Source organism: Lemur catta, chromosome 7 (assembly GCF_020740605.2).
Source record: "Lemur catta isolate mLemCat1 chromosome 7, mLemCat1.pri, whole genome shotgun sequence".
NCBI lineage: Eukaryota > Metazoa > Chordata > Mammalia > Primates > Lemuridae > Lemur > Lemur catta.
This window is the reverse complement of record NC_059134.1, coordinates 98,430,577-98,499,742: the sequence shown is the minus strand read 5'-3', so window position 1 is coordinate 98,499,742 and position 69,166 is coordinate 98,430,577. Positions and strand designations below refer to the sequence as shown.

Sequence of the window (69,166 nt, the reverse complement as noted above, 5' to 3'; positions counted from 1 at the left end):
GAGCACTGTTCCAGTGTAATCTCTCCGCTTTAGCCATTTAGTCAACGCTTATTGTACTAGACACTTTATCCCGCAATCTTAAGGCAGCTTCTACTAGCCAGTCATTATAGATGAGCAAACTCAGGCTCAGGGAGGGTGAGTAACTTGCCTAAAGTTTCAGGGCTAGTGACATCAGTGTCTGCACCCTAACCTTAAGCATCACATGCTCGATTACTATCTGGTAAGTGAAAGAATGTCCTTTGACCCACCAAAGGTACATCGGATAATAGCTGCCTTTGAGCCCCTATCTCGACCCTTGTGACCCAGCATTGCCCGAAGTGTTTGTGAGGTGGAAAAAGCAGGTGCCGTGGTCAAGTGTTTGGGAAACGTGGGGCTAATCCGAGTCTAATGGGCATCATGACTGAAGGCCTCCTCAGTCTTTAGAATTTGAATGTACGTGGCAGCAGGCCTGGGGTTCTGTGGGACCCCTCTGGACACAGTAATCCCAACATCTTTGCAGCACCCACCTCCCGACTGCAGGGGGCTGGGGAACTGTCACTTCCCATTTGCAGCTGGGAGGGGTGACTTGTATCTCTGTCCTGGCACTTCCACCGTACCGTGTCTATTTCCTCTACCGATGAGGGACTTGAGGGCAGAGACTGCTGTTTTCGCTCTGCATCCCAGGGAGTGACCGAGTTGGTGCTAGTAAACATTTGCTTGGTGGCTGAAATGTTAGTGGAAGAGCCAGGATGAGAAACTCTTGGGATCTTGGTCCAGTGCCCCTGATGCCACCGAGGGCTGGGCTGGCCACTCACCATTTATTTCCAGTGCCAGGTAGGGCCCAACCCCCGGCAGGCGTTCAGCAAACTGAACAGCGAGATGCACAGCTGGCTGAATCGCCACCCCATCTTGACACCTCACCCCTGCTTCACTCACAGCACTCGCCCAGCGGACGCACAGTGTGTTTGACTTGTTTATTATGTTCTCCCCAGCAGGATGAAAGCCCTGGAGGGCAGGGGCTTTTCTCTGTTTCCCTGGTGCCTAGAATTGTACAATACACGAGAGGCGTTCCATAAATATTTCTGTTGTAGACTGGCTGGGCACAACTTGGATCTTTGGGGCTTCTGCAGAAGCTGGTTTGGGAAAGGGGGTGCTAGAGAGAAACCCCGCTCCCAGCAACCTCCCTGTTTGAATCCTTCAGTGCTGAAAGTGCGGAGGGGCCGGACTCGGTTTGCTGGGTGGCAGGGTAGGTGGGGCTCAGAGGCAGCCACGGCAGCCTTGGGAAAGTGTGCCTTGGGAAAGTGTGCCGTGTGCCGGGAGCTGGATCCCTGACCGCCTGCCGGGCCTGGTGGGCGGAGTCACTCTCCATCACCAGCTCCCTGAGGAAGCAGAGAATTTGCTGTTCTGGGACCAAAGGCACTTAGAGAAGGAGGGAGAATGAGGGGGGCTGAACCTCTTCCCTCCCCCATCGCTGCCAGGTCCCAGGTTCCTTTTGGGCCTCTGTCCCGAGGCTTGTCCACACGCCTTCAAAGGCCCAGGAGCCCCGGCTGTGGTGAGGTCCCTGTTTTAGAGCCACAGAGTTGGACAGCCAGCTCCAGCAGAGGCGTCTGACCAGTGGCCCGAGAGCGCTGTGTCTGACACGGCTGTAGGCCTTGGAAGGCGTCCTGAGCTCAGATCTTGGCCGCTGGCCGCTGGGGTGGCTGCTTCTGCAGCAGGGCCAGGGTGTCCCGCTTCTGAATGGAGCGCAGCTGCTTCTTCTTCGCCCGCTTGAGCTTGGCGGGGTTTCGGATCTGGGGGTGGCATGGGGGGAGGGCATTAGTGTGGCTGGAGCCTTTGTCCCTGTGACCTGGGGAGAGGAAGGCCACCCCGCAGGGGCCTGGAATTGCAGCATGAGAGCAGGGCATGTGAGGCAGGGGGCCGAGGCTGTGGGTCACACCCCTAAGTGTGGCAGCGGATGGGGGGAAGACGGGACACTCACCACTTGGACAATCTCTGCCTTCCGCTCATTCTCCAGGCGGCGTTTCAGGTTCTCAGCTCGGCGCTGTTTTTTCTCCTGGAACGTAGAGGAGAGTTGAATCTGGGAGCTGAGGCAGCCCTGGTCTCCCAGGCCCCAGAGGAGTGAGAGCTGGCAGGCAGAATTCCTAGGAGGAAGCGGGAAAGGTCCTCCTGCCCCGGCTCTGGGCTGTGTCTGGCAGTGGACCCTCTGGGCAGGCCAGTGAGAGCAATCCTGTGCCCACAGGCCCAGTGCCCATAGGCCCACTGTGGTGGAAAGTTCCTTGCTGTACATTAGAAGGTGGGTACTTGGACAGCTGAGGATGGGGGCTTAGACAGGAGGCTGCAGGGCCAGGGTGGGCCCCACGTACCACCCTCCTGCCACGGGAGAAGGGGTGGGCTGGCCCCTCCCTCATTTCCACCGTCCCGGAGTCTCCCAGTCTCCCCGAAGCCCTGATGCCCCAGAGTGCAAGGCCGGGGTGCAGGGCTGAGAAAGGGCTGAGCTGCAGGGAAGAGGCTCTGGGGTTATCTCGCCTGGGTTCAAATCTTAACTCTGCTACTTTCTAAACAGTTGACTTTGGCTAAGTTTCTGTGCTTCAACTTCCCCATTTTTAAAGTGAAGATAACCATAGTATCAACACCTCGTAAGACTGTTCTGAGGAATAAATGAGTGATACACGTGCAGGGCTTGGAACAGCACCCGGGTGTCTGGGAACAGTCTGTTGTGGGAATGGGAAGCCCGGTGGCCATGCTGACTGTCCCCTGGCAGGGCCAGAGTTAGGACGTGGGCTCCAAGACTGCTGCATGCTCAGAGGCTTTGGCAACTTGGGGTAGCAGGGGTGGCCTGGCCTCTGGGGACAAAGGAGAAGTGAGACTCGGGCTCCTGCGGTCAGAAGGGGTCTGGGCATCTCTCTGGGGGATAGTGAGAAGTGAGAAGGCAGCTCTGTCTTGCCCAAGAGGGACCCAGGGCCACACAGGAAGTGAGGTAAGGCTTCAGAATATGGTGGCAGCCACACTGTCCTTAGGGCCTCAGCTACAGGTGACTTAAAACAAGGGATGGATAACGGAGAGACTGGCCCACCCCTTTTCTCAGTGGCCAGGCTGCGACTGCAGGCGACGCCGGTGCAGTGCTCCTCCACCCCGGGGGTCACTGGTCCAGTAACATCCCACTGATCACCCTGGTCCTGGGGGCCGTCGCTGACCAGCGCCCTCATCTTGCCTCTGTGTGCTGCCTGCCGAGCGCCCTGCTCCCTCCCACTGAAGAGAGTCCCTGCTGAAGGGGGTGGAGCTGTGACCCTTTACTTTCTGGAGCTTTCTGGAGACTGGAGACAGTGGGTGTGAACCTCTAATGGGGGATTTCTGGCTCTGGCATGGGTGGGGGAAGAGAAGTGGAGAAAAGGTGTGGGGGCTGCTTCTTGGAGAATGACAGCAACAACACTGGGGACAAGGTTTTCCAATCTGTAGGCCTTGCCCACCTGAACAGGTCCCAGGGCAGGGACCCTGACCGCATCTTACAGAATGCCCAGCTGGGGCTTATTCTTGGCCCCCAGCCTCTTACAGAGGCCCAGGCTAAACTGGATGGTCCCCTGGGCTTCCTGACCCTCTGGCCAGGCTCCCTTCCTCCCTGGGGCCCTCGGGCTCCAGAACTTCTCTTGACCAAGTCAGCCCCCCAGGCACCTGTGCCAGCTCCCCTCACCCGAGTCCTAGCCTGGGCCTGGCTGGCCCCTCACCTGCCGGCGCCTCTCCTTCTCCTCCTCCAAGTGCCGGGCGAAGTCCTTGGCCAGCTTCCTCTCTTGCCGCTCCTTCATCTTCCGCTGCCAGGACGTGCGCAGGGGCTTGTCCTGAACCATCTGGGAGAACCTGGCCGGGGAGAGAGGGTGCTTGCAGAGGCTGTGGGTGCTGCCCTCTCCATCCCCCCTCGGCTCCGGGCTCTGGACCTTCTTCCTGAGCCCAGTCAGAATCGCCACCCTGCCTGCCTGGCAGGCAGCCCCCCAGGTCTGCAGACACTCGGGGCAGGAAGGGACCGTGACTGTGCTGGCTGTCACTCCTCAAGCCCTGCTACGTGCCTCTGAAGTGGGTACTCTGGTTCTCTCCATTTTACAGAGGAGCAAACCAAGGCACAGACAGGCTAAACACCTGCTCAAGGTCACCTTCTTCCTGAGTGGCAGTCAGGACTTGAGCCTCGGTCTGTGATGGCAGAGTCCAGGCCACATGGCCTCTGCTGGAAGGTTCTGCTGCTTCCACCCAGCACAGTAGGCCTGGGTGTGACTGCCCCTGGAGATGGGACGCTCACGCCCTATGGAGGTGGCCTGTCCCATCTCACGATGGCCTGAGTGGCTGGGGCTCTGTGTGATGGCTCAGAATCTACCCCCTCGTTGGGGAGAAATGAATGTGGAATGGGCGTTCGGGGCTATCAGGGAGGTCCGGAGTTTCTGAAAAGTGATAATGATTTTAGAGTCATGGGAGAAATGTAAGAACGCAGACTACGGAGATTCGTGGGTGGGATGATGTATATAGGATATGCTTTAGAATATTCCAGGGTAAAAAAAGAGAAGAAATGTTGAGAACCCAAGATGAAGCTAGACCAGTAAAATGCTGAGCAGTGTTGAGACTGAGACGGGAACACGGGGGGTTCATGAAGCTCTGCTCTTTTCTGTATGCTTGAAAATTTCCTTAATAAAAAGTAAAAGCAAAATGAAAACAAGTCTCCTGGTGGCCGCCACATGCTGCACTTAGGTCTTCCTGCTTTAACGATTCAAGTCCTGTTTGGGGTCCCACAGCCCTGCTGCCCTCTGACCCCAGCGTGCCCCCCTTCCCCAAGGGCCTCGTGCTGAAGATGTGACCCCCTAAACACTAAGAACGGGGCTGCTACATGGACTTCCTCCCTACCCTTACAGCTGGGCTCCCCAAATTGGGGTACGAGAACCCTGAAGGGACAAGGTGGTGGAGCCTGGAGACACACAGAGCCACAGGACACGATGCCACACCTTTCTAGAGCAGGGCTATCGCACGGAACTTTCTGTGATGGTGGAAGTGCTCTACATTGGCACTGTCCGGTAAGGTAGCCACCAGTCACAGGTGGGTGTTGAATGCTTGAACTGTGGTTGGTGTTGAGGGAGAAATAGAATCTTAAATTTTATTTAATTTTAATTACATCTACATAGCCACATGTGGCTGGTGGCTAAGGTACCGAGGCAGTTCCAGGGCATCGGTTCTGCCTGGGGGTTGAAGACAGGCCTGGGCTCCCAGTCCTGAACACACCACAGACTACCCGGGCGACCATGGGCGAGGGAGCCTCTGAGTCTCAGCCCCCTCCTGCGTGGGGATGAGAATCGTTCCTGTCCCAAAGGGAGCTGGAGGATTCAACGACACATGCACCCAACGAGTGCTCAATAAACGTGAATCCTCAGAGCAGAGCGAGCAGGGAGATGGCACATCCGAGGGCACTGTGGAGAAGGTGGCATTCGGCAAGAGCCGGGCAGGGGGGCTGCAGCCAGGTCTCCCCCACCCTGCATGCCTTCCCAGTGAGGCTGCCTCCCTCCCTGCTGCGGGTGCTGCCTGCACCTGTCTCTGGACTCACTCACTCACCACCTCTCGTAGCTGCTTCTTCAAAGATCCCAACTGTCCACTGAGCGGTCTGCTGGGCTCTTACCCGCAAGACCTGCCTGAAGCTTCTGAAGCCACTTCAATTCCCCTGCACCAGCTTCCTCACTGGTCCCGTCTTCACCCCTGCCCACCTATGTCCATTCTCAGCAGGCCAGACTGATCTTCTCGGAAGCTGTGCCATGTCATTCCTTTGCTCAGCAGCCTCCATGGCTCCTGAGCTCACTCAGGAAAGTCAGAGTCCCTGCAAGGGCCATAAGGCCCCCTGCCCCTCTGATCTCACTGCTTGCTGCTCCCCAATTCCAGCAATGAGACCCTTGGACTGTCTCCCAAACAGGAGCATGCTCCTGCCTCAGGGCCTCTCAACTTTCTATCCCTCTCACCTGTTACTCTTTCCCTAGATGTCTGCCTTGGTTCCCTCTGTCACTCCATTCAGGCCTCTGCTCAATGCCCCTTTATCCACCAGGCTATCTCTGACCACGGCAGCAATGCCCTGCCCACCCTGCTGTTCCCTGGTCCCCATCCTAGTTTATTTTCCTTTGAAGCCCTTATTACTGACATAGTATACATTTACTTGTTTTTTATCTGTTTCCCACAACTAGAATGTTTGCTCCAGGAAAGCAGGAACTTTGTTCTGTTTACAGCCATGCTTACCCAGAGCATTATGAATTGGCTGAATGAATGACTACCTTGTGTCCTCATGCGCCCACCATGTGCTGGGTTCAGGGGGATCTGTGGACCCTCTGATTTAGAGAGGAAGACAAGCAGCCAACAAGAATCACCCAAGTATTCGTAAGTAAGCATTTGTGCAAATGCAGATGTTACAAAAGAGAAGTACAAAGTACAATGGTAACATATAGCTTGGGGACTTACCTCCAGTTGGACTGGACAAACAGGAACTTTTTAGAGGGGGTGACATTTAAGTTGAGCTCTGAGGGATGAGCAGGGATGGGCTACGGAAAGAGCGTTTTGAACAGAGGGAACAGCATGTGTGAAGGCCCTGAGGTAGGAGGGAGCATCACACACTAGAGGAACATGGAGGGGAGGTTGGTGTGGAAGACTCCAGTGAGGGACGGGGAGGAGCCTGGAGTGCATGCTCTGAGCAGCGGGAAGTCAAGAAGAGCTTTCAGTTGGGGCAGGGAGCTGGGACCAAATGTCCTCCCTCCCCATTTCTTGCCACCCTGCTCCAGCTGCTGATCCTCAGTTTCTCGCACTGATCCCACGCTTCTCCCCACCTGTGTATGGGCCCAGCCCCGTCTTGCTCAGCAGGCTACCCCCTCCCCCAGCCTGAGTACCAGGACCCCAGGCTCTGCCCACTCAGCTTGCTCAGCACCCTCTCCCATGGTTCCGCATGGCCATCAGTGGCCGCACCATTCCCCTATGACCGGCTGGGACAGGGTGGCGTGGCAGTGCTATCAGGCACTTCTCTAACTTTTATAGTCACTCTAGCTTCAAAGTCTCTCTCTGATTGGTGACTTGCAGCAAATTACTCTCTAAACCTCAGTTTCTTCTTTGTTTAATGGGGGGAGGGGAATAATACCCACTGCCTAGGGTTTTAAGGGTACAACAAAGGACATCAGCACAGGTCCTAGCACAAAGCTTGGCAGAGTCTACCCTTAGTGAATGTCAGCTTCTTCCTTAAAAACACCCTTGTTCCCCCATGGTCCCTCACAGCCATGCATTCCCGCCTCTGCCCCGTGGTTCCCATTAGCTCAAATGTGAACTGAACCCCACCTCTCCTTCCTGGCAGCCTAAGCACATCCTTCTTCGGATGAGCCTCTTTGTTCCTCCATTCCACAAACACTTATTTGTGCCCTTAGCACAAAAAGACAAGGAAGACCTTGTGCCTGCCCTTAAGAAGGTTGCAATCCAATTCAAGGCGAATCCAAGGAGAGCAGGTAAAGGGATTTCCTGCATAGGCTTTGGACTCAGATACGTGCTCAGGTCCTGCATATTCCACTCAGTCAGCCTCAGTTTCCTCACACATAAAATAGTGTGGGAATAATAACAACATCTACTTCATAAGATTGATGTGCAGATTAAATGTGATGATACTTGCTCTTCTGTCTTTGAAAGGCTCTTCTCCTGGCCAATCCTTATTAAACTGCTTAGCACAGTGTCCTATACAATCAGCACTCAGATAATAGTGGGTGAAGACCTCATGCTTTTATCAAATACTGGCTGGTTTACTTGCTTCTGCCTCCCTTACTAGAGAGGGCAGGCAATGGTAAATGTCACTTGAATACACAAGGGAGGAGCTATAGGAGCGGTCCACAGGGGCCCTGAGGAGGAACAGCATCACAGACACGATCTTTGAGGGCCTAGTCTCACGTCTCACCCTCCCCGGATCCCAGGGCATTTTACCACTTTCTGGGTATAATTACCTGTTTGCGGACTCCCCCTCCCCCACTGATGTGAGCTCTCTCCAACCCTGCAGCTGTCTGTCTACAGGCTGCAGCAGGGCAAAAGTGGAGTCCCAACACCATAGAGAACCCCACCCCTGCCCATGCTGTCTCCCACTTCACCTTTTCTTGGATCGGTCCTTCCATACTCGCCCCGATTTGGGCTTCCCCTTCGGGATTACAGGAAGCTCCTCCTCCTCCTTCAACCTCTTGCACACTGGGTCCTGGGCTGAAGAACTTTTTCGCTTCTTCTCCCCCAGGCCGCCTGTCACCGTCTCACCGACCGGAGGTGGCTTGCTTGGCTCGTGCTGACCCCGGGGGGAGCCTGGTGCCTCGGGTGTCAGCCTCTGTAGTGGCCGCGAGGGCTCCGGACCCGGTGCTGGCTGACCGGGGTAAGGCTCTGGGGATCCTGGGGCCGGCTGCGGCTGATTTTGGGGGGCTTCCGGGGTCGGCTCCTCCTTACTCTGGGCCAACTCCGAGGCCAGTTCTCCCAGGCCCTGAGAGAACTTTGGTGACTCCTCATTTGGCTTTGGTTGACGTCGGGGGGATTCAGGATTCGCCTCTGGCTGTCTTTGGAGCGACTGAAGGCCTAGATCCTGCTGACGCTGGGGGGACCCTGGGCCCGGCTCTGGCTCCCTTTGGGGGGACCCCAAGGCTGCACTCTGCTGCAGACTGGGAGATCCCGGACTTGTCTCCGGCTGACGTTGGGGGGACCCCAGGCCAGCTTGCTGCACACTCGTAGGTGACTCGGGCTCCCTCGTTTCATCTGGGCTCGACTGAAACTCCACAAGGGCCCGTGTCTCCCGCGAAACCGCGGTGAGGCTCTCAGGGGATTCAGGCTGTAGGCCCTCCAGCCGTCTGCTGCGCCTTAACGGAGTATCCATGGCCCAGGAAGAAAGTTTCCAAATCCGAGCCCACGTGCAATCTTCCACCGCCTCTTGGGTAACCGGCGCCTTCCTATGACGTCAGGAGCCGCCACATCTGTGCCGGGCAGGAGGGGCTGTTGCCGAGGAGGCCATGTTGGTGAGGGGCGGAGAGGCGGGGCTGTGCGCCGGCGGGGGCTGGGTTTAGTAGGCGCATGCGCAATGCGCCTGGGGGTTGTTAATGGTGATTGCTCGGACAGTACTTTTCCCGGGTTTCCCTCTTGTCTTTCTTGTAAACAGTTTTCTGCGAAAGGAGAGCGTGCGAGCGGAGAAGGGAAGGGGGGTCATTTCCAGGAGAGAGGGGAGTTGGAAAAAGGTCCAGGGAGCTCGTAGGCAAGGCGGGGTGGAAACTCTGCCGCTGAGTCACTCCCGTGCCTGCCCTCCTTGGGCCTCAGTTTCCCCATTTGTAGTATGGGTGATTTTACACTAGCTCAGTGCGTCTAAATGATCCTGTAGGAGTACTCCTCGCTGCTTGAGTGAATGCTACCTCGGGGTCACGGAGGTGGGAAATATAAGGTTTTTCTGTGTTAAATGTTCACACTCTCGCTTTCTCTTCTCCTGCCCCGTACTTCAGTATACCATCTGTCACTCTCCCCTTTCAACGTTGTCAACATGTATGGGTGAAGTCGGGGGTACCAGTAAGACACACCATCTTTGTCTTGTGGTACACCTGGGCCCTCCCTAGTTGCATACCCTCCCGCATCCCCCTTCTGCCCCAGTTCTAGACACAGGTTGGGTCATTTCTGATCTTCCTTTTGGCCAAGACAGTGGTTTTTGCCCGTGTGTGAACCTGCCTCCCCGCCCTTTCCTTGGTATTCAGCTATAAATGTATTTTGATCACTAAGTGCTTTGGGGCCTCAGCAGTGGACAGGCCTTCTGGGTCTCCCAGCGTCTAGAGAAGATTATCCCCAGGGCCCCTGTGCCTGAATCCCAGGAGAGGGGGGGCTGGCTTTGATTTACTCACAGCATGCGTCTTTCTTAGGAAGAACATTTTGGAAGTGGGCTAGCTGCATACCAGCATTATTCTTGGAACTGTGCGGGGTTGGTCCTCAGGGATCCCAGGGCCCATGTCTGACATTCCAGTGGCTTCCTTTAGAAACCATTATTTTTTCAGCTGGGGGCCTGTGAGAGGGCCTGGGAAGTTGTCCAAGGATACTCAGAGTGCCCTTGTGTTCCCGAGCCAAGGGGAGCTCTGCAGGTGATAACGAACCCACAAGAGAGGTTCTCTCTGTTGTCTGCCACATAGAAAGCTAACTACTGAGACAATGAGGACTGTCTAGGAAGAAAGGATTTGTTGCAGAGTGTGCGTCAACCAGGAGGTGGGAGGAATGGACTGCTTCAAATCTACCTCTCAGAGCAGTGGGGTCAGGGATTTTTCTGGAGGTGAAATGAATAATGCATGAGGGGAGTGAGCATCATTACATATTTGGAGTGGAGCGTAGGGCACGCAAGTGCAGTCAGAAATCATGCTAGTACTTACATCCCATGATCAAAAAATGGTGGATAAATCCCTTAATAGTATAATGAGCTAGGAGTTAATATTGGTCATTCTTCCAGCCTTGTGCGCAGCTGGGCTGCAGGGAGTAGGCTGCTCAGCGGGTCCTTGGGTGTGATCTGTGGTGGAGTGTTACTTATCTTATCTTTTTCTGGACAGACAAGTGGCATAAGCGTTTGTAGTTACCTTGTGGCTGCAAGGAGGTTCCGTCTTTTCTGGGAAAGAAACTCAAAAGGGAATGCATCAGTGCAACAGGAAGTTACAAAGTTCTGTTCAGTAAATCTTACCGAGTCTGTGAATTTTCTGCCTACTTTGAAACTGCAGTTGCTAAGTTACTAGCGTTGAGATAAAACTCGCTCTGGTACCACTAATTTAAGGTTACTTAGAGTAGCCAGTTCTAGGTACAATATGAGCATTGAAAACTCATTTGAAACATAAGAGAACTATAAAAAAAAAACTATAAAAAAGTTTTCTTGCTTATGAAGCCAGTTACACAGGGAGGCTTCCAGCTCCCAACTCTCAGAGGAGTGAGCTTCATTCAGTTCCTTAAATTTCCTGCCCCTGCCTGTGACACTTGTAACCATGCTGGCTGTGCATTACACACAGGGTGACTAGAGAAGACTGTACGCTCCCTCTGCCACTGCTCCAGGCCCCCTCGCTGTCTCTGTCCCTGAGCTCTTTTTCCCAGCTGGAAGGCTCATTTTCAAGTGTCGGTTGGATCACATTCCAGCCCTGCTTAAAATATTTTAGAGAGTGATCTCAGGTTCCCGCCAGAGAGAGGGAGACAGTTTTCAGATGGAGACCCCTGGGTGGTCCTCAAACATGTTCCCAGTCCTGAGTCCACCACTTCCATGTGTGGAGGTGCTTAATCACCCTCAGCAACAGGTGAGCTCTGGCCCAGAACCCCCCCACTCCCACCTGAGTCAGTTTGTCATTGTCATTATACATGGTGTGCAGGGGTCCAGAGGGGACTCCTGGAGTTTTCAGAGGATCCTGGTATGGCAGTTGCTGCTGGGTCCCTGTTCCCTCACACTCATTTGCTTGCTACTGCAACATCCCAGCTTCCATGCCTCCAGGTGGGAGGATGTTGAGGGAGTTCTCTGCAGTCCCCCAGAGACTCCCAGCAGGACTGAGCCCCCGTTGCCCACGAAGGGAACCTGGTCATTCATGCACCCTCCCTGTCTCACTTTCCCAGGCCCTTATAGGTACTTGTTCGGGTCAACTTCTGAACAGACTGTTTGAATTTAAATCTTTATCTCAGAGTTGGCTTCTGGAGGAATCCAGCCTAAAAAGCTAGGGCAAGCAGTTATTTGGCCAAGCATTCTTTCAAGCACTCTGAATGTACAAACCTATTTATTCCTCACAACAACCCCTTGAGGCAGGTGCCGTTGTTATTATTCCCATTATACAGATGAAGAAACTGAGGCACAGAGAGGCTGGGACACTTGTAAAGGTTGCACAGCAAATAAGCAGTGGAGATGTCTGATTCTGGAGCCGCACTCTTAATAGCAAATCTCCCTGTTACCCAGGTAAGGACACCGAGGCATAGAAGGGCTGAGGTGCCTACCCAGCGTCAGACAGCGACACACTGAGGAGCTAGGACTACAGTTCCAGAGCTGGCATGCTGAGATGCCCCTCATGTGGACCTTGCGTGCCTGTTCCTGGGGCTGACCCTGGTCTGTGCACCGTGAGGTGCTGGGTGCTGCATGGCACCCCCATCGTGCAGAATGTGCTGACTCGGCAACACCAGGTTCCTTATGTAACCTGAGATCTGTTGACTAAAGGAAACCAAGCACCCACAGATGGACGGAAGATATGGACCCACAGTTTTTCTCTAAGCCATTGATCCTTCACCAGCCAAGGGCTGCTGCAGTGAAAGGGTTCAACAGTGGCCAGATGCCAGGGGTCTGTGTCCCCATGGCCCTTTACTCAACAGCAAGATCAGAGAAGGGCAAGGTCACCGGCAGCACTAACTGAGCATTTACTATGTGCCAGGCCTCTCCCGGGTGCTCATCTAATCCCATGGAGTGTCCATCCAGGAGGGTGATTTTTGGCAGGAGCACGGCGCTTGATAAGTGTCTGTTTAATGAGTGAATGGATTGGCATTAGGACCCCCAGGGCTGGGGTGATCATCCCCATTTGATGGACCAGGAAATCCCAGAGAGGCTGATTCGGTGCCTGGTGACAGGAGGAGAGGGTGCGGGGTCAGGCCTGGGGCTTCATGACTCCAAGCCCTCAAACTCCACATCCACAGGCCCGGGACTCGGAGGTGGGGCTGGCTCAGTGTCAGCCTCAGGGGTGTCCTTGGCAGCGGACGGGAGTGAAGGCAGAACCCAGATGGGGTGGAGGTGTCACTGGGCCTTAGCTGCTCCTCATGGGGACACGTGGATCCAAGCTGCTCTCTCTTCTTCTCTGAGGTCTCTTACAAATTTGAAGTCAGTTTTCTCATGGCTTTTTAATTGTCTTTTGTCCAAGCCACACATCTCCTGTTCCCTCAGCTGTCCCTCCCACAACATGATAAATCTTTGGGAAAGACACCTTCAGGCACCCTGGGTTGACTGCCCCACAGATTTGTCCCTCCCTACTCCGTGATCCCTATCAGTGTGGCCAGGACCCCGTTCTCCCTGGCAGCCACCCTGTGGTCATCCGATTGAAACCTTTGGTGTAGTTCCAGCTGCCGCCAGGCTTGGACATGAGCTGTTGGCTTATTTGGATAGCGTAGGATTTTCTTTCTTTCTTCCTTTTTTTTTTTTTTTTTTTTTAAATAGAGATAGGTTCTTTCTCTGTCGCCCAGAACTCCTGGACTCAGGCGATCCTCCTGCTTCAGTCCCCCGAGTAGCTGGGACCACAGGTATGTGCCACCACACCCGGCTAATTTTTAAAATTTTGTGTAGAGATGGGGGTCTTGCTATGTTTCCCAGGCTGGTCTTGAATTCCTGGCCTCAAGCGATCCTCCTTCCTCGGCCTCTCAAAGTGCTGGTATCACGGGTGAGAGCCACCGCGCCCGGTCAGTGCAGGACTTTTCATCTGTCTCTGTTGCATTTTATTTTGGCCTCTCTGTGGGGGGGAGTCCACCACTACTCCTCCAATACCTGCTCCCCCTTCCTCTTTTGTGTGTGTGAACAGCAGCTTCTAGGTACCTCGAATCGGGCCCTACTGAGGACGTGGAACAGGACATCGTGTCAGTTCTTATCACCAGGGCTTATCTCGAAGGCTCATCTTTGCTGTGTGTTCCCAGCAGCTCACTGTAAGTTTCAGATCCTTGAGAAGAGGGGAGCAGCAGAGGGCAGGGGGCAGAAGGGAGGGTGGGAGTGGTACTTGGGACCCCAGGTGTGAGGCTGGGAGTGGTACTTGGGATCCCAGGTGTGTGACCTCCCAGCTGTCCCCACAGGGCATTGCCAGGGTGCAGAGAAGCTGCCTGGACTGCGAAGGGCCCTCTTTGCAAAGCTCTCGTGTACCTGGTGCTGCTCAGGGCGGAGACCAGGATCTTATCTCCTGATCCTCTCACGGCATCTGCAGGTTGTGCTGAGACAGGAAGGGGCCAGACCTGCTACCCCCGGGAGGGGGAGGGGAGAGCAGGAGACAACAGCCCCCTCCTTCCTCAGGCCCCCGCCAGCACCCATAGCATGTTCTCCTGCCTCACGCAAGCCAAGGAAGGGGTCGGGGTGGGCTGGGAAATGAACATCTGAACCAGGTGGGAGGTAGACACCCCAAGAAGGGGACACGGTGTCTCACACCCCCTCTCACCCTCACGCCAATGTCACTATGTGATAGTAGCAATGCTTCTTGAACTCCAGTGAACAGCGGGATCACAGAGCGGTGTTAAAGCGCAGATTATCCAGTGGGTTTGGGCTGGGCCATAAATTTGCATTTCTAACAAGCTTGCAGGTGCTGCTGCTCGTCTGAGGACCATACTTTGAGGAGCAGCGTCCTGTAGGATGGAACGAGCAATGCATGAAGAGCTTTCCTTCTTTGCCTTCCACGCAAAGAGCAGGGGCTGAGTTCACCTTCCTCCTATCGTTTATTCACCACGTTTTTATTGCATGTTTACTCCAGGACAGGCACTAGAGGTACAACAGGGAACAGGGCATTTGTGGTCCTTGCCTTGATGGAAGTTATATTGTCTTTGGGCCACAGATAATAAACGCTTAGATCTCAAAGCTATCCTTTGAGGAAGGCTGAGCAGGAATTATTTTCCCTATTTTATAGGTGAGAAAATAGCATCTCAGAGAGGTTACATGACTTGCTGAAAGTTACCCAAATGTTAAGTGGCAGGACTTGAACTCAGGATTTCTTAACTTGAAATCTGGCCCCCATCCCCTGGCTGTGAGCCATCTCAGCTTCATGGGTTAGACTGAGATGGGGGCTTCCTCCGTGTATATGGAAGGAGAGCTTGACAGACAGACAGGCAGGCAGGCACATATACCCATACCCCACGCACATGGACTCTCAGTTCCTAAGACCTGAGGTCACAGAGTTTCATAGTGAGTCACTGCCTCTCCCTTCCTCTCCGTTCACTATCCCTGTTCTCTCATTTCCTCTAATGTTTGGCTTTTCTATGGCGTTGGCCCTTCCACAGTGCTATATCTGCTTGGCGATGGTTGGCCCTCCCAATCAATATGGTGGCCTCATCTGCATGGCAACCTCTGGAGACGTTGCCTTGGTGACCAAAGAGGAGTGAATTGGGAGCAAATGATGAGCCCCCTTTCTTTTTCTTTTTCTTCTTTTTTTGAGACAGAGTCTCGCTCTGTTGCCCGGGCTAGAGTGAGTGCCGTGGCGTCAGCCTAGCTCACAGCAACCTCAAACTCCTGGGCTCAAGCAATCCTACTGCCTCAGCCTCCCGAGTAGCTGGGACTACAGGCATGCGCCACCATGCCCGGCTAATTTTTTTTCTATATATATTTTTAGTTGGCCAGATAATTCGTTTCTATTTTTAGTAGAGACGGGGTCTCGCTCTTGCTCAGGTTGGTCTCGAACTCCTGACCTTGAGCGATCCGCCCGCCTCAGCCTCCCAGAGTGCTAGGATTACAGGCATGAGCCATTGCGCCCGGCCTGAGCCCCCTTTCTTGAGGCATGGACCGACTTGGTCCCTGGTTTCATGGCAGGAATCTGTTGGCCCTGTGGTGGGGGAAATCTCTGCTTTCTCTACTCCCAACGGTCTAGTGGCAGACTAAAACCTGCCCCAAATCTGACTCAGTGGCTCATACAACACCAAGTTGGTGAGATGGGCCTTCCCTGAGCCAACAGTCTTGCTTCTTGTGTTCTCCTTGTGGAGCCGCCAGAACATTGAGCCCCCAAGGTTTGGGATGGAGCAGCTGCCCCCAGAACCTACTGGGTCAGTGGGGCTCATTCTTCTGCATCTCAAATGCCATGGCTTGTTCTCCCATAGGACCGTTATAGAAACAAAGAGATCATTTCCCCAAAAGGGACCATTCACATGTTTACAGATTGAAAAGTGTGTCATTTGTGGTATGTTTGAGGTAAGTTTTAAGGACATAAAAATGGCAAGCAATATTGATGAGAACACATTTTATTGCAGCAATAAATGCAAACCATAAACCATAAAATGCAAACCAAAAACCATAAAAATGTACCAATTCCACTTGTAGTTTGAATCATTGAGATTCCTTCCAGAGTAGCTACCAAGTATGGAGGGCTTGTGCAGGTATTATCTCATTTAATTCTCATGGCGCCCCCGTGAGGAAGTTCCACTGCTGTCCTGTTTTTCGCAGGTGGGGGAATTTGTCCAGGGACAGGCAGCTGGTACGTGGCATAGTGTGCTTCCAAACTGTGCAATTTCACCCACACCTCTCTGCCTCTGTGTTTTGGGCACTTGATCTAAATCAAGAATAAATCTTTTCTCTAGCCTAGGTCTAATTTTTCTATTCTTTGAAAATAAGCTAGAAATTTGAAATCATTAAGAGTGCCTTTTTGTCTAAAATATGTATCAGGAAAAACAAACAAAACCCCCCCAAAGAGTGTCTTCCATATAGGGCAGGGAATGTCCTATTGGAGGGTTATTCTGTGGCTCTTTTATTCTCTGCTCGGAAGAAAATATGACACAACACTCAGATATCATTATCTGCTTGAGTGGTTTTAGCTCTCTGCTTTCAAGATGACTCTGGGTAGATCTAGATACCCCACATTTTTGGAAATTAGGCACGAGAGGTGTAGGAGATTGCATTTCCTAAAGTTGGCCTTGATGGTATCCCTCAACCTTGTGCTCTTCTTACCATGTGACCTGGATGCCTCTTTCCTCCAGTAGTGGGGCCCGTGTCCCCCCGCCTGGAACCTGGATGGATCTTTGTGACAGCCTCGGCCAAAGGAGTACGGCAGAACTGTCGCTGTGTGACTTCTGAGGCTAGATTATAAGAATGCCGTGCACCTCCACCTGGCTCTCACAGACGGGATCTGGCTCTGGGAACTCCCCTGACGTGTTGTGAGGGAGCCCAAATCACTCCCCGTGGAGAGGCCAGTGAAGGTGTTCCAGCCGACAACCCACGTCGCCTGCCAGGCACGAGTGACAGTGCTTCCACATGATTCTAGCTCCCACTCATCAGGTCACTCCCAACTCTGAGTCTTCCCAGCAAGGGTCCCAGAAATCGTGGAGCAGAGATAACCTCTGCTTGCTATGCCCTAAGTTTTGAGCCACACAATCCATGAGCATAATAACATGGTTGTTTCACACCACTAAGTTTTGGGGTGATTTATGACACAGCAGTAGTGACTGGTGCAGAAAGTGTTTGCTAACAATCGGGTGTCTATCTCAAGAGGGAAAGTCTTGTGGGTTCTTTGCACCCTTTTGTGGGGCAAATATGATTGACAGGGATGACGCCCGATCATGGCTCTTTTACTTCTTCACAGGCAGGTTGGATGGACAAGCCCTTCCTTGTTCTTTAGTTACAATATGTTAATATATTTTACTTGCCTATTGGTTGTCCACTTCCCACTGTACACATGCTCCTCAACTTACAATGGGGCTGTGTCCCAACAAATCCATTGTAAATTGAAAGTATCATAAGTCAAAAAGTGCATTTAATACCCCAATAAACCCATTGTAAAGTGGAAAAATCATAAAGTTGAACCATCATAAATCAAGAACCGCCTGTACTTGGTACTTAGTAGTTGCTCAATAAATAATTGTCACATGAATGGAAATAAAACATCAAGTGCAATTTTTGATAATGATTTTTTGAGAGAATTTTATTATTACCATGTTCTAGTTATAAGAATGTAAAACTCTCATAATATGAATATGTGAACTGTCTGGACAAGTTCACATTGTGGTGGAAATTTCTTGAGAGCAATGGAAGTCCCAACTTTTTCTTTAAATAAAGAAAAGAAAAAGAATCATTAAATGTATGAGTGTTGGGGGGACTTCAGTTCTGTACTAAGGCGTTTGTTCAGGGAATTGGTTCCTGGATGCTCTCTAAAAGGATTTAGCATCAGCCAACAGGTAAGAATTAATTCAAGCAAACCTTTCTTTGTTGCCTGGCATGCGGACCACCAGAAAATGTAAGATGCAGATGCTGTCCTCAAGATAGGTGAGGCCAGTGGAGAGATGAGACTGAAGTCTGTGATACAGACAGCCTAGTAAGGCAAGCTGGGCCCAGTGGTGAAAGAGATAGGGTTTTACCAGCTGAGGCTCCTGAAGGTGGGAGAGTATCAAGGAAGACTTCCTGGAGGAGGCAGGTTAAGGGAGACCACAGGGCGGCTGCCTGAGACACTGACCCAGAGGAACACTGAAATGCCACAGGGATTCATCTGAAATCTGCCACCTGTTAACTCAGGTTTCCATCTGCAGAATCTCATATAGCTGATGGAAAGGAAATTAGTATCCCTTTTGCCAAAATAGATAATACCCTTAAGAAGAAAGAAAAACTGCTGCCCAGTACCAGCCTACCTCTGTGAGGGTATGTTTGTGGCATGTATTGCAAGTTGCTGCATCCACTGGCCTGCCTGGCCCTGAGACCAGCCAGCCGGCAGCCCCTAAAGTGGGCACTGCTGGGCAGCCTGGATTCTGAAACCAAATAATGCATTGCAGAGGACTGTTTGCCAAGAAGGTATCTGCAGCCCTTTAAAATGTCTCCTAAGAGGTAGTCTGGTTGCAAAAGAAAACTAGAGAGAATAACTACAGAAAAGTAAACCACAAACACCTGAAAGCAAGTGATAAATACATTTAGAATAAGACTTGTTATTGCTCCCACAGTGATTTCTGCTGTTTATAAATGAGGGAGTGGGTGAGCAATGCTCCCCAGTGATGAGTGGGGGAAGAATAGGGAAAGACAGTTCCAAACAAATTAGAGGTCCGTTGGTGCACGTAACACATCGCCACCTTGAACATAAAGAAGGCTATAATTTTTATTAATGGGAAAATGGCTTCTTCCCATCGTCATTCAGTTAGCATTGGAAATATCTTGGGAGATTATCAATTTGGAAGGTGCCCAAGTGTTTCTGATCTGCACTCCAGGCAGGGCTTATGCCAGGCCACACAGTGCTGTTGGTGAGAAGAGACTGATAATTCATACGGAATAATCTTAGAATGTACCAAAAGCCACGATTAGTGCCTGGAGGCAGGGGCGTTCAGGGTGACCACAGCTGGAAGAGTGGGCAGAAGTGGAAGCCCAAAGGCACCAGCTTGGTGTCTCTGACCCATGACTTTCCTGGCTGTTTCCTCCTTGACCAATTTGGTTGCATTCTGCAAATAAACATCTTTCTGGGTACAACCTTGAGCACAGCTGACCCCACTGGGACCAGTAGCCTCAGCAGGTGCACATGAATATCTGAGGCTGGTGTCCACCTGGCCAGGGGCTCGTGAATTCTGCCAGCCCAAGTTCGGTGCTCAATGCCACACCACCACCTGGTGGCCTCTTGTTGTATAAGTCTGCCTGTCTGTAGAGAGCGACTTTCCTAGGGTCCATAGTGATTATATAGTTTATCCTCTTGTCTAGACGGCACACCGGCACAACAGGTACAAACTAGGTCTATGCCAGGGACATATGATCACTCTGTTTTGGGGCCTCCCAGCTGCTGGGATGTGCATTCTGTGATCTGCCATCATGTGACAGAGATGGGTACCAGGAAGCTCCGCTCTGTGAGTGTCTATCAGTGGAGCAATCGTCCTCTTTCTCCTCCAGGGCAAGGCATCTGGGTCCCATCATTTCCTTCCGAATCAGCGATGTACTGTTTACCATGTGGGGCCTTGGGGAACGTACTCGATGAGGTAGCACTTTTACAGTGCCTTCTAGACGCAGCCACTATCCTAAGGCAGTGCTTAAAATACATCAACTCATACAGTCTTCACCACAACCCTATGAAGTAGGCATTATCATTAGCCCCATTTTACGTTTGAGGAAATGAAGGTCCAGAGAGGTTAAGTAACCTGCCCAAGATCACACAGCTAGGGGAAGGAAGAGCCAAGATACTCAGGCCCAAGTTTGTGGTCTTAGCCATCACGTTACGTTCTCTTCTGGGCCTCAGTTTTCTCATCTATGATATATATACTGTTTTTCCTGTACATACATACCTATGATAAAGCTTAATTCATAAATTAGGCAAAGAGATTAACAATAGCTAATAAAATAGCAACAATACGCTGTAATCGTCTGTAAAGGACGATTTCAACCCTAGGGGTCAGAAGAACCCGTTCTTACCCAGTTTTTGCTACTCAGTTGGTATCAACTCTCTAGTCAGTGTTCGGATTTCTCTGATCATCTCATGAATGTCTTGTTACCTTTCATTTGTTCCGATCAGGCTCCAGGCACGGCCCGCAAATCGCATCAGGCAGAGCTGGCCAAGCTGTCTGGCTCTGCCCCTGCGTGTGGCGCTGTGCCTGGGAGGGGTGCAGGTCCTCCGTGAGGCTCTCCTGGCGGAGCACGTGTGCAGTGGGCTTCAGCGACTCCCAGGGCTCCCACCCCGGGCTCCTCCTTCTCCGTCTGGCTTCTCTCCATTGTTACGCTGAGGATGGGCAGGGAAGCTTGACGCAGAGCCCAGCGGCCAGCTCAGATAGTCCCCACTGCCAGGACTTGCTGACTGTGGCTTGCTGAGCACAGCAGAGCTCTTCAGAGCAGACTCTGTGTCCCAGCTACCTGAGTTCAAAGCTTGATTCTACCACTTACTAGCTGTGTGATCTTGGGTATGTTATTTGACCTCTCTGGGCTTCAGCTTTCCCCTCTGTAAAGCAAGGATGATATTATTATTATTGAGTTGTCTTTTCCTGATTTATTTTTAGGAGTTATTTGTATGTTCTGCATATGAGACCTCTTTCAGATATTACGGATTTCAAAATCTTCTCCCGGTCTGTGGTTTGTATTTTCACACTTATCATGGTGTTTTTTTAATAAACAGAGGTTTTTAATTTTGATAAACTCTAGTTTGTCAATCTTTTCTTTTATGGTTTGTGGTTTTTTTTGTGTGTGTATAGTTTAAGAAAACTTTGTTTATCCCAATGTAATAAAGGTATTTTCCTATGTTCTCTTTCAGAAGCTTGTTTTAGTTTTAAAATTTAGGTCTATGACCCATTCTGAATTCATTTTTATGTGTGGTGTGAGGTAGGAATTAAGGTTCTTTTTTTCCTATACCAATATCCAATTGCTCCAGCACTGTTTCTTAAAAAGAATGTCCTTTCTCTACTTAATTGTGGGTACCTTTGCCATAGATTGATTGTATACGTGAGGGTCTGTTTCTGAGCTCTCTGTTCCATTGGTGTATTTGTCAGTTTTTGCACTAAAACGATGCTGTCTGAATTCTTGCTTTATAGTAAGTCTCAAAATCTGGTAGTTTGAGTCCTCCAACTTTGTTTTTCTTTAAGGTTTTCTTGGCTTTTTAAGATCCTTTTAATTTCCATATGAATGTTAGAATTTGCTTCTTGTCACTTTCCCCCCAAATAAACTGAAATTTTGAATGGGATTGTATTGAATCTACAAATACATTTTGGAGATAAATGACACATTAACAAAATTGAGCTTTCCCACCTGTGAACGTAGTATTTAACATATCCTTTCGTTTATTTAGATCTTTGCTAACTGCTCTTAGTAATGCTGCCTGGTCCTCAGCAATCTTCTGCATGGCAATCACCTCTCTCCCTCCCATTTCCTCTCTGTGGTAGAAAACTTGATTTTGCCAATTCAGGATAACTCAGTCACTTCTCGTGACTTCCAAACCACAAGCCACCATCTGTTGTTGTTAGCATCTGCTGAGGGGTAGTTTGTCCTTCCTGGGATCTTGGTGGTGGCCCCTGTTCCCACTCTTATTTCCTGTTCTTACTTGCTACAAAGCTACCGTCTCATGTAATCCACATTACACCTCTGCCCACGGGCCTCTCAGGAAGCACAGGATGCTTTCGGATGCTGGGACTCTCACGCCACCTGGGAGCGCAGGACCCCATGTCACAGGGCACAGCGCTCAGCCAGCTCTACTCTATGTGTGGCTCCATGCTGTCTGGACAGGGGACATCTCTAGGGCCCTTGCACTTTCCCCGGGAGACAGCCTGGGATGTGAGGAAGCATCCCAGCTCTTTAATTCCCCCTGCTTTGTGGTTTTTCCCCTGAGGGACTTAGTCAGCCAGGACAGAGGGCAGTAACCGCAGCCTGAGGCTAATCTCTCTCTTCCTCTTTCTCCCTTCCTCTCTCCTTCTTCTCAACCCCCTCCCCTCAGTTCTGAAATGTCTCTAATCTTCTAAAACTGGGCTTAAATCCTCAAGCACGTCCCACCCACTCTATACTTAATGACCTAAATCCTCAAGTCTCCTCTCTTGATTTTTTTTTTTTTTTTTTTTGAGACAGAGTCTCGCTCTGTTGCCCATGCTCCAGTGCCGTGGCGTCAGCCTAGCTCACAGCAACCTCAAACTGCTGGGCTCAAGCAATCCTCCTGCCTCAGCCTCCCGAGTAGCTGGGACTACAGGCATGCACCACCATGCCCAGCTAGTTTTTTCTCTCTATATATATTTTTAGTTGTCCAGCTAATTTCTTTCTATTTTTAGTAGAGAGGGGGTCTTGTTCTTGCTCAGGATGGTCTCGAACTCCTGAGCTCAAACAATCTACCAGCCTCGGCCTCCCAGAGTGCTAGGATTACAGGTGTGAGCCACCGCGCCTGGCCTCCCTCTCTTGATTTTTAAAGCCAATGTTTATTGAAACCCCCACCCCTGCCCTGCCCCGGCATGATCCTGGGAGTGAACATCTCCTTAAATGGCAGCTTCCTGGCGCCGGCCTTGAAGGGTCTTGAAGGAGGAGTAGGAGTTTGCTAGATGAAGAAGGGGAGGCACTGAGGAATGCAGCCCAGTCCCAGTCTTTGGGATGGGGACGAAACAGAAGGAAGGAGGGAAAGGAGCTGGTGGAAAGCACTTTGGTTTAGCCTGTGGAGAGCCCAGACAGAGCTGGGTTCAAATCCCAGCTTGCTTCTTACTGGCTTGGTGGCCTTGGGCGTGTGATTTAACCTCTTTAAGCTTCAGCGTCCTTAGCTGTGGAGTGGGGATATGGACGCTTGCTTGTTTGGGCTGAGGTGGGGACAGAATTAGTGTGCGGGTCACACCACACAGAGCACAGCACCCAGCGCTCCCAGATGTGTCCCTGTGCTGTGACAGCGGGACAGTTACCCAAGTCCTCTGATACACTGAGATGACCCTTAGGTTATCTAACCCCTGAGGTTAAAAAGAAAAAGTCACTGCAATGAGACCAACTCAAAAGTTAAGCCACACTGTTTATTTCCCTCTGTGCTGTGGATGAGACAAGCCCTCTGCCAGGGCCTGTGAATACCGGCCTGGCGGGCTCTCCTGCCCCTGGGGACCCAGCCCAGCTCCCGTGGTTCCCCTCGGGGCAGCCTTGTCCTCGGGCTGTGGGGGTGGGGGAGGGAGGCTGACAGGCGCAGGGAGGCCCCACATCCTCACTGTGCACCTGTCCGTGCTGACCTGAGGAGCGGGCTGGCTTCAGCCCTCCTCCGCCAACGCCCTGCCCTGGGAGGTGGGCAGGGCTGGGGTCAAGAAAGTGAAGGTCTCCGCAGGGAGTGGGGGGACCATGACTGTGCCCACAACATGTGTGTCCTCTGGAGCGCCTCTGTGCCCTGGAAGGATGACAGGGCTCTGGGGACCGAAGGACATGCACCCTTGACATCAACCTGGCGTCTTTTAGGAAGGAAACCGCTGGGGACGAGTCTGGGACAGACGCCCATGGGGAACGCCTCACCCAGGTGCCACAGCGCGTGGGACCGGGCGGGGGAACAGTGGCGAAGGCGCAGGGTGGGCTGGGGAGAGGCCGGGCGCCAACCCGCACGACTCCCAACCTGCTACTCGGACGACTCCTTGGGTATATAGGCCACATTGTCGTAGGCAGGGGGCGGGGAGGCTGCGGGGCTCGGGATGTTGAAGTCCGCGCTGAAGGCGCTGGGCAGGAAAACCACAGGCTGCAAAGGAAACCCAACGCGGGAGGCGTCCGGCAGCAGAGTGCCCCCTTGTGGGAACTCTGAGAACAGCGCCCTGGTAATGAATTCTGCAAGTCTGAGTTGCACACTCAGAACTGTCACCTGTTTGACCAATATTTCAAAAAGCATTCACTGGGGCCAACTATGGCCCAGGCCTCGGGAGTGCAGCAGCGAACAAAACAGACAAAAGTCCCGTTCCTCTAGCAGCTGACGTTCTGCTGTTCTCTCTGGATACCCCATCCTGGTTCAGGGGTTCACTACCTCTTGCCTGCACCGGAGCACTGGCTTCCTTGCTGCTTCCTGGCCTGGAGCCCCCAGCTGCCCACCCCCTCCCGCCCCCTGCATGCGACAAATCCTCCTGATTGAGCTCCCTGAAGCTAGCTCAGTCCCCTGCACCAAGACCTTCAATACCACCCCCCACAGGGTGCAGCCCCCAAGCAGCACCTCCCACTCTAGGGCCTGCGCCTTCCTGCCCGAGCAGCCTTTGCTCAGACTGGCTCCCCTGCCATAAGCGCCCCTCCAGCCCCTCTCTGTCCTCCGTTTCCTTGGAAACTAAGCTCAATTTCCGCCTCAGCCATGCTGCCCACTGTGATGTGCCCTGTGCCCCGCATGGCCCGGGCACTCCTGGAGGGTCTGCTCCTTTGGGTTCAGCCCTGCCCCTCACGTCCCGAGCCCAGGCCTCCTGCTCTGCAGCAGGGCAGCGGGTCTGTTGCTGCTGGATAACACCCCCCTGTCCCCTGCCACGGCCACAGGGAGAACAGTTCCATCTTCACTGAGCCGTGAGGACGCTTAGGGTCCCCTGATGTATGAGTGGGATGCTCATTGCTGCGCTGTCCCAGGGGCTGGGGGCAGAGAGCCCTCCCGGCCAACAGCCTTCCTCGGAGGCTCAGGTTTAGGGGACACAGGGGTGGAGGTACTCACTGTGTTGGCTTGGGCGCGTGTGGCTTGGCACCCAAAGTGGGTGGCGATGACTGCGATGAAGAACTCCAGGATGGTGAAGATAGTGAGCACGGCCAGATAGCTCCTGCCCACATCCTGGGACCAAAGCCACAGTCCAGGTGAGCCGAGAGTTCCAGAACAAGGGGAGCCCTGAGCAAGGGTGACTCACCCAAAGTCACAGAGCCAGATGCACCCGTGCCTGGAGCCAGACTTCCTGCTGCCAGTCCTGCACCCTCCCCTTCACCCTACAGGCTGCCTCTCTGTCCCCCCAGTGCCCACCTTGGTGCAGGGTTAGAGGGTCCATATATTCATGGGGTCTATCGGCCCTGCCAACCCCCTGCTGCTGCAAACTCGCGCCTCCCTCCCCCTCCTGGACACGGCTCTATCCTTCTTCAGGTTTTCCCTCTCCTGGGGGTATCGGACAACACACCCAGTTAGTGACACCAAAATCCATGAGCAGAATGGCTGTCCCAGCAAAGGCTGCCATGGCGCTGAGGATGTTGGTACCCAGGCTGCTCCTCACCTGCAGCGGGGAGAGAGGCAGGAGCAGAGGGAAGAGGCGAAGAGGAGGATGAACAGAGGTGGTGGCTCATCTGCCCAGCCTCCAGCACCGCCCTCCACCGCCCAGGACACAGCGGCTGCGCTGCCCTGCACACGCCTGTGTCTCTGTTGACTGCTTCCCTCCCTTTTCTCCTTCCCTGGGAGCTCAGGAGGAGAGAGAAGGACCCGACCTTCACAGCCTCTGTGGGCAGGGTTTGCGGCAGGCCTCTTGCCCATCCCTTACTGTGGCTGCCCCCTCTCCCCTGCGAGCATCCTGCAGGTACAGCTGCGGCTGAGGCCTGTCCCAGGGGCACGGGTCAGGGGCCCCCTTGCTGTGGGCACTGAGAGGGGCTCAGGTCACTTCCATGAGGCCCCGGGCAGCAGCCAGCAGAGCAAGGCACTGCGGACCCCAGGGTCGGGGGCATAGGGGTGGGCGGCACGGGGCAGGGGTGAGGAGAGAGGCAGGTGCTGAGGGCCTGAAGTCAGGTGGGCCAAGCCCCACCTGAGAGGCTGAGGACTTCAATGCCCCTAAAGCATGCAGGGCACGTGAATCTGGGGGTGGCCCAGGCAGCCACCCTAGGGTCACTATCCCCGTGTAGCCAGAACCTGACACTCTTGTGACCCAGTAGCTGGAGCCTTGTGGTTAAACTGCCCTGGCCTTAAAGGGGAAATCCACTCTGGGGTGGGCCCATCCAAATTCAAAAGTACCTGATTCTTCTTTTTAAACGACAGCCAGGAAGTCATTGAGACCAGCGCAGCCTCACAGGCTATCGATTAATTAGTTAATTCAACAGGCCTTTAGTGAGCACCTACTTCATGCCAGACACTACGCAGGCGCTGTGAGTGCAGGACCAGTCAGTCAGGTCTCTGCCTTCCTGGCGTTTGCGGCCTGGGGGGCACTGGGTTGGGTCCTGAGGCTGCCAGTCCTGCCCGCCCACGACTCACCCTCTGCCCAGCACTCGGGACAGTGCTCAAGCATTGAAACAGGGCAAGGACTCCCCAGCGTAAACCTCGGTAGCTGCTCTTTGCCTTTAAAATAAATTCTACACTTGGCATTTAGTCTCTGAGTCACTTCCTCCCAGCCCAGTCCTTTCCATGCTGCCTCTTGTCCGGGATGGCCCAGCGCTCCGGCCCCTCTCCCGAGCCCATGTCGTTTCCCAGCCAGGCTCTTCTGTGGCTGCCGCTGTCTGAACTGGGAGGTCTCCACTCAGTGAGCCCTGCTCGGGGACCCCAGACTGTCCCAGCCAAGCAGAATGACTCTCACGTTATCCTGTCTGCGTCCTTTCAGCATTTTTCATGCTCCAAAACTATCTTATTTGTTAGTTTGCTTTTGGGCACCTTGCCACGCACCAGAAGGGTAAGCGACATGACCTTCACTGCCACGTTCTCTGAGCCTGGCATGATGCGGACGCTGTCCCCTTCAAACAGCTCCGTCACCTCCTGCTGTCAGCAGAAGGCACCGGAGCCCTCCTCGAGGCCACAGCACATCTCTCCATCTAATTTCTTTCCACTTCCTTTCCCAAACATTTGCCCTGGTCCAGTGGAGCCATGCATGGTTTCCATAGCAACCCTGCCCATGCCCCTTGCATGTCTAAGTCCTCCCTGCCCACCGAGGCCCAGCGTGGCCGTCTGCTCTTCCAGGAGGTCTTCTTGCATCTTTCCTTTCTCAGAACCACCATGAGCATATTATCCCTGGACCCTCACTCTCCACCCTGCACTGTATATTGAGAGAGGCCCCCTCCTCCTCTCCATCTGCTGCAGGGTCTGTGTCTGGGCTGCCTGGGCGCTGCCCACCACTGGCACTCAGCAGGCCCCCAGGAATGCTGGCTGTGTGAGCCGCATGAGTGAGCAGGAGGAAGGAGCACAGCAGAGTGGGATTCAGCGGTGGCCCCAGCCCCGGCCCGGGGTCCACTGGTTCAAACTTACCAGGCAGCTGGTGCGGTTCTTCTCGGCTGCCACGGAGAGGGACCCAGAGATGATGAACTGTGTGGGGAAGCGGGGACCCGGTGAGGCTTCGGCTGGGGCCCTGGGCAGGGCACACTATGCCTGGGCTCTGCCACTGGGGGTGCCAAAGAGAGGGCAGCACAGCCCCCCAGATGCCACCTCCTCTGTCTCCCAGCCAGGCACGTTGGGGTCTTTCTGTAAGGGTGTCCCCTGCTTTCTGGAAGCCCCTGTCCAGGGCACTAGGGCTGTGGCTCGCAAGGCAAGTGTTTCCATTGACATCATGTCATCAGAGCCTCATGGGAAAGGCATTGTTCCTTCAAATATTCATTCATCAGACATTTACAGAGAGGCAGTTACGTGCCAGGGACATAACAAAGTTGATGAAGGTGAGAGATCCCTGCCTTAGTGGGGCTTACATTCTAACTGGGGAAGACCGACATTTAGCAAATAAAAGTGAAGAAATGTACGGATAGTGGTGATCAGAGCTGTGATGAAGTGATAGGAGTCGCTGCTTGAGGTGGGGTGGGGGTCGCAGGAGGCCTCTCTGAGCTGGGATGCCAACGGCAGGTTATGAGGGGTGCAGAGGCTGGCCTCCAAAGACGGCTCCCGACCACCCACATCACGGGCCTGTGCACTTGGCTGGTGTCTCGCATGGGGAATCTGGGCTGCCCTGCCAGTGGCTTGACTGCGAGAATGGTATTGCCCAGTGCTGTGCCAGCTCTGGGCCCGATGCTTAGCAGGTTTGCTCTCAGCTGCCGTGCTGGAGAGACCACAGGGACAGTTGCGGCTTGGGGAGGCCCTGGGGTGACACAGAGACAGAGAGGACCAGGAAGTAGCCACTACAGATGTCCAGGTGGTGTGGCTCAGGGTGGTGGCCATGGAGGCAGGGGGAAGTGGGCAAATCCAGCCCATGCTTTGGAGGGTGAGCCGATGGGACCTGCTGGAAGGACTGAAGTGAGAGCCAAGGATGATTCTTGGGGTGTGTTTCACTTTGGCAGGTGGGCGGCTGGAGGAGCCATTGCTGAGATGGGGAGACGAGGGGAAGAACAGGGTAGAAATCAAGAGTTTGGCTTTGACATAGTGAGTTTCCTCTTCAGCATCAAGTGGAGATGTCAGGATGGCAGCTGGATCTAGAATTCAGGTCTTGGGGCTGGAGACAGACATTGTTGTCTAGATAAAGAAGCTGAGCCCCAGAGAGAGGCAGTGATTTGTTCAGGTCATGCAGAGACCACATTCCATCTTTCCTGCTCTTTCCTTCTGTGCCTAATTATCTTCCCATCCTGGAATTTTGGGAATTTTCAACTAAGAACTCCTTTGAGCCTTTGAGAAAAACTATGAGCCCCCTTTCTAGAAAAAATGCACATAATAAAATAAAAGCACATAACACCCCTATACTTTTGGGAATCCCCAGATGTGAGTGATGTGGAGATCTAACTGAGTGATTAAATGTTGGACCTCACATGTGTCCCACCAGGGTCCCCTGACCCTGATGTCTTCTGAGATCGAAAAGCAGATTTTTATCTTTTTTCTTCCCCCATTTTTGAAATCTTTACTGCGAATATTTTGTGATAAAGTCTGGTAGGAGGGAGCTCAGAGAAGATGTGACTCCTTTGTTTCTTTCTGTTGTGATTTCCCCCTTAGGCTCTCCCACTTGCCAACATTTTCCAACTTTGGGTCACTACGGATCATTCAAAGGGCCAGAGTTTGTCCCCAAGCATGGCCTGGTGACCATTCTGCCCTAGCTGTGGTGGGTCAGCAATGTGGCTTCCCTGAGTCCCACTTTGGGGGTTTTGGCTCTTGCTGGGGGCCATGTGGGCAAGGGAACAAAGTCACTGTGCTCTGGCTCTGGAACCAACACTCACTCAGTAGAGGCTGCTCTCATGCAAATCTCTGATGTTTCCTCCAAAAAGGGAATCATTAGTCACCATTTGGTGCAGAATTCTAGGGTTAGTCATCAGCTTCCACGTGCATTATCTCTTGATTTCCTCAGCAAACTATGGGGTAGGCAGGGCCAGATCTATGAACCCAATTTTTAGATGAGGAAGTTGAGGCCTGGGGGTCAGTGACTTGCTTAAGGGACCCGATGGGATCACACAGTGGAGCTGGCATTCAGACCCCACCGGCCCGACCCCAAAGGCTGTGTGCTTCACTTGGGCTGCTGGAGGCTCTGGTGATGCGGGTGAAGTGCGAACGCCAGCGTTCACCTTGTAAACACTGCCTCGCTCTCTCCATGTTGGAGACGACAGCAACCTGCTCACCCTGGCTCCAGCTGCCAGGTTGGCCGGCGTGTGGCCAGAGGAATAGGCTCAGGGGCTTCAGAGCTGGCCAACTCCCAGGCCATGGATCTCATGGAGGGCTGGGACCCACCCAGGAGAGCCGAAGGGTTTCTGCAGGTGGGGTTTGGATGCAGGGGGAGGCTTAGGATTCCCGGAGTACAGGTGGTTAGGACCCGGCCCCCACCCCCTTCATCCCATCCTTTCAGGCGGCCTCCTCCGGCTGCTTGCTGGGGGCTGTCTGTACATAGGAGAGGGGTCAGCGTTGGGTTTATGATGAAGTTTGCTGTACGGAGTTAGATTTAGACTCCAATTCTTCTAGGAAGTGCCTCCAGGGCCCTACCTGGGAGGGGCTGTGCTCAGGAGCATGGCGGGGGTGGGCGCAGGGGGCAGAGGTGAGCCTGGGCGGACCCCCCACCCCACCCACGGCCCCGGCACTCACGCAGGCTCCACCCCAGAAGGGGCCGCCGCCTTCGATGAAGAGCATCCCCGCGCGGCCGCGGCGCACCAGGAGCAGCACGCCGCCGAAGCCCAGGTGGATGAGGCCCACGAGGATCTGCACCGTCTGCGGAGCGGGGCGAGGGCTCAGCCGCGGCCGGCCTCCCCGGCTTCCGTCCGACGGGGAAAGGGCTCTCGTTCCCGTCTTTGGAGGCGGCACCATCAGAGCGGCCGTAAAAGACAGTTTCAAGGAGGAAGCCAGTCCCCGCAGCCTGCGGGAGCCCCAGGGCCCAGCTCCCAGCCGGGCTGCCTCCTGCTTTCTGTCCTGATCCGCGGATCTCGGCATCCCTCCGCGCCGCTACCTGGTCTTCTCAGGCCGCGGTTCAAGGACTCACGTTCCCTGCACCCAATGCCTCACCTGTCCTTCCTGGTGCCCTGATACCCTGCAGTCCGCAGCCAGCACCTTCTCCTCCAGCACCTTTCAATTTCAACGTCTGTCACTGGTCCCTGTGCTGCCGCTGCCTCCTGGCCAGCTGAAATCTCAACTTGGATGATGATGATGATGGTGGTGATGATTTTGAGAGTTGGTTTACTAGCCTCCCTCTGATCTATTCCCAGAAGTGGGATGGTTTTCCCAAGGGTAGGGATGGGTGGGCTTCTGGTGAGTTCTGCCACATTGCAAAAATATTGCAATGTTTTTGGTAACTGTTGAATTCTGGAACTGAGCTGCAAGAGATGTTGAAGACCCCTAAATCCAGCCTCTGCCTTGTCCAGCAGCCCCTTCCAGCTGCGTTACTTTCAGAGGGGCTCCTTCAGTGACCAGTGGTCACCACCCCCAAACCAGCGCAGTCCTTTTATGGGCAGTTCTGACTGGGAATAGCTGGAATTGCATTCTTGGGCTCACGTGGAATACATATCCCTTTTCAACATGAGTGCTACGAGTTTGGATATCTATGGGCGTGACCCCTCGAATCTTCCGTCTCCTCCTCCCTTTGGCTGCATGTCTGTCATCCCGTCAGTGTCCTCATGTGGCACAGCGTCCCAGGTGCCAACGTCACTCTTCCTTCCTTGTAGGTTTCCCCCTGCTACTAGACCACAGCAGCCACTGTGGTGACTTCTTGGAAGATGGCAGCTGCCATTTGTCAAATGCCTGTCCACACTAAGCACTGTGCTGGGGCCTTTAGACACATGATCTCATTTAATCTTAACGTGATGAGGTAGGTATTATCATCCTAATTTTGGAGATGAGGAAACTGAGGTTCAGAGATGTTCAGTAACTTGCCTGAGGTCTCCCCGCTATGAAATGGCAGGCCGGCTAACTCCAAAGCTGGTGTTCTCGCTGGGTGGCAGTCCCTCACAGTTATTTATATTTTCTACGTTTTATGTTTTTCAGCAATTTGTATTTGTCTCATCAGATAACTCTGGGGGGATCGTTTGTTCCCAGGGTCTACTCTGAGGTTTTAGGGTTCCAGCAATTGATGACCCCCTCTGCGCTGTCTCCAGTCCCCTCCTGTACCGCGGATATGGTGTAGCTTTTAGGGAAGAATTCTAAATTTCATCCTGGTTGAGCCAGAGGTCCTGGATGCCACAGAGCAAAGAGGTCAAAAGTAGACCTTTATGGTCAGGTCATCCTCGGTTACAGGATGCCACTTAGTAGCTCTGTAGCCTTGGACAAGTGACTTAACCTTGACAAATCTCAGTTTCCTAATCCATCCAATGGAACTATGATCTGTGTCTTACAAGGTGGTGCTGAGACTCTATTGAGACAATGCATGCATCTCTCAGAGACAGTAAATAGGAGCTGTCATCACCATCACTGTCATCATCATCACCATTGCCTAAGCTATGTTTTCATCTTTCACTTGGAGAAACTGAAGCCAAGAGGCAAACTGAAGAATATATACGTGTGTGTGTGTGTGTGTGTGTGTGTGTGTGTGTGTAAATGAAATAAACAGGAGTCCATTAGCCTGTCTCTGTACTTCGAGTTCCTATGTAACAAACTGCAACCTAACAGTATGTAAACAAATTGAAACCTAACTAGGAATATTTTCTTTGTAACAAATAGCTGGGTTTCGGCCAATCACAAACAGCCAAACTTCAGCTAACTGATCAGAGCACGCTCAAATAAGGCAAATGACTCATCACATCTGGTGTAAATAAGGCAGACACCCAGCTGTAGCCAATCAGGGATTTCTCTACTTCGCTTCCGTGTTTGGCCTATAGAAGCTTGCTGCTCACACTGCTGGGTGGAACTCACTTGAAGCTCTTCTGGTTCTGAGTGCTGCTGGCTTCATGAATCATTCTTTTTAACAGTACGCACATACACATGTGAGTATGAGTGTGTATCTATCTATCTAATATTATATTCCCTCCCAGATACCAATATCTCAAGGGCGTCCGAGATTGAGAGAGCTTAGAGGACATCTCTCATGCACTGTCAGCCCTATAGGAGCTGGCTCTCACCTGCCACGAGGCCACCTTCATCTCATCTCCCTCCTTCCTTTGCTCATTACATTCCAGCCATGTTGCCCTTCTAGCTCTTTCTTGAGCAGCCACACTCATTCCCACCTCAAGGCCTTTGCACCTGGTGTTCCTTCTACCTGGTGAACCCTTCAGACCCCCTCCACCAGATCTTCCCTTGACTGGCTTCAACCCAGCATCTAGGTTTTAGCTTAGATGTCATCTCTCCAGAGAGAACTTTCTGTCCACCCTTGTCCCTGTTGCCACTCCCTATCCATACTTTCCTACCTCATTCCCCTGTTTGGAATTATCTTAGTCACTTGTTTACTGGTTTGCTCTCCGTGAGCTCCATGGGGGAAGCGTCCTTGTCTATCTGGTGTGTGGCTGAATCCTTGAGTCCTCACTAAGTATTTGTCAGCTGCCTGCTTCCCTCTCCAAGCTGTGCGTGAGTGCTCCGGTGCCGGGGCACTCACTACCTGTGCCTCAGGTCAGGTGCAAAGGCTGTTCTTACCCCTAAAGCTTTGGGCTCTCCGGTCAGGAAAGTCTCCACGGGTTGTAGATCAGGCGGCTGGGTGGCCCTTGGTGTCTGTGTCCCCAGGGGTGGCTCCTCGAATTGCATGATCCCTGGAGGCTGGCACATGGAGGTGGGCAGAATGGCTGGAGGTGGGTGGAGGCCGCTGGCATTGCTGGGCGGAATGACGACAAACACCCCATTGCTGGCAGGAGCAGTAGACATTGTGTTCAGAGAGCCTGGGAAACAAATGGGACATAGTAGCAGAAATGGTGGTGGTTACACGTTTGCACAAAGCTTTTTTAGTTCATAAACAACGTGCTTACCCGCCCTTGCTTACTGCAGCTGAGTGAGGATGGCACCAAGATCTCTGATCATAGCCGGGGAAGCTGAGACTCAGAGAAGTGAAGGATGTCCGAGGGGAAGGCCTTCCAGGTGAGGTAAGGCTGAGAATTGAATTCTGGCTTCTTTGGTCCCACTGGCCCTACTCTTATTCTCTGTACTGTATTATGTGGACAGGACCTTTTGGAGGTGTATTTGAACATCCTTCTCTCCCCAGAGAGGGCAAGGGACTTGTCCAAGGACACACAGCTAATTCAAGGTAGAGCTTAGCCACAGTGCTTGTTTCTTCACCCCTAGGCCAGGACTTACCCCTTGGTTAGTCAAGCAGTTGCAATTAATGTAGCCAAGATATGCATAGATGATGGAAACTTTAGGTATGGCTGGTCTGGGCAAACACTTTGGATATAAATCACCCAATACTCAGGTATCAGGAAGTGAGTTTACTAGGAAACAGCAGAGCGATGAATCTGCCCAATTATACAATGAAATTAAAAAACAGTCGTCTTTCTTGTTGGCATCAGTGGGGGAAGAGTTCGGCAGTTCAGTGCATGGATGAGACAGAAGCCGGGGCTTGAATCCTGGCCTCTCTAGTTACTGTGAGACCTGGGGGCAAGCTGGTCACCTCCCCTGCCTCGCTTTCCCTTACCTGTGAAACGCGGATACTAACACCGGTGCCAATCTCATAGGGTTTGGTGTGAACTAGATTGAAAACACACACACATGAACTTGATCAAATCCATCCCTTACACTGTGATTTACTGTAACGCAATTTGCCTGAGATATTTTCTTAAACAGGCGGTAGATTCTCAATGGGTCTGTAAACGCCCTCAGCTGATGAGGGCTCAGCCTCGCTGCCCTGGGGTGACTGTGCCCGCAACCTGTGTGTCCTCCGGGGAGCCTTTGTGCCATTTGTTTTGTGATGGGTCTGACCTATATCGGTGGACAGAGTAGGCAAGGGGCAGTGTTGGACCCGCTGCGGAGAAACGGAGGGAGGAGTGCACACAGGCTCTACAGCGAGTCGTCAGTGCCGGCGGCACCGCCGGGGAAATGGCTGAGGAAACACAGGGTAATAATCTGCTGACGTTTAGGGAGTGGTGGAAGTCAGCTGACATTTTTAAGGGCTTACTAACCCAGCTCCCTCCAGCCTGGGAGGCGTGACCAACACATGCTTCTAAGAATGGATCTCCCTATACAGCACTGACTCCGTTGGGCTCTCTTTTCCATGATCTCACGCTGAAATCATTATTAGTAGCCATAAAAATGCTTAGAGGAGGGTTGGCAGAGAGTAAATATTTTGGGCTCTGTGGAGCTATGGCTTCTGTTGCAACCACACGACTCCTCTGTCGTAGCACAAGGCAGACATAGACAACACATACCCAAATGGGAGTGGCTGCGTTCCAATAAAACTTTATCTACAAAGACAGGTGCTGGGCTGGATTTGATCTGTGGGCTGAAGTTTGTTCTTAGAACACTGCCTGGAGCATAGTAAATGCTCAGTACATTTTAGCTATTGCTTCAAATGTTGTTTACATGGATTATTTGCTGTGGTTTTGGGCAAGATGTGAAACTGCATTGAGCTACTCTGCATTTCCATAAAATAAGGCGAATGGTGGCTGCTCACCTTGCTGGGGTTTGCTTTTAAGGTTACAGTTCAAAATGATGTTGCCAATGATCCTATCTCATCATGCATCATCACTCATCTCTCTGGAACTTTCTAAACCGATTCACAGTGACTGAGCCTTACACTATCTCTGTGCTAGTGCCAGGTTAACAAGAGCTTATAATAAACAATTTTTGAGGATGCACTCTTTTCTAGGCACTTCAAATATATTATTTTTTTCAATGATCCTTTGACACTTCCTGAAAGTTTACTTTATAGATGTGATAACCAAGGCTCAGAGCAGGAAGGGACATGCCCAAGGTGACACGGCCAGTAAATGGCAGAGCCAGAGTTCATGTCCAAGTTTGTCCATCATCAAAGCCTTCATTTGTCTGTCACTCCTCATTGCTGCCTCTAGTGGCAACCACAACTGCGACTTGCCCATTGTTCCAGCTCTTACGTTCTGGGTGCCCTGAAGTTTGGTGTGGCCACGTGACTTGTTTTGGCTAAATAGATGTGAGTGGAAGTAAGTACATAGCTTCTGCATGGAGGCATTTGGGTATCAGTGCACCACACTGCTGGGCTCTTTTCCCCTTTCTCACAGTGAATAGTAGTGTCCCAGACAGAGGTTGCCTTAGCCACCTGGGTCCCCAAGAGCAGAAACCCCAGGGGACATGGAACACAAGGAAGAAATAAACCTTTGTTGTGTTAAGCCACAGAGCTGTTTGTTATAACAGCATAACCTAGTTTCTCCAGATTTTTACATCCTCCAGAAATGAATACATATAGACTGTGGTCCCCAGCATTTTTGGCACCAGGGACCAGTTTCACGGTAGACAATTTTTCCATGGATGGGGTGGGGAGGCAGAGCTCAGGCAGCGATTGTGGCCCAGTTCCTAACAGGCCACAGACTGGTACCAGGCCACGGCCTGGGGGTTGGGGACTGCAGCGTATAGGGATAAAACAGAGTCCATGCCTTTGAAGACCTTAGAGTTCAGTAAGAGGAGGAGGAAGAGAAATGTGCAGTTCAGTCCAACAATCAGTTATTGAGTGTTCATAATTCCCAAGTGTAGGGGCTAGGAGCACAAAGATGAATTATGGCTGGATGTCCTGCCCTCAGTCTCACAAGGTAGGGGAGGGAGGCTGGTGGAGGCGGAAAAGCATCTCTGACCGTGGAACTCAGGGATGTCTTCCGGGAGGACGTGGACCCACAGCAGGGGTCCTCAGAGCCTGCTGCCCCTGTGACCCCCAGCTCCCTCACCCTGTGCACTTTTTCTCTCCTCTTTCTCTCTTCTTCCCTCTCTTTCTGCTTCCCTACCTGCTGTGGTTTGAATGTGTCCCCTGCCCCTCCAAAATTCATGCTGAAACTCAGTCCCCATGGCGGTGGCATCAAGAGGTGGGGCCTTGGGGGAAGTGGTTAAGTCTCGAGGGCTCTGCCCTCATGAATGGATTAGCGCCGTATAAAAGGGTGGGAGGAAACTGGCTGAGGCCCTTTTCCCCTTCCACCTTCCACCATGTGAGGACACAGCATTCATCACTTCTGGAAGATGCAGCAACAAGGTGCATTCTTGGAAGCAGGGAACGGGGCCCTCACTAGATGCTGGACCTGCCAGTGCCTTGATCTTGGACTTCCAGCCTCCAGAACTGTGAGGCATGGGTTTCTGTTTCTTATAAACTACCCAGTCTAAGGTATTTTGTTATAGCAGCACAAACACATGACAATACTGCCCATTTGGCCCTGCCAGACACATTTGGGATGATTAGACAGTTGCTGAGGACATTGCTAAAGACTGCTTGGCCTTGGAGTCCATGACAGACACATTTGGGATGATTAGACAGTTGCTGAGGACATTGCTAAAGACTGCTTGGCCTTGGAGTCCATGAGCATGGGATGAGAGGGACAGATGGCAGAAAGACGGAGAACTGGGCGGAAGAGGACCCACCACCTGCTCACAGGTCTCTGGCTTCCTGAGATGTGAGTAATGAACAGGTGTCGCCCTCATCTCACACTAAGGGGAGACAGGCATGGATTATTAGCTGTGCTTTAGAGATGAAGGAAAAGAGGTTCAGAGAAGGCAACTGCCTCCCTCATGGTCACACAGCATTACAGTGACAGAACTGGGATAGAGCCCAGACTCCCACCTCCCAAGAGGAATTTGTGGGGTTCATGCACTTCCGGGTGAGAGTACTGGGTTTGTCAGAGGGAGGGGACCAGCGCTTGTACCTCGCTCCCGGGAGTAATCGTTATGAAATACTCGGTGTGCACAGATCAGCAAATTAAAAACAAATAAGGACCATTTGTTTTCCAACTTTCCACTTCCCCAAGTACGTTCATTTAAAAAATCAGTCATGTAGAATGGATATTTTAACACCAAAGAGATAGGAAGGTCATTATTAATTTTAGGATAAAAGGATAAAACGTTTAAATGGAACAGATTTAACTCAGCAAGCACCTCACCATCCTGCCTATACAGCTGTCGTTTCATCAGCAACAGGTGAAAGCTGCCTCCGAGGCCCAGGGTGTGGGCAGGTTTGCCACACCCTCTGGGCAGGGGCAGGACCAGTGCTGTGGCATTCTGTGGGCTCTTCCTGGGCTCTGGGATCACAGCGGGCCTGAGCAGCCCCTGAAGGGAGCACAAGCATGATTAACAACATCTCTCCTGGGCTGGTGGTGAGAAAGTCGATAAAACGGAGACCTCATGATTCTCAGGAGAGGAGAAAACACCTACAAAAATAGGCTTTCTGCTGACAGGCAGGTTAAGTGGAATCACGAGTGTGAAAGTGTCACACGGTTCCTGAGATCTGCAGACTCCTCTCTCTCCCCACCCCTCTGTGGCCACCACCAGCACAGCTGTATCCTGAGGCCAGGGACTAACCCATCGGCCACATGCCAGAGGCCACCTGGCCCATGCCCCGGCTCTGTGCCACCCAGAAAGAGAATTCTCTTTTTCTTTGTTTATTTTCAATCAACCAGCATGCCCCAAACACTAATGCATGTGTGTCAGGGACAGGCAGGCGGACAAAAAGAAAAATTACTGTCCCCTGCCGCCAGGAAGGTACCCACCAGGGGAACAGTTGCCTGTAGCAGAGATGCAGAAAACACCCCGACATCAACAATGGGCATGTTATCAAGCACTGAATGAGCAACAGTAGGGACAGCCCCTCATAGGCACAGCCCTGTTCAGTTTATAAAGAGCCATCTCCTGCATGCGACTGTAGACCCTTACATCAGCCTGGTGTGGCAGCTATGATCCAGCCCATCTTGCAGACTAGTAAACTGAGGGCCAGAAATAGCTGTATGGTAGAGTGGGATGGGCTGAGGGCCTCGAGCGGAGATGTTAGAGGGGAGTTTCAGCTGAGACCAGATGCTGGAGTAAGCTGTGCTGCAGACGGCCCGGTGGGACTTGCAGAAAGCAGGTGGCAGAGAACATGCTAGATACCCTTTACACCCTCCCTCACAGAGCTGGGAGTAGGGATGGAGAATGGATTTTGGCAGAGAACATTTAGAGTGACCTGAGTGCTGTGTGGGGACGAGGGGGATGTGTTCTTGTCACCTTAAGACAAGACAGAGAGGGTGGCTTTAAGGAGACTGCTGGGAGAGATTTATACGTATGCCCTGCATTTTGGACCTGCCAGATTCCTGAGCTGGGGGAGGAGTTCTGTTGGGGGGCACTCAGGAGGGAGACCCCTAGAGATGGGGGGTATCTCCATAGAACCTGTGAAACACCCCTGCAGAGAAGTCAGCCTGACCCCTGCCAGCCTCGGGGAGGGTGACGCCGGCTTGCAACAGTCCCAGGAGAGGACACGTTCCCGCCCCTTCCTCTCCTTCCCTGGTCTCCAGCTTGGAGAGGGCAGAAGCCACAGCTGGCCAGCCGGGAGGAGGAGGGGAAGCCGGTGGGAGAAGGGAGGTGGGAGCCTGGGTGCCTGGGCTGAGAACCGGGGTGCCCAAATCGAGTTAAGCTGTAACACAAGACTGGACACTCGAATAACTAAACAGAGGCTGTTTGTCTTGAGTGAGAGCAGCTAGAAAAGCGATGGGACTGCCCCGGTTTTGTCCTTCTGCAAGTTTTAAAAGAGATAATACCCATCCCAGTTTCTGGCGACAGGGCCTGGAATGCAGGAGGCATTTGAAACTTTTAGCTCCTATTATTGTTAACAACCTTATGGGGTAGGCACTATTATTACTCCCATTTTGCAGATGAGGAAACTGAGCTCGGGACATTCAGCAATAGGCTGCTCCAGAGACTGAGCTGCCCCTGACAGCCGGGACTTGTCTTGTGAACATCTCTGGGCATCATCTTCATTCACCAGGAGCCAGACGCAGCGTTGTTTATTCACATGTTGGAGCTGCGGCCTGGGAAGTGTCACCATCCAGAAGAGAGAGGCTCTAAGGAGGGTGTTTTGGACAAAATTCACACAAGCACACCTGGAGGGGCTGCACACCTGCACATCTGGGAGGAGGCAGCTTTGCTGAGTGATCAAGCTGTAGGCGCTGGGGTTAGCCTGGTAAGAATCCACCCTACTATTCTGTCAGCTGCGTGACTTTGGGCAAGTTGCTTAACCTCTCTGGACCTCAGTTTCCTCATCGGTCAGATGGGTGGCTGTGGGTTTGGTGGGGTGCTCTAGGCTTTTGAGGATGCCCCATCTATTCCCCCCACCTGTAGCTGTGCTCCCCGGCCCCATTGCTTTGTGGCTCCGGCAGGAATTCTCTCCTTCTGTTTAAGTCCAACCCCATGGCATCCACTGGGCTGGATGCTGCGGCCAGGAGCCCTGGCCAGGCCCCTCCAATCTCAGCCCTTCCAGGACGGCCCAGAGCTGCCCTACAGGCCTGAGAGGAAGCCAGCAGATGCCACCACGTGGTGGAGGAGACAGGCCTCCGCTTGTCCCTGCACCCACTAAACCAGGCCATGCCCACCACCTGGCCCCTCGGCGGGTTCCCCTCCACCCCACTTTGCTGCCCACTCCCTGCTGAGGGCTGGGGAGAAGGGACAGCCCCTTCTCTTTCCTGGGCCTCTGTTTCCCCATCTGCAAATGAGGGGTGAATCGATATTTGCCCCTGAGCTCCTTCCCAGTTGAGAAGCCCTGCCTGGTCCTTCGCTTTCTTTTGGAGAAGGGACAGGGCAGGCGGCCGGCACCCGGGTGGGAGCTGCCTTTCTGCCCGCCCCAGTGCTGGGTGGGAGTGGGGGCCAGACTCCGTTCCCCCGGGAGGGTGGTTAGGGCCCCAGGGTGTCTGGGGATACCTGTGTCATCTCAGCCACTGGCTTTGAGGAGAGGAGACAGATGGCCGTCCCCTCAACCCCCCCGCGGCCAGGCCCATGGGCAGCAAGTGGCAGTTCCCTGTCAGGGGCGGCCAGGAGTTCAGACAGCCCTGGGAGCCGTCTTGTCCCTGTTGGTGGCAGGTGGGGGGCACCTGCCGAGAGGCCTCTGCCGAGTGCTCTGTCTCTCTCCCTCCCCAGGGATCCCACGCACCCCTGCCCCATTTCCCCCGTGATGGCCCGGGGCATGGGCGGGCCGGGCTGTCCTCCCCGAGGGGCAGCAGGTACTCACCGGGCTGTCACCGCTGCTGTGCCCGCTCAGCTCCTGCCCCGCTGCCTCTGCTCTCCCGCGGCGCCGGCCCGAGTTCACACATTGTCAGGTGAGAGCCGCGCGGCTCGTGGGGGCTTGGAAATCCACGCTGCTTGCCAGCTGCCGCCCCCGGGACGTTCCTGGGTCCCTCCCGGCTCTGAGGCCTCCGCCTGCCTGACTGTCCCCATGAGGGGGCCGGGAAGCTGCCCCAGGACTCATTGGCGTCCCAGCCACAAGGGCCCCGTGAAAGCGTCCAATTCCCCGCTCTCAATCTACAGGAGGGGACCCTGAGGCCCAGAGAGGGTAGTGGCCTGCTGGGGTCCCCCTGTGAGTGTCAGGGCTGAGGTGGGGAGCCACGTGCGCCTTCACTCACCGCCTGCCGCGGGGGAGGGAAGCTCTGAGGGTCCCCAGAGGCCACCTGTCTGTCCTCACTGCAGGTGTCCGGCGTCAGGTGAGGGGCAGGGAGCAGAGTGCGTGTGCGTGCGTGTGTGTGGACACGTGTGAGTGTGTGTGAGTGTGTGACTGCATGTGTATGCACACAGAGTGGTGTGCAGGTGGCATATGTACGTGGAAAAATTTGTACCTCAGCTTCTGGGGTCAGGTTCTCACCAAAATATCCCCTGAGGCCTCCGTGCAAAGTCAGGGAGACGACACAGGACCTGTGGGCTCGAGACAGCTCGGGGAATGTGCTGGAAGGGGGTGGCCCGGGCCAGCTCTCAGCTCAGCCGGGGCTGAAGTCTCCTTTCACAAATCCTTTGCGCCGGGCTGCCTCGTGACTCCCTTTGCCAACAGAGTGAGGCAGAAGTGGCCACGTGTCAGCTCTGACCCGAGGCCTCAGGGGGTCTTGCCTGCTCTGCCCCACCTTGGGGCTCTGCAGCCACCATGCACCATGCCTGGGTGGACCTGCCGGGGGATGAGGAGACACATGGAGCCAGCCAGGCCGGCCCAGCTGTCCCCGCTGAGGCCCTGTGCACACCGCAGCCAAGGCCTGCAGTGTCAGCACGTGAATTCGTACATGGGATGAGAACGATTTCTCACACAAAGATTAGGATAGGAAGAAGTAAAAGGTTTTATTTTAATTTATCCTAACAAGAAAGGGCTTGACACAAGGAAGGAAGAATGGAGTGTTGGCCCTGAGGTCAAGGGACGGTTGTGAAAGGGAGAGGAAATTCATTGCTGTGGGCCAGTTAGCAGGAGACGGAGGTGAAACTGCTGCGTTTGCTTTTCCCTTTGGCCGTCTGTCCTCCCTTTTTCATTCTCCTGGAGACAAGTTTATCCTTGGAATGTGGTTTTGGCAGGAACTGAGGCTGGAAGCTCGCACCCCTGCTGTCGGCTTAGGCTCTTCAAGGCTGTGAAAACAAACTCCTAGAGAGGAGTTAAGCCCCAGGTGGTCGATCCATCCAAACAAAAGGGCAGTTGTGTTGTGAGTTTATTCCTCTTCCTTTCTGCTGGATGGTTTATTTTTCTATGTTAGCTTGTTTGTTAGTGAGGCTGTCCTTTCACGCAGGGCCTCTTAGCTGGCCCTCAGCTGAATGCAAACATGTGGATGAGTTCTGCCAAGCCCAGATCAGATCAGGACTGTCCAGCCAACTGATAAACCCATGAGCAAAAGCAAATGCTTCTTGTGGCATGTTACATAGCACTTCTGTGGCCACAGCTAAGTGAAGCGATCCGTTTCTTTACGGTGGCCTTATCCTTTCTCACATCAGCAGCCCCACAGGCCTGAGACCAAACAGGCCATGCTGAAATGTAAGAGCCAGGAGCAGCGGGAAAAGTGGAAACACCAGACTCCAAACCCAGCTCTAGGCCTTTCCGCTCCTTGCCTGTCACTGTGCCATCGTGTTGCCCTATTTATTTCCCTTGGTGATTTGGCTGCTTTAGGCTGAGCAATTCCTTTCCTTGTCTTTCCTTGTGGGAATGCTGATTCTTTCATATTATTTACCAGTTTTCAGAATCATAGGTGTGCTCTAGCAATCTCCAAAGATGATCAAAGATTTTGTTTTGGTATCACTTCGAGGCCACGTGTTTCAGTCTGTTGCAGGTGTTGATGCTGTTATTATTATTGCTATTGTTGTTAATTGTGATGTTCAAATTTGTTCCTTTTATGGCCCCTCAGTCAGAGCCAATAGAAGGTCAGAAACACCAGTGCGAGGGCATCCAACGTATCTGTGACGTACATCATGTGAATTGCAGAGGCAAAATTGGTTAAGAGCTGCTGCCCCAGGCAATAAGCAACTTAATGGAATAGTCCATGACACATTTACCTTTCTACGCCTATTGGCATATAATAGGCACTCAATAAATGCTTACAGATTTAATAAATGAAGCTGATGGGATGGCAAAAATTTTTTAAGATGGTCAACAGAAAGAACATTATAGGCAGAGGGTGTGGAACAGGGCAAAGTCTTGGAGGAGAGACAGTATAAGACATATTTGGGGTACTGCTCATAGTGAAGGGTATTACAAGTAAAAAGGATGAAAAGGTAGTTGGAGTCTCAGACTGCTGGACCTTTGTTTCTCATTTATTTTAATTTTTAAAATTTTATTTCAATATATTTAGGGTGAACTAATTTTTTTTTGTTATATGGATGAATTGTATTGTGGTGAAATCTGGGCTTTTAGTGTACCTGTCACATGAATAGCATACATTGTACCCAATAGGTCATCTTTTGTCCCTTGCCTCCCCCGTTTCCAAGTCTCCAGTGTCCTTTATACCAGTCTGTATGACCAGGCATACCCCTAGCTTAGTGCCCACTTTTAAGTGAGAACATGCAGTATTTGTTTTGCCTTTCCTGAAATACTTCCCTTAGGATGATGGCCTCCAGTTCCATCCACGTTGCTGCAAAAGACATTATTTCATTCTTTTTTATGGCTGAGTAGTATTCCATGGCACATTCATACTACATTTTCTTTATCCACTTATCAGTTGCACATTTAGGTTGATTTCATATCTTTGCAATTATGAATTGTGCTGTGATAGACATGCAGGAGTCCTTTTTATATAATGACTTCTTTTCCTTTGGGTAGGTACACAGCAGTGGGATTGCTGAATCCAATGGCAGGTCTACTTTTAGTTCTTTGAGGAATCTCCATACTGTTTTCTATAGAGGTTGTATTAATTTACATTGCCAACAACAATGTATAAGCGGTCCCTTTTCACCACATCTGTGCCAACATCTATTTTTTGACTTCTTAATAATGGCCATTCTGACAGGGGTAAGGTGTTATCTCATTGTGGTTTTAATTCGCATGTTCCTGATGATTAGTGATGTTGAGTATTTTTTCATATATCTGTTGGCCATTTGTATGGGCTCCAGCTCCTGGAGCATATAAGATGCAAATATAAGCTATTTTTTTTTTTTAAAAAAACCTGTTGTTTCTTAAAACTTAAATGAAATTAAGTAAGCTCCTATGTCAGAATATCGTCTTCTTTCTGTGGATTAGTTCCCTAGCCTAGGCAGGTACATGGAGGCTTCTACTGGCCATGGTAAAGAGCCACTCAGTTCTGAGTGGTTCTCCTGGGCATTAGTGGCCTCTTTTGTAATTTGGCTGCAGTGTCAGACTGACCCCCAACTGGCAGCACTTTGCTGCAGTGCTTTAATATGCATTGCTCCCCATGTTGCAGCAATGCCTGGGAAACCTGAGGCTTCCGGTCTCATCTCCCTGTGGGGTTCTAATGTTCGGGCCTGCAGTCAGTGGTGAGATCTTTCTTTCTTTTCTCTTGCAAGCTCTGACCTGCAGGGGTGGTCCATCGCCCCTCTCTGCACGGCCATATAGCCACGTCTTCTCTTAACATCACTGGCTCTTGCCCTAGTTATTCTGGAGCAGGTCAGCAAGTCCTATCTTGGTCTTAAAGACTACCAGCGGGGACTTCCTGTAGACACCTACAAACTTTACAGCAGCTTCTGTTCTCCCCTCCAGCATCAGAGAGTAGAAAATTCAAATGCCTACTGTGGGATGCTGAGGTGTGAGGATAACCTCCCTTCATAAACAACTAACACCCTCCAGGGAGCTGGAGAAACATAGTGCTCATTATAGTGAAAAGGCACCCGCATCAGTTTCCTAGGGCTCCTATAACCAAGTACCACAAACTGAGTAGCTTAGAACAGCAGAAATTTGTTGTCTCACTGTTCTAGAGGCTGGAGTCCAAATCCAAGGTATAGGCGGGTCATGCTGCCTCTGAAACCTGTAGAAGGAGGATCCTTCCTTACCTCTTCCCAGCTTCTGTTGGCTTGCTGGCAATATTTGGCATTTCTTGGCTTGTTAGATGCACCACTCTAATCCTTCATCTGCACACAATATTCTCCCACTGTGTCTTCACATCATCATCCCTCTGTACATGCCTGAGTCTGTGTCCAAATTTCCCCCTTTTATAAGGACACAAGTGATACTGGATTAGGGTCCACACTAGGGACCTCATTTTAACTTGACTGGCTCTATAAAGACCTTATTTCTAAATAAGATCCCATTCTGAGGTACTGCGGGTTAGCATTTCAACATACCTTATTTGGGGGACACAATTCAATCCATAACAGCCCCTTTCAGCAGGCTCTCAAGTGGTTTTCTGGACTTAAAATATTAAGTACATCTTCTGCTTTCAGAGGTGGGCTCTAGTCCACAATTCTTGGATAATAGAAAAAATTCAATCTGGCTTCCTATATCATCCTGCTATTAATATAATGATAGGGCTAATAAATGATAAATACTAATTCTCTGAGGGATTACTGTGCGTTAGGAGCTAATCTAAGCTTTTTAAATGACGTACTGTCATTTAAGCCTCCCATCTACTCTGTGGGCTGGGGACTATTATTTCTGTTTTACAGGTGAGGAAACACAAGCACAGAGAAATCGAGAGTCTTGCTATTGCTCAGCGACACCGTGCCTTCTTTCAAAGCCAGAGTGTTTCTTCTCTTGAGTGAAAGAGCCCCTTCATTCAGGCCAGTCTCTTCCAATCTGAGAAACAGTGGGCAGGCAACTCCCCCAAGGGTAGGAGAGGCTATATTTATCCATGCTAACCCATACTGGCTTTTATTAATAAGAAGGGAAGAGTCAACTGTGACCAAATTGCATCCTTTATTGAAGAACTAAGTAAAAGGAGTACTGGAAAGGACTTCATTAGAAGGTATTTTCCATGAGGACTCTCGAAAAAAAATTACAGAGTTCTTCACTGATTCACAATTTTTCTTTCATTCTTGACTGGAGTCACACTGGCTCTTTGCAAATTATGGAGGGTTGGATTCTGATGGTGGGACTTCCAAGGGTAACGGTGCTGAAGTTTCAGGGAAGGAAGATTCCAAGGAGCCTGAAGAGAATTGATTAATAGCAAATTGGTCGTTATTGTGTTCTAAAATAAGAGCTTTGTCCTGAACCATGGAGTCAAAACAACACACACACACACACACACACACACACACACACACACACACACAAACCCCACAAAACCCAAAAAACAACAAACAAATACGTAAACCTAGAATGTGACCAGTTAAAACCATACTGAGAAGACAGCACCTACTCTGTCCTGGGGGCCTAGCCAAAGGCACGTCAGACCTATGGCCTATCAGATATGAGGTTTCAATGAACTACATCAACCATATTAAACTAAAATATTATTCTTCACAATATGACTTTAACCTTCAGCTGGAGTCTGGCGAGTCCTAAGATTCCTCTTGGGTCCTCTACTTCATGTTTTAGGTCAGAAGAGAAAAATCTGAATGACCAATGGAGAGAAGAGCTGTCTGGCTCAGACTACAGGACTTTTGGGAGTCATTGCAGAAGGCATTCTAATGGAACCAGCATCATTCTTTCCCTGAGTAAAACTCTTATTTTGTTTTCTGTGCTTCGTTTTTATGCAGAATATGATGCTATGTAAGCGCTCATACACACAAAACTGAAAACACATGAACATTATGAAACAGTTTTCTAATCAAAGGAAATACAGGTCAGTATTTAAAGCTATGTTCAATAGTTATTGAACAGTATGGGAATTAGAAAGAAAAGATAAGCATTTTAGGAAACTAGGTTTGGTTAATATAAGATTTTAGTTATCTAGCAAGTTTGTGTATGAAACTAACTAATGTACAAAACATTGATAAACTTTCTAAATATCTTTCGAATTTATCCTCTTCTGCTTACTCATCAGTGTTTGAGTTTGGGCACTCGTCACTTGGCTGGCCTGTCGTAGCAACCACCTAATTATCTCTATATCTAGGCTTGCTCTTCTCCCATTCTGTTTCTGTTCTCCTGCCAGAAAGACTGGGGACGCTATGGTTGACTCCCTTAAAATCATCCCACTCCCCATGGTTTGTCTAAATCCTTCATGAATATTTCGTTCCCTTTGCTATGATTCGGGTCAGAGATAAACCTGGGGCAATTGGGCCAATGTGCAGGAAAGAGAGGCTTCCTCGTGGTTTCTGAGAAAGAGAAGCCAGTCTCTCCCGTTGGATGTGAACCAAGTCATCTTATGATTACAAGGTGATTCCTGATTGATTTAGCAGTTTGAGTTAGGAGAGGGGATGTCTGTAATTTGCTACAGAAAATATTCTAATGGAAATAATTATGTAAATGAAAAATTTCATCAGAAACACTGCTGTTAAAAAAGCACTTCAAGAGCACCCTGGTACCAACAGACTAAATTCAAAAATTTTTAATAAGGTAGTGAAGCCTCATCAGGATCTGGTCTCAGTTTACCTCTCCAGCCTCATTTTCCACCCTTTCCTCCACATACTATCCCACAGGAATTCCACAAATATGTCATTCTTTGGCTCCAGGCAGACTTTTAAGTTGACATCAAACTGCAGATTTTTTGGGGAATTTACCTATTTTGAAAGGATTTAGGCAAATTGGTTAGGTAAGGAAATAAAATCGTCAGCCATTACAATCTACTTCCTTCCATTGCTATTCAGTGATTGTGCTTCTGTCCTTTACTATATCAATGCAGTGTGTGATATCGACTGCCTTTTGTATGTTAAACTAACTTTGAATTCCTACGATGGATCCTACTCAGTCATGGTGTATAGTCCTTTTTATATATTGCTGGATTTGGTTTGCTAGGGTTTGTTTTTTGTTGTTGGGAATTTTTGTATCTAGATTTATCAGGGATGTGGAGCTGTAGTTTTCTTTCCTTAGCCAATTTATCTATTTTTTTTCTTTTGTTGATGGTGCTTTTGGTGCCATGTCTAATACATGGTTACCTAACCCAATTCACAAAGAATCATACCTATATTTTCTTCTAAGAGTTTCATAGTGTTAGCTCTTAAATGCAGGTCCATGTGCATTTTGAGTTGATTTGTGTATATTATGTGAGGTAGTGGTCTGACTTCATTCTTTTGTATGTGGATATCCAGTTGTCCTAGCCCCGTTTGTGGAAGGGATTGTAATTTCCTCATTGAATTGTCTTGACATCCCAGTCAAAGATCAATTAGCCATGTGAGGATTTATATGTAAGGATTTATTTTTGGACTCTTGACTCTATTCTAGTCTTTATTATTTTCACTTTAGGTTTAGTTTTCTCTTCTTTTCCTGATTTCCTAAGGTGGAAGCGTTAGCTTGCAGATTTGAGACATTTATTCTTTTTAAAATATAATATTTACAGCTATAAATTTCCCAATATTTCTTCAAAAAGTCATTGTGCCACTATCCCTTTCCCTCTCTGTGTCCTCTCCTTGGGTGATTACCTGATGCACATTTTGGTATGCTTGGTGGTGTTGCAAAGGAGTCTGAAACCCTGTTCATTTTTTTTTTTTCATTTGTTTTCATTCTGTTCCACAGACTGGATAATTTTAATTGAACTACCTTCAAATTTGTGGATTATTTCTTCTGCCAGCTCAAGTTTTCTGTTGAGCCCCTTGAATAAATTTTCATTTTAGTTATTGTACTTTTCTGCTATAGAATTTCTATTCGGATCTTTAAAAAAATAGTTTCCATGTCTTTATTGGTATTCTCTTTTTGGTGAGACACTGCTCTCATACTTTCCTTTAGTCTTTTTACACTGTTTTCTTTTTTTAGTTCTTTGAGCATGATTTAAAGTTCTTTTTTTCCCTAGTAACTCAACATTTAGATTTCCTCAGAGGAAAGTTTTTTATTGACTGTGTTTTTCCTTGTGTTTAGGCTGTACTTCTCTGTTTCTTTGCATATTTCCTATTTTGTCTTGTTCAAAACAACACATTTAAAATAATATAGGGCAGCAGCATTGGAAATTATAGCCCTCCAGGGGTGGATCTTTGTTGTTATTTTTGTTTTCTGCTTTGTTCACTAAGTGGCCAGCTAATGATTGGACATAGATTTTCTCAATTCCTTTGTATCAATACATTTGCCCGCCTTTGCTGAGAGGCTGTGTGTGTGTGTGTGTGTGTGTGTGTGTGTGTGTGTGTGTGTTTGTTGGGCCAAGCCTTTAAAGCTCTGGGAGACAGTTTGCAACTCTGCCTTAGCCATCACTTCCTGCTTGCAGAGATCTTCAGGTCAGCCAGAAGTGGGGGATTAGGGCATTCTAAGGTGTTTTCTTGGCATGCACACATCCTTGCATATATATGTGGCCTTTTATATTTCCAAGTATTGTCATTGTTTCAAAATCTTCTATGGATATCTTACTCCTCGGGGCTTTTTAAAAAAAATTTGACTTGTTTTCCTCAAACTGTTATCTCTACTTCAGACAGCTGTGATATTAAATGCCACTGATTGTTCTGATAAACATTCCAGGGAGAAAAACTGTTCGCAATGATCAAGCTCTGAGTGAGGTCAAATTAAGAAGAGCCTTGCTAATGGGGATTTCTGGGGAGATGCCAGACAAGTCAATAACAATTCTCTGAGAATGGGGCTTTTTAGGGGAACTCTAGTCTTATTTTGCCCCTTCCTGTGTTTGCTAGGCTGGTGTTTTTCACAGGTACTATGGTTGCAAGGTTGTTACTTTTAAAGGCTATTGTGGAGATGGGATAGGGGGACAGGAATAGGGCAAGGTATAGCACCATGAGGGTCACTGTTCTTACCAAGATTCAGCCATTTTGCTTGCATAAATGCATTTAGTGTCTCCATATCACTGATATGACCCCTGAAACCTCTTTGGTCTATATATTTTCTCTATTAATCTTCTGGGAGATGTAAGTCTAAAAGATTTCTGCCACATAGTTTTGCCAGGGCAAGTTGTTTGACTTTTTAATTTCACACACTATCAAGCAGGAGATATTTCAGCATGTTTTCAGTAGCTCTTTGCCTTACTTTAGAGTAATACTTCTGTTCCCCAATTTTAGACTCTCAGGAAAAGAAACTTTTATTTTGATTTGACAGCCAGAAACAAAATTACTCACTTTCTTCAGTGGGTTCTTCCTGACGTAATGCTACTTTAAACCAGTGGACAATTATGATCGCAATGATCAGTTCCGAGACGGTGGAGAAGAGTAAATATTGTAAAAGCATCATACCAACCATCTGAATAAAAAAAGAGAAATATTCCTCATATTAATCAAGTATTTAAAGGTTATATAAGATCAACATTTAGAAAATAGAGAATAAATATTCATCCTAGCAGTCTCACACACCTAGGATTATTGTGGGGAATTTTTCATAGCAACTAAATATGTTTTAAATTTATTGAGTACCAAATATCATGTTAAGCACTTATTTCTAGCAACAACCTTACAAGTTAGATATTTTTGTTTCTATTTTATATATGGGGAGACTCAAAAATAGATAACTTATAGTACCATGGTCTGCTGGAGTTTTTCAAAGTTTGGCATGGGGTGCTCTTCTTTTCTCTGTATACTTTTTTTTTGGTGAGACTGATTGAATGATCCATGCTTCATGCTCTTCCATTCAGTGCATATATAATTGCATGCTTTATTTTCTTTTAATTTATTTGTTATAAGCACTATTTCATGAATTAAGTGGAACCATTCTCTCTCTGTTTCCAAATTCTTACCATAGCCCACAGAAGGAGTTTTTTCTCTCTTAGAAATAGGCAAAAATGGCTTCCGGTGTTTCTCAGTGCTCTTCACTTACAATTTCCATTGAAGAGGAAAGACTTATGTAATTGGCGATTTTGAGAAAGGAACCCAGCGCCTTCTGGGTTCTCTTTTTTTCAGAATAATCTGTGTTTATAACCACAAGACTTTCTTTCCAACATCTGATAATTGACTCCAGTGTAGGGAGGCCTACGGTCTGTGGTCTATCTGTAATTAGGTGAATGAGTTTAATTTATTAAAGGAGGTATTAATTAGTAAGCTTATTTGGTTAAAGATTTAAAACTTGTTCTCCAAGTATAATAATAATAAAGCTGATAATTCTGTCTACATCTACTTGATTCTTTTTTTTTTTTTTTTTGAGACAGAGTCTTGCTCTGCCCGGGCTAGAGTGCCGTGGTGTCAGCCTAGCTCACAGCAACCTCAGACTCCTGGGCTCAAGCAATCCTTCTGCCTCAGCCTCCCAAGTAGCTGGGACTACAGGCATGGGCCACCATGCCCAGCTAATTTTTTTCTGTATATATATTTTTAGTTGGCCAGATAATTTCTTTCTATTTTTAGTAGAGACGGGGTCTTGATCTTGCTCAGGCTGGTCTCGAACTCCTGAACTCAAACGATCCGCCCGTCTTGGCCTCCCAGAGTGCTAGGATTACAGGCATGAGCCACCGCGCCCGGCCTCTACTTGATTCTTGTATCTTATCTCAGTAGGCTCAGAACACAAGAGAAGAAGATTAGGTGGTTATTTATTGGCCACCTTTATTTGTTTCCTAGGGCTGTTGTAATAAAGTACCACAAACGGGTGGCATAACACAACAAACATTTATTGTCTCACAGTTGCAGAGACTAAAAGTCAAAAATCAATGTGTTGGCAGAACCACGCTCCCTCTGAAGCTTCCAGGAGAGAATCCTTCCTTGCTTCTTCCAGATTCTGGTAGCCCCAGGTGTTCCTTCGCTTGTAGCAGCATAACTCCTATCTCTGCCTCTATGTTCACATGGCCTTCTTCCTTATGTGCCTGTATCCAAATTTCTCTCTTATAGGAACACTAGTTATATTGGATTAATGGCCTACCTTACTCCAGTATGACCTCATCTTAACTAATTACACATGTAGTAATCTCGTTCCCCCAAAATGTCATATTCTCAGGTACTGTGGGTTGGGACTTCAACATATGGGTTTTCGGGACACAATTCAACCCATAATAGTCTGCCTCTAGTACCCTCCAATTCATGTCTTTCCCATGTGCAAAATATATTCACCTGATCCCAACATCTCCAAAAGTTTTAACCCAATTTCAGCATCAACAATTAAGTCCAAAATCTGTCCTAAATATCATAAAATCAAAAAGCCCCAAATCTAATCATTGGAATCAGTTATGGGTGAAACTTATATTAATAGTACGGTTCATTCTGGGGCAAAATTCCTCTCCATCTATGGACTTGTGAAACCAGAGAAAAAGTTGTCTGCTTCCAAGATACAATGGTGGGACAAGCATAGGATGTATATTTCCATTCCAAAAGGGAGAAATAAGAAGGAAAAAAAAAAGGGCTCATGGTCCCTAAGCAAGTCCAAACCCCAGCAGGGCAAATTTTGTTAGATTTCAAGGCCCAAGAATAATTCTCTGTGGCTCGTCCTCTGGGCCTGCTGGGGAGACAGACCTACTCTTTGACCTGCTAGAGTGATGGCCCGACTCTTTCAGCCCACTGGGGCAGTGTTCTTATTCTTTAGGTTATTGCTGTCCCAGCTTATGTGTAAAAAGTGCAAATATTTGTGGCCTGAAATGTGTCTCTTTTTCCCCTTTACTTCTGGTTTTCTCTCTTGCTTGCATAACTAATATACTGATTATACATTTTATGTTAATGTTTATAGTATTTATGCTTATACACTTAATTTGTGATTTATTTCCATACATAATGCAAAGTAGATGTCCATTATTATTTTCTTTGAAATGGACAGCTTGTTGATTTAATACTATTTATTTAAGTTTCATCTTTATTGACAGGTAATGTTATCTCCCATAAAATAATATGTATTCACTTATACTTGAATCTGTTTCTCAACTCTTTATTCTGTTCTTTGTTCAGTTTTTTTAATGTGTAAATATTATACCATTTTTATTATAACAGCCTAATTACAAGTTTTAATATCTAGTACAGCAAGTTCTTTGGCCCTCCCCATTATTATGTAACTTCTAGACTTTCTTGGCAATTTTCATGTAATTATTCTTCTCTCCATATGCATCTTAGAGTCATTTATTGCATTACTTCTAAATGCTGTTGCGATTCTAAATGGAATTGGATCACAATTATGTATTAATTTACAGAAGCTGGCAATTTTATGATATTGCGAATTTGTATTCAAGAACATAGTTTTTCAAAGTTTTCAGTTCTTTTTTATGTCCCTTATTACATTTTTATAGTTTTGCTGTTATTTTGATTGGGTTATGTATTATATTTTCCATTTCAACATCTAAGTAGTTATTTCTATTGTAAATAAAATTTATTAATTTTTGTCAGTTTTTCTTTTATCCAACTACTTTATTAACTGTTTTTACTTCTGCAGTAGCTTTTTCAGGTAAGTCTTTGGGCTTTTCTAAGTATTTTGTAATTTTGTCTTCAAATAATGATAATTTTTATCTCTCTTTAAGGTTTTTGTTGTTTCTAAATTTTTGAGAAAAACTGATTTTTTAATATGCCTATGGCAAAAATTTGGAGGAAATGCAGTTTATTTTTATATTTCTATGCCAAAGATGGTTGACAAATTTGGTTACTTTTTCTACACTTTTCTCACTTCGACATATTCACATCATTCATCATCGTTTTTTCATTTATATCTAAAATCTTGATCTAGTTACAATTAAAATTGGTACTCACGTTCTGCCAAGTGTATGTAGTTGCTTCTGATTCAAAAACTGAAATCTGTTGGCATATTAAAACTATCCCAACTACAGTCACGCCAACACTTATGCTGTTCATTACAATTGCTGCAATAATCTGTAATAGACAAATAAAGACAAATCTGCCAGAGATAGCATAAACAGATTTTGATGAAGCAATAAGGCTTACATACTGACTGGAATATTCAGGATGAAGTTTTTAAAAATCTGACTTTCTGGAATCCTAACAGTGGTTGGTATCAGGACTCTGCTTCAAATTTGTCTAGAAGCCAGTAGGATAATTTGTTTTTCAGAAGAGGCATTTATTTATTCATTCAACAAGTAATTATATAGTGCCTGTAATGTGCTAAACATTGTGCTAGGGATAGCACCAGGGTTCTATTCCTGGAGCTTACAATCTAATGGGAGAGAAAAAATTATAAACACTTTAATTTCATTTAATAAAACTTAATAAATGTCATACTATGGATAAACTTCAAGTTTGGGATTTGTCCCTGTTATTTCTCCAATAATGCCACTTTACTACTTAAAACCTTTCAGTTGTTCTTGATTTCCTTCAAGACAGCGTCCACACTCTTTGAATCTCACTAAGGGCCTGACATGAGTTGTGAAAAAAGGCTGTGCTCCTTTGAGAAGGGGCTGCATGTATTCTATATGTATATGTGAGGGATAGTTACAGGTTAAAAGGAGTTTTTCCGTTTTCTTATTTGCTATGTAATCATGGGAAGAAGGATATGATTTGATGCTAGTCAATCAAAGAAAACGACTTAAGTAAACACATACATTTTTGGTTGTCTGGCAGACAGCCCTCTTCCTATTTTGAGGGCTCTTCTTATTGATTTAGTCTTTATGAAAGAAGTTTATCAAACTTTTACTATGGAAGCCTGAAGAGGGAAATCCTTCCTCTATCCAATCTTTTAGAGCCATGGCCAGGGCATGGCCAAGAAGATTCTCCTCTCAAAAACTGTGGGTGTTAAGCAAGTGACTTAAAGGTGAAGAAAATAATGACATTCATTTTTAGCAGGGACATCTGTGATGTTATGCAGTGGGGACAATAGTGACCTTGAGTGCCAGAGGACAGCTATGATATCTTGTGACAATATAAGCCTGGCATCTTCCCAGTAGATCCTGTCTTTGTTTAATATGGCCAGATTCAGTAAGTAATAATGGACAAAATTGGGAAAGTGTATTATGGAATAGAGAGCAGTGTGTACAAAATTTCAGAAGCATGGAAAAGCAGGTATTCCCAGAAATATCTTCACTAAGCTTAATCATTTCTAGCTTTTGATTTAAAGTGACAGATGTGTGACTATTCTTTTCACTTGAACACTTAGAGGCCACTGTAGGGTTATTAGTTGGCCTAATTTCAATATTATTGTGTGCTCAAGGAGAGGGAGATGGAGGAACAGCTGGTTGGTGGAATAGTCATAATACACGCAACATTTTTCAGCTAAGTTTACCATCTTGTATGGGCATAGTTTGTGGTACCCCCAAACAATTACAATGGTAACATCTAAGATCACTGATCATCATGATAAACATAATGATTATGAAAAAGTTTGAAATATTGTGCGAATAACCAAAATGTGACAGAGGCATGAAGTGAGCACATGGTGTTGAAGAAATGGTGCCAATAGACCTGCTTGATGCAGAGTTGCCACACAACTTCAATTTGTAAAAAATGCATTATCTGTGAAGTGCAATACAGTGAAGCACAATAAAACAAGTTATGCCTTTATACCATAACCAAGTGAGACTTATTCCACAAATGCAAGGTTGGTTTAATTCTCCAAAATCAATTAATGTAATATGCCATATCAATAAAATAGGAAAGTGGGAATGCTTTCAATTTTTCCCCATTCAGTATGATGTTGGCTGTGGGTTTGTCATATGTGGCTTGTATCATTTTTAGATAAGCCCTATCTATGCCTATTTTGTTAAGCGTCCTTATCATAAAAGGGTGTTGAATTTTGTCAAATGCTTTTTCTTTGTCTATTGAGAGGATCATATGGTCTTTGTTTTTGCTTCTATTTATGTGGTGAATTACATTTATAGATTTGTGTATGTTGAACCATCCCTGCATTTCTGGAATGAAGCCCACTTGATCATGATGGATTATTTTCTTGATAAGCACCTGGATTCAATTTGCTAGGATTTTATTGAGAATTTTTGCATCTATATTCATAAGGGATATTGGTCTGTAGTTTTCTTTTTTTGTTGCATCCTGTCCTGGTTTTGGTATCAGAGTTAGCCTACTATAATAGTTACTAGTTTGTCATGTTTATTGTTTATTGCCCTTATCCTGCTATTAGAATGTAAGTTCCATGAGGGCAATAAATCTTCACCTGTTTGTTCACTGATGCATCCTACACACATAGAACATGCCTGACACTCAGTAAATATTTTTTAAATTGAATTATTGGAATTTAGGTGCATTATATTAGGTACATCATGGTACCTAAGTATAATAGAATATTATGGGGCCACTAGAATAATTTTTCCAAAGCATATTTTCATGACTTGATAAATAATTATAATTGATTTCCTCTTATGATGTTGAGTCACTTTGGTTTAGAAAATGTCTGAACAACCATCCTTGAGGCAGATGAGTCTGTGTTTCTGCGAGGAATAATGTCAGTGCTTCTAGAGAAGGAAAGAGAATTGCTCTGTATGAGACAGCAAGAGAAGTTTAATTTTGCTCCTTGAGGTGGAGTGGGAGAGAGCGAAAAAGCAGGGCAGAAGATAACGTGATGTTGGGGTTAGGGAGAGAGTTACAAAAGGATCTAGGTTGTGACCAGAACTTGGAAATTACAATTATCATCTCTCCCCACCATTCCTCAAGTGAAAAACCAAACATTTTTTGTGAGTTTTTGTGAAAATCAGTCAAGGGGCCATACTTATTCATACCTTGGGTGATGTGGAGCAACTTTGGAGCAGTATGAACAAATGCAGAAACTGAACTATGAGAAGGCCAGTCCCAGGAATTTGCAAAATCACAACGGGGCTTCATGGGCTTTGATGTCATCTGTATTGCTATCTCTGGGGAAAAGCATACCAGATGACCTCTAGGTCATACGTACACTCTGCTTGCAAAACACATTAGAGAAACAAGCTTAGATGAAGGACTACTAGAATGGACGATGATGTTAACAGCGGCTACCTAGGTGATTGTAGAAGTTAAAAAAATATAGAAAAACTTAAAGCCCATAGTTAAGAGTTGCAAGCTACTGCTGAGCAAATATGTCTTTGACCCCGTTTGATTGAAAAAAAAAAAATAGATGAACCTTTTGCTGAAATATGAAACAAAGTTTCAGTTTCTTCTTTCACCAGTCTTTGAAAGCACCTTGTTTTCCTCTGGAGGTTTTGATAAGCAGAGTGCTTGCTGTATGTATGCCAGGTACTGTTCTTTATTGCTTGCTTACTTGCTTAATCCTCACAATAACCTTTGAGGTAGGTGCTATTATTTTTTTTTCAGATCAGGAGAATGAAGCACAGATTAATTTGCCCAAGTTTACACAGCCGGTGGTAGGGTAGTCAGAATTTGAATTCAGACAATCTACCTCCAGAGCTGTGATCCTAACACAAGAGGGCTGCGGGAGGAGGGAAGTTCGTTCTAAAAGAGAAAGGCACTGTCCTTTGTTGGATGTGTTGTAATGATATCTGGTTTGTATTCTAATGGCCTTTCCTAGACCTGGGTTTGCTGAAGGCAGTTACCTTTTCATACATTATTTTTTCTCTTCCCTTTCCCTAACTAAGCACTGATCTTCAGGGCTTACCCTGACTATGTTTCCTCCCTTCCTAATGCTTTGACTTTCAGGTCAGAGTTTTGTTTGTTTTCATATATTCCTTTAGATAGTTTAAAATGATTTATTCTGTGGAAACTTTACACCTGTCTCCTTATACAGTTTTACTGCTCACACTGCATCCTCTTCCAACACCTCCCAAACAAAACAGGCACTGGAGCACATCCTTATAGAAATTAAATGATTTTTTTTCATCCCAACATTTGGAAAAGTTTTTTGTTTCCCCCCAAATTTGGCTCAGAAGCAATAATTTCTCCTTTGGCAGGTAGCATTTTTCTTTGGAGTTGCCCCAAACATTCTGACATACCTTACACGTTGTGTGAGGCTTCTGTATTACACTGCAGGACCCTGAGTTGATGAACTGGGGATAGAAACAGGCATTTATAAACACCTATGCCTTCTGACAAGTTCTTTTCCTAATGCCAGTGGCTTTCCTGATATCTGAATTATCACTGAATTCTCTGAAGAAAGTGGTTTTAACATGAAAAATCCCATTTCAGTTCTATAGTGACCACTAGTAGAATCTCTAAGGAATAGATTCACTATTTCTCTGTTACAGAGATGAAAAGATATTTTAAAGTTTCTGGCTATTAACGAGACCTTTGTATAGGTGATGGAACTTAGGGATCTCACAGCGATTTTTATGAGGGACAAGGAGCAGGCACTTGACTGGTTTTGACTGTCATTTATTGATACCATGACCTGAATTGTTAGAAAATAATCCATAGTGGCTAGTGTGGTGGTTCTTACTTGCAAGAAGCGCCTTTCCCTTATAATATTGTAGAAAAAATATTTCATCAATGGAAAATAGTTTCTGAAAGCGTTTATCTGAAGATTTACGGGTTGGTTTCCACAAACATCATGTCCTAAGTGCTATCATCACCTGCTGGCATTAGTTTGAAAGGATGGCTGTTTCTGACATATAAAGAATTTAATTTTTGTCCAATAGTACATCTAAACCTGCCTTAATTCTGCTGAAGCACTAACAGAAGATGACTCAAATATTACCAAGAAGAGGATTGAGAATTCTCCAGTCCAGGAAAATGAAATCTTGTCATGGAAGCAGAAGCACCTTAACTTGATTTTTTTTTTTTAATCTGTGACACTTTATTTCTGTGTTACTCTGTAAGAGTTAGTTAAGTTCTTTAAGCTTTGGTTTCCCCATTTGTAAAATGGGAATTAATGATAGCTATCTCATGGGGTTGTTGGGACTTTTAGATAAAACGATCTTGAAGTGCCTTTGGAAGGTGTCTAATACACAATAGATACAAAATTGAATAATTATTATTTGTGGCTAATTTCTGCCATAAGCTCCCCTTTCTACATCTTTAGTTTAGGATCCTTTCTAGATGCTTTGTAATAGGTGATTCATTGTATAAATTCCATTTAAATAATTTCTCTTTATTACATACAGCCCTTTCTAGAAAGTTCTCAGTGTGGGTAAACATCTTCCACTTGAGGACTCCCACTGTAAGAAAGCCTCTGAGGAAATACTGTCTTTCGTCCAGAACAGGGATTACCAGGCCCTTCTCTGGGTGAAATGACTGCACTTGCATGGCTTAGAGGCCTTTTCACAAAGCACAGGGATGACTCAAATCTTCTCTCCCTTTAATCTCTGTTTTTGGTTGAAAAGTGCAAAAGGGTAGGTAAGAAAGTAATGACACCCTGTCTGCTCTATGCAGAAATCTGACCTTGGGTTAACTTTTTACTTCTGTTCAGTTAAAAACTTGACAAAATCGGAATGTCGGTTGTGTTACTAGGTCACATTGCTTGTGTGTAAAATGACTTCTGCCTGAATAATTGCTTCTGGACTGAATGTAACCGTGAACTAAAAACAACTTGTGGGAAGCCAGAGCTTTGGGCTTCCCTGGGTGTAATGACTTATAATTGGGCATGTCCTTGGTGGGAACTTTGGCAACTATGACCATGGGATTATTGTAATATTTTATTCAAACATCTACTTTAGCAATCTCTGTTTAGTTTCCCCAAATTCCTCTTGGGCTCCTGGGTCTCTCTCTCTCTCTCTCTTTTTTTTCTTTCTTTATACAGCCTCTCTAAAAATTGCCTCTATAGCCCCAAACATTAAGCTAAGGTCTTTGGATGCTCAGTCTGCAAAAAATAAGCCTTAGAGTTATCCACATGGGCACTCCCTTTATTATTCTTCAAGCATACCCCTTTAATATCTTTTCCCCATATACACCCCACCCTTTCAAGAAACTTATCAAAACATGCAACAAACATGAAAAAGTCTTTTCCATGCCTGTTTCCACGCTAAGATGAGCTCCTTTAAGTCAGAGGTTGGGTCTTTAGCCCATTGCTTGACCACCTGAGTAATTCACTTGATTCAGCAGAAAAACAATAAATGAGTTTAAATCGATAATACCAGAGTTTACTCACAAAAAATCCTGCCACATATGAGTAAGTGACTAGGACAAGTATAGGGAGAGATTTTTCAGTACTTGAGTCCGATCTTAGGAAATACGAACGCAACCAGAGATTCGCCAGTGCACCGTGAATCAGGCCGATCATTATTTGCGCAGACTGTGAGAAAAGAGAGTCAGCGTTATTACTCAAGTCGCATCTATCACAGACAGTTACAACTGGGGTGACCGGGAGGCCAGGACAATGTCCAGTTTACCCTGGTACTTCTGAAGTAGTGTTGAAAGAAGCATGTGTCAGGGAGGACCAGAGACGGATAGAGACATAGCAGTCACGGTTGGGTGCTGGGGTCTCCTCATTTATTTAAACAGGGAATATTTGTTTTTGTTTCACGGTGACCTGCAGAGATAATTAATATTTAATTTTCTAGCTGATTCCATTTAAGTAAAAAGTAGAGGACTCTGTCTTTGGTTCAGGAGGACATCAGCTAGAAGCAGAGCTGCTGGCTCGGAGGATCTCTAGGGCTCTGCCTTGCTACCCCTTCTCCCTCCTACGGGTGATTCTCTGAGGCCAACTCCAGCCTGAAGGTTTTCTCTGTCATGAGCCCCAAATAGGAGCTTTTGACCTTATTTTACTTTTCTCCTGCTCTCTTGTCTGGGACTTGGACTTCGATTTCCATTTGCTCTGCCGACTTCCACACCCAGCGCTGACCCTCGTAACCAGTCTGGATCACAGCCCTGGGCCCTGTTCAAAAAAGCCTGCAGGAAGAGTCTCCAGGGACCCCTGGTTTTCTATAACTCTTACGTGAAGTGGTTCGCAGGGGCTGTGCTTGCAGCTGGGCCTTATTTCGCAGCTGGAGTACAGCCACTCGCACACACCAGTGACAAGGATGCCTGCAGCCATGGAAGGAGCTGGATTGGAGATTAGAATCCAGCATCACTTGCCCGGCAACTGCTTTTTTTCCTAATGCCCATTCTTTCTCTCTCAGATCCATTTAGGTAGTTTTAAGTGGATTTAAGTTATTTAAATCAGATTACCTTAAAAGTTTATGTTTATAGAGAACATATAGGTTTCTGTTCTGGAATTGAGATTATGGGAAAGTGTATTAGAGTTCTCCAGAAAAACAGAACCAATAGTATATGTCAATATCTATATCTATCTATAATCTATATCAAATCTATATACATATATATAAAATGAAGACTGGCATGTCCAAAATCTTCAGTGCGGGCCAGCAGACTGGAGATCCAGGAGGGGCGATGGCGCCAATGAAGTCTGCAGGCAGTCTTCTGGAGGCTATCTCCTGCTCCCTGGGGCAGGGATGAGGGAAGGGGAGTGGGGAAGGAACAATATTTTGTTCTAGTCAGGCCTTCAACTGATTGGATGAGCTCTGCCTACGTTAATGAAGGCCATCTGTACATGCCATGCATATACAATGTCGGTTTGATGATGAACTGCTGCTGTGCATACCCGATTTTATGGATTGGTGGTAAGACCCAGTTCATGGTGGGCAGCTCAGGTTGCATGGTAGCTTGGTGGCCCATGGTTAAACATTCAGTCTCTGCTAAGGCCCAGAAGCAGGCCAAGACCTGTTTCTCAAAAGGAGAGTAGTTATCCACAGAGGATAGCAGGGTTTGGCTCCAAAATCCTAAGGCCTGTGCTACGATTTGCCTATAGGGGCCTGCCAGAGGTGCTAAAAAACATCCCTATCTGGCGCTGATACTTTAGGAACCATTGGATCTGCTGCATTGTATGTCCCCAGGGAAAAGCAGCTTGCACCATGGTCTAAACCTATTGCAGAAACTTCTCTCATTCTGGACCTTGCTAGCAGCTTTGTGAGTTGCTTGGTAAATGGGTTGGAATAACACACCCAAATAAGGAATGTGTTGCCTCCAAAATCCAGAGGTCCACTAGATGTTGTGCCTCTTGTTTGACTGTAAGAGAGGTCAGATGCAACAATTTATCCTTCACCTTAGAAGGGATAGCTTGAGGTGACCTTTATAAATTTCACTGAGGTAGAAGACTCTTGAAATTTGTTGGATTTATTGCCCACCCTGACACATAAATGTCTTATCCATAAGTCTAGAGTAGTTGCTACTTCTTGCTCATTAGGTCCAATCAGCATAGTTTCATCAATGTAATGGACCAGTGTGATACCTTGTGGAGGAGAAAAGTGATCAAAATCCCTGGGGAGTAAATGATGACACATGGCTGAAGAGTTGATGTACCCCTGAGGTAGGGAGGTGCAGGTGTACTGCTGTCCTTGCCAGCTGAAAGAAAACTGCTTCTGGTGATCTTTATCAACAGGGAAGCAGAAGAAGCATTTGCCAGCTCAATAGCTGCACACCCAGTACCAGGGGATGTGTTAATTTCTCATGCAATTAAACAGCTGCGATTAGAATCACAATTTGATTAAGTTTACAACAATCCACTGTCATTCTCCAAGATCCATATGTCTTTTGCACAGGCCAAATATGCAAGTTGAATGAGGTGGGAATCACCACCCATGCATCTTTCAAGTCCTTGTGGTGGCACTAATCTCTAGGATCATAGTATTGCTTTTAGTTTATTATTATTATTCTAGGTAGAGGCTGTTCTATTTGCTTCCGCTTTAGTCTTTTTCACCGTAATATGTCTCACTCCACAGGTTTAGGGAACCAACATGGGGATTCTGCCAGTTACTGAATATAAGTATTGCAAGTATGCATTCTGGAACTGGTGAAATAAACAAAGGATGGGTTCAAGCACCTGCTGGGCCTACTGTGAGATGGACCTGAGCTGAGACTCCATTGATCACCTGACCTCTATAAGCCCGTACTCTCACTGGTGGACCACAGTGATGCCTTGGATCTCCTGAAATTAGTGTCAATTCACAACCAGTTTCCAGCAATCTCTGGAAGGTCTGATTATTTCCTTTTATCCAATGCAAGTTCAGTCCTGTGGCTACAGGAGAGAAAATTCTGACCAGGGCACACACAGAAACTGTTAGGTTATTTATGCAGAGCTAGAGCCAAGACATAAAATCCCTGAGCTTATCTTTTTCTTTCATCACTTTGTCCAGCAATGCTAAGAACAACCAATTAATGTCATTGTATTCCTTGGTTTTCCATAAATGTTCAAAGGTATCATGTATAAAGTCACTAAATTCCTTGCCTCTTATAAGTGGTGAATTAGGAGTGTCAAATGCATTTATTTTGCATATCTTTATAAACAGTTCTCTCTATACTATTTGAAGTGTAGCCCTTTGCATTTTTAGGTCTAGTCAGACTAGAGAGCTGATTCCAGAAACACCCAAGTCAATTAAGGAAACTCATTCTTAAAATTCGGCTCCTCTAGAATCACTCCTGGTACCAAAATCTGTATTAGTCAGTTCTCCAGAGAGACAGAACCAATAGGAGACATACATGTGTGTGTGAGTGTGTGTGTGTGTGTGTGTGTGTGTGTTTGAGTGCGTGTGTGTGTGTGTGTGTGTATGGATTTATTAGGGAAATTGGCTCACCCAATAATTATAGAGGCTGAGAAGTCCCATGGCAGCTTGCCTACAAGCTAGAGAACCTGGGATGCTGGTAGCATGCTTCAGTCCAAGTCCGAAGGCCTCAGAACCAGGGAAGCTGACGGTATAACTCTGAGTCCGGGGCCAAAGGCCTGAGAACCCTGGGGGACCACTGGTATAAGTTCTGGAGTCCAAAGGTCAGGGAGCCTGGAGTTGTTGTCCAAGGACAGGAGAGGAAGAGTATATCCTGGCTCCTGCAGATGGAGCAACATATTTACCTTCTCTCTATTTTTGTTCTCTTTGGCCCCCCAGCAGATTAGATGGTGCCTGTTCACACTGAGGGTGAATCTTCCCCATCTAGTATACTCAGGTTCACGTGCTAGTCTCCTCTTGGAATCACCCTTATAGATACACACTAAAAAGTAACGCTTTACCAGGTTTCTAGGTATTCCTTAATCCACTCAAGTTGACACCTAAAATTAACCTTCACCAATCCTAAGCCCTTCATCCTCTCTGAGGCAGTGGATCTCACTGGTAGGTCAGTGGGTGGCCAGTGACAGGTCTATACCTTCTCAAACATTTTGCCTCTAACCTCCACCAAAACAGACACACAGATAAGGAGTGAGCAATCTAGACCTAAAACACCATGAGATTGGGTTATAGGGCACAGAAACGACCATCTCTTGACCCTACTATATATGGGACTTCACTGCATGTAGGTGTGCCCTGCATTCTGATGGTGGACCAGGTAGATTCCAACTAGCTGGAGATAATCATGGAGTTGATATGTTGGGAATTTTCTTGGTGCAAGCTTGAATGTTGCTGAATTTGATGCAAATGTGATTCAATGTCCCACAAATATTGGTGGATAATACAAAAGGGCATAATAGCATAATAGCATTCTAAGGGTTAGGAGAGGTAACAGGGAGATTATTGTTGCAGAATATGACCCCTTTGAGCTGAATATAGGGGGAGCATGTTGATTGTACAGTGCCCCTACAGCCTTTTCTGGTTTTGATCCCATTACCTGACCATTTTAGTTATGATCTATAAGCTTTGATTCAAACTATTTACAAACAAAGGCAGAAAAGGGACCTTTAATACATCAGCATGTGCTAGAACCCTGGGTAGGTTGTGATGATGTTCAACTATTCAGGAATGGTTTGTGGATCCATCATTTGTGTCCAGTTAGCTCTAGTCCGATTGTCCTCACCTCAGTGCACTTTCATCAATTTTCCTTCCTTTGGGAAGTTCATTGCAGATGTGGTCAATGTCTCTTCCCTTTTATATTAGGAAGAAGCAGCACTAGTCATTTATTAACCCAAGTAGCACTTAGTCCTTACCCCCATTGCTTTGGTGTCCTCTCTTAGGTTATATCTTCTTGGCATTTTAGCTAAGATATGTGGTATAGAAATTATAGAGGATGAACAGACTCCTTTTCTGCAGAGAAATACAGAGAAAAAATAATGCTTATTTTGAGATAAGACACTTAAAATGGCAGCCTCTGATTTTCTACTACTTCATAATTCCTTGAAAAATGCTTTTTTGCATCAACCCACTGATATTGATTTCTGCTAAATAGTGATAACTCCCTAGCAAAACCCAAGAGCTACCTTTCAGATTTTATTCTTCTATCATGGGCGCCTCCTGGCATTCGCTATTCTCCCAACAAATCAGGTCCCAGGAAATGGCCTTTATTTTTTTATTTTATTTTATTTTTTTTTGAGACAGAGTCTCACTGTGTTGCCCGGGCTAGAGTGAGTGCCGTGGCGTCAGCCTAGCTCACAGCAACCTCAAACTCCTGGGCTTAAGCGATCCTACTGCCTTAGCCTCCCGAGTAGCTGGGACTACAGGCATGCGCCACCATGCCAGGCTAATTTTTTTCTATATATATATTTTAGTTGATCAGATAATTTCTTTCTATTTTTAGTAGAGACGGGGTCTCGCTCTTGCTGAGGCTGGTCTTGAACTCCTGACCTCGAGCAATCCACTCGCCTCAGCCTCCCAGAGTGCTAGGATTACAGGCGTGAGCCACCAAGCCTGGCCAGGAAATGGCCTTTAAATGAGGCTGAGTAGATACCTTTTGATGTAGTTGCCTCACTGTCATTATTTTCACCTTTTCTTGGAGTTACCTGCTCCCCTAACTCCATGGGATCACTCAGGTTTGGATTCCTGATTGCTACGTTTGGTCTCCACACGAATGTCCCCTAATATAGCCACAGCTAGATGGACAAGGGGTGGGTATCCAACTCTAACTGAGCCAATAACAGCTCCCTATCTAGAAAACTCCCAGACAGTACAGTCCCATTCTGGGTGTTTCTCCTAAACAAGAGGTAGCAGTGCTGCCACGTTCCTGCTTACAGAAAGAAGAGTGGAGAGACATCCAGAGTAAGGAGATGGAGGGAGAGAATTCCCTAAATATTCTCATAGTTCTCATTTCCCAGATTCCAGTTGCTTTTTAAGGCCTGCTTATGAGATATACCGGGATTTTAAAAATAAATTCCCCTTTGTTTTGTTAACACTAGTGTAAGAGGATATACATCAAGTGAGAATTTTTATAGTGTTCCAGAATAATGGCTGAGTCTCAAAGATTGACACAAGGGCAGTATTTTCCAGCTTAAATTCATAAAATTGCCAGAGGTTGTGGCTAGTAGCCTTCTCCAAGGGCTTATTGGTAGGTGATGGTTCAGAAAAGTGGCTATGGTCAACTGAAAAATTGTCCCCAATTATCCTTTCCTCTTTCCCTGTTAGAGGGTTCTATACCCTTCTATGTTGCCTTTGACTTGCAGTGTCCCCCTTCAGTCCATGGGAGGAGCATGCTCTCTACCTCCTTGATATTGGATTTGACCTTGTGACATGCTTTGACTCATGGAATTACACAGGCCACATCTGAGTCAAAGCCTTAAAAGGTATTATAAGTTTCTATCAGGCTTCTTTCTCATTTGCCTCTGCTGTGAGAATATTACCTCCCAGCCACCCTTCACTCCCATACCAGAGTGAAGACGCAGGGAGCAGACCACAGTTATCCACACAGCACTGAACAAAGCTCCAGGAAGTGAAAAATAAATGTTTTTTCTTGTAAGCCAGACTTTTTGTGGTTGTTACATCAGCAACACTGACTAATACCCTGGCACTAACCAATACCTTCAAGCAATATAGAAGGAGGACAGGGAGAGAGAAAATAGCATTTTAGGAAACATGATATTGGGGAAACTATGGAAGAATAGAACAATAAAACTTAGAGAATAGAAAGTTCCTTCAAGAATGTGTGATTAACTTTCACCTCCCTCTTGGTGTCTTTTTGCTGGTAGATGGGGTGGTTTGCTCTTGTGTTGGCTAAGCAGAGGAAGAGAGAATAGGAGAGAAGTCATTTCGAGTGAGTGACCTTCACAATGAGAGAAGGCCAGTACTAAACCATCCCTCCAAGTTGGAGACGTAGGCAGAAAGTTTTTGGAGAAAGATCCCACTGATAATCCTGGGATGGTAGATGAGATTAGAGGCTATAATTTTGCAGAAAATACTATTAGTATCAGGGGAGGGTGGCAAAGACAGCAAAAGAGGGGCTCACTTCCAAGGAATATAGCTGGATCCCACTAATTTGGGTATGGTAGTAAAGAGTTTTGGTAGTCCATAAAGTCCCAATGTAAATAATTTAAAATCAGATTCCCCCCAAATAAATGTCTTCTCTAGCTCAGTTCCCTAAATTTGCCCAACAGAAGTAGCTCTTTTGCTCACTATTAAATCTCGTGTGCAACTCTAGTTGGTTCTTTATCTTTTTCTCCAAAAGAAATCAAGAGGGTACTGATACAGAAAAACAGTAATGTGTACAGTACATCATTTTCTTAAAAGAAATCAATTATCCTGTTGAGAATGTTGGAGACAGTGCACAAAGGACAAAGAAATCAGATTAATGGGGCTCCCACTGGCCAACTTGTGACAATTTAAATAACGAAAAATATTATTATGGTTTAAACTGATTTGTCTGTGAACGGCCATAAGTTCATTATGATACACAAAAAAGATAATTTAAAGTGTTAACAAAATAGGATACATTTCATTTTTCATTGGTTTGAAGTATAAACATATATATGTGTATTTTGTTTCTTCCTTTAAGTATGTATACATTTTTAAAGCAAGAATAAGTATATAAATATAAAGATGCATGTATAAGTATGAAAGAGGGAATCAAAATTGTGAGTAGGCTATGTGGTCCACTGGCAGTTATTCCCAGTATTGGGGGCACCAACGAGCTGATTAGCAGCACAGGTGGCATGCATTTCCCAGGCAGACGTGGAGGGCAGCAATTGTATGTCATTTATAAACAATCATTCATTTGAGGACAGGTCTGGCACTGCATTTCAAGATGATGAATTAGCCAAATGTCCTGTGTAAGAGAATTGTGCATACTCAGTATGCCATCATTTATTCAGTATAAGCCCTAGATGATTCTAAATATTATGATGAAGCCTTACCAGAGCATTCACCTGGTTCCAATTATTCTAATTAACCAGGTCAATATATTGTAATGGTGGGAAAAAGGAATAAGTAGGCAGTGATGGTCAGGCAAAACTGAAAGCCTTTAGTATTCATATAAGACGTAAGGAACTAAATATCCTGTGATGTAACAGAGACTTAGTACAAAAAGAGACTCAGTCAACAAAGAGACTCTGTCTGATGACCAATGCTCAGGTTTGAGTAATTTTGGGTTGCAGAACCAGGTCCCATGATTTTACCAACAATCAATGAATCTGACGACCCAGATACTGTAACCTTGCTTGACTCAAGGAACCTTCTTTAAATTCTCTTGGGTCTGGTAAGATTATTTGCAACCCTAGTATGTTTAAAAATACTGTCTGTTAAAACTGCTGGTACCCTAGGGATTATAAAGAGAAAGAGAAGTTAAAATTTATTGAGTGCTTACTCTGCCCGGTGCTATTCTAAATTCTGTACACACATTAACTCATACAGACTTCTTACTAACTGTATTCTGACAATTTTCAGGTAAGAAACAGAGACACAGAGAAGCTCTGTAACTGGTTCAAGGTCACACAGCAACAAGTAGAAGAGCTGGGATTTGAATCCACAGTCTGGCTCTATAATCATCTTCTGTTATTCTACCATGCAATAAACATCAACAATATGAAAAGATAGAATGAAGAAACAAATTTAAATCCATAGTTATAATTACTTTGTAAGAAATTTATATATTGGTGATATCATTAGTTGTAACCATTGTGATATTTTGCCTATGGTTTCATAGTAGTAACAGATATATTAGCTTTGATTTTAATGACATGTTTAAAAGAATTTCATTATTTTATATTAACTGTGTTAAATACTTGAATTTAATAAATCTATATACTTTATTGTATTACTTTGAAAGTTATATGTGAATATTTAGTAGAATGATGGTTGTTTAATTTTGAAGGAAGGCTAATTGTCCAATAAACTTACGAAATCGATAAGTCAGGTATTCAACAAAACCTCTTCAGAACAGTGGGGATTAGTACCCAAATCTTACAAAAGGTCACTTGTGTCTAGGAGAGCTGCTCTTGGCTGAGCTGTTCCCGGAACATGTCAGAACTACCACCCAGCTGCATGAGTCTACAGACTGTGAGCTAGAATAACAGACCCAGAGAAGTAGAGACTGATGCCTCGCTCAGTTAAGTAAGGAGATGTTTGCTTTTTATTTTTCCTTAAGTGCTTTCTTTTTGCCTTGTATTTCTGTAAATCTCTCCCTATTATTTTTGGAAGACTTTACTCTCCATGGTTCTCCAATATCCAGCCATTCAACCTTCTGAGATTTTCATTAGCTTAGCTTATCTATCACTGCTATGGTTTAAATGTTTGTCCCCTCCAAAACTCATGTTGAAACTTAATCCCCAATGTGGCAGTATTGAGAGGTGGGGCCGTTAAGAGGTGATTGGGTCATAAGGGCTCACAGATTGATGGATTAATGAGTTAAAGGATTAATGGGTTGTCATAGGATTGGGACTGGTGGCTTTAAAAGAAGTGGAAGAGATACTTGAGCTAGCATGCTCAGCTCTCTCTCCATGTGATGCCCTGTGTCATCACTGGACTCTGTGGAGAGTCCCCACCAGTAAGAAGGCCCTCACCAGATGCAGGTCTCACCCTTGGACTCTCAGCCTTCAAAAGCATAAGAAATAAATTCCTTTTCTTTATAAATTACTCAGTTTTAGTTGTTCTGTTATAAACAGCACAGAA

At 47.7% G+C, this 69,166-nt stretch overlaps 3 protein-coding genes and 1 long non-coding RNA gene across 5 annotated transcripts; 1 reads left to right on the top strand and 3 right to left on the bottom strand.

Annotated features, from left to right (window-relative positions):
• Window positions 1-939: 939 nt before the first annotated feature.
• On the bottom strand, window positions 940-8,967 carry CCDC86 (coiled-coil domain containing 86). The gene is made up of 4 exons (XM_045558176.1): window positions 8,100-8,967; window positions 3,702-3,831; window positions 1,958-2,032; window positions 940-1,769 (listed from the first exon to the last, which is right to left on the bottom strand). Exons 1-4 carry the CDS (start codon window positions 8,858-8,860, stop codon window positions 1,650-1,652), a joined length of 1,086 nt encoding a protein of 361 aa, XP_045414132.1. The 5' UTR covers window positions 8,861-8,967; the 3' UTR covers window positions 940-1,649.
• A 4,362-nt stretch (window positions 8,968-13,329) lies between these two features.
• Window positions 13,330-17,545, top strand: LOC123642767. The gene is made up of 3 exons (XR_006736513.1): window positions 13,330-13,641; window positions 13,786-14,464; window positions 16,657-17,545. It is a non-coding gene; the product is annotated as an uncharacterized LOC123642767 (long non-coding RNA).
• Window positions 17,546-23,651: 6,106 nt separating this feature from the next.
• Window positions 23,652-40,448, bottom strand: MS4A15 (membrane spanning 4-domains A15). 2 transcript variants are annotated; one of them, XM_045558175.1, is made up of 8 exons: window positions 40,402-40,448; window positions 35,784-35,797; window positions 32,913-33,151; window positions 29,946-30,068; window positions 27,213-27,269; window positions 25,177-25,269; window positions 24,729-24,842; window positions 23,673-23,789 (listed from the first exon to the last, which is right to left on the bottom strand). In XM_045558175.1, the coding sequence occupies exons 3-8, from the start codon at window positions 33,135-33,137 to the stop codon at window positions 23,673-23,675; spliced, it is 729 nt and encodes a 242-aa protein (XP_045414131.1). In that variant the 5' UTR covers window positions 33,138-33,151; window positions 35,784-35,797; window positions 40,402-40,448. The 2 variants fall into 2 exon arrangements, with proteins under 2 accessions (XP_045414130.1, XP_045414131.1); XM_045558174.1 differs by lacking the exons at window positions 29,946-30,068; window positions 35,784-35,797; window positions 40,402-40,448 and having other exon boundaries at window positions 23,652-23,789; window positions 32,913-33,157.
• Window positions 40,449-45,593: 5,145 nt separating this feature from the next.
• LOC123642152 lies at window positions 45,594-60,442 on the bottom strand. The gene is made up of 6 exons (XM_045557061.1): window positions 60,253-60,442; window positions 59,552-59,610; window positions 57,377-57,430; window positions 53,244-53,363; window positions 49,722-49,842; window positions 45,594-45,721 (listed from the first exon to the last, which is right to left on the bottom strand). Exons 1-6 carry the CDS (start codon window positions 60,440-60,442, stop codon window positions 45,642-45,644), a joined length of 624 nt encoding a protein of 207 aa, XP_045413017.1. The 3' UTR covers window positions 45,594-45,641.
• Between the last annotated feature and the right edge of the window lie 8,724 nt (window positions 60,443-69,166).

Excerpts from the sequence above, each read along its gene's own strand:
- CCDC86 (XM_045558176.1), bottom strand. The coding sequence starts at position 8,860 with ATGGATACTCCGTTAAGGCGCAGCAGACGGCTGGAGGGCCTACAGCCT. Across the intron at positions 3,832-8,099 it reads AAGGACCGATCCAAGAAAAG|GTTCTCCCAGATGGTTCAGG; the intron begins GTGAAGTGGGAG and ends CTCCCCGGCCAG. Across the intron at positions 1,770-1,957 it reads AGGCAGAGATTGTCCAAGTG|ATCCGAAACCCCGCCAAGCT; the intron begins GTGAGTGTCCCG and ends TGCCACCCCCAG.
- MS4A15 (XM_045558175.1), bottom strand. The coding sequence starts at position 33,137 with ATGTCTACTGCTCCTGCCAGCAATGGGGTGTTTGTCGTCATTCCGCCC. Across the intron at positions 24,843-25,176 it reads ATTTTGGTGTCACTAACTGG|GATGTGGGCAGGAGCTATCT; the intron begins GTGTGTTGTCCG and ends CTTTGGTCCCAG. Across the intron at positions 23,790-24,728 it reads CACGCGCCCAAGCCAACACA|CCTGTGGTTTTCCTGCCCAG; the intron begins GTGAGTACCTCC and ends TTTCCTTTGCAG.
- LOC123642152 (XM_045557061.1), bottom strand. The coding sequence starts at position 60,442 with ATGGATCTGAGAGAGAAAGAATGGGCATTAGGAAAAAAAGCAGTTGCC. Across the intron at positions 59,611-60,252 it reads GCCCCTGCGAACCACTTCAC|TCTGCGCAAATAATGATCGG; the intron begins GTAAGAGTTATA and ends CTTTTCTCACAG. Across the intron at positions 45,722-49,721 it reads GGAAGAACCCACTGAAGAAA|GCTCCTTGGAATCTTCCTTC; the intron begins GTGAGTAATTTT and ends AATTCTCTTCAG.